This window comes from Schistosoma mansoni, chromosome 4, assembly GCF_000237925.1.
Source record: "Schistosoma mansoni strain Puerto Rico chromosome 4, complete genome".
In the NCBI taxonomy this organism is placed as follows: Eukaryota; Metazoa; Platyhelminthes; class Trematoda; order Strigeidida; family Schistosomatidae; genus Schistosoma; species Schistosoma mansoni.
In genome coordinates this window covers 9,525,555-9,582,263 of record NC_031498.1, presented here as the reverse complement: position 1 = coordinate 9,582,263, position 56,709 = coordinate 9,525,555, and the positions used below count along the sequence as shown (strand labels likewise).

The following is a 56,709-nucleotide window of genomic DNA, read 5'->3' as shown; positions in this document are numbered from 1 at the left end:
AACATGGATTGGGAGGTCCGTGGGTGCTGCTTCGATGTTTGGTGGGTTCAATGGGGCTGGTCGATTCAAGAGTTCTTTGAAGTGTTCTACCCACCTGCTTCATTGTTCTTCAATGTTGGTGATTACTTTGCCATCCTTGCTTCTCACTGGTCGTTCTGGTTTATGATAATTTCCAGCAAGCTTTTTTGTTTTATCATACAACTGTCTCATGTTTCCTTCTCTTGAAACCAACAGTGATCCATTCCTTGTGATGGTGCTTCTTGTGGCCCAGAACCTCATGACATGTTGAAGTGATTGCCTCTTTTATCCCTTTCCAGTTGCTCTCCATAATAGTTCCCTCTCCATTGGTTAGTTCATGAAAGACCAGGAACTTGTTGTTGAGGGCTATCTTGAATTTGTTGAGTTTGTCAGGATCCCGAAGAAAATCCGTATAAAACTTTTGTGATGTTGTCCGTCCCAGTGTCCAGTGCTTCTTAAGTTTTAATTTCATCTTGGCGACCAGCAAGTGATGATCTGAAGCTATATCACCTCCTCTTCTGTTTCTCACATCTTCCATCGTCCTCCTGAACTTTTTGTTGATTCAGATGTGGTTGGTTTGGTTCTGTGTAGTGTGATTCGGTGAAGTCCATATGGTTTTGTGAATGCTTTTATGTGGGAATATAGTGCCGCCTATGACCAGTTTGTTGAAGGCACATAGGTTGGCAAATCTCTCACCATTTTCGTTCCTTTCTCCTAGTCCATTCCATGTACCTCAATTAATAGTTGCTCTGGTTATCAGAAGGGGCATCCGCCTCGTGACTTCCGAAGGGACTCGGCTTTTATATAACTCTTCTAAATGAAGACCTTCTAGCTACCGGGGCAGAGTTTAAATGGTTTGAATTATTTTTTCTGGTTAGCGTTTTTTAGCGAGCTAGTTTTCTAAAGGATAAGGTCGCTAACCCCATCCCCAACCCTCCTCATTTATCCGGGCTTGAGACCGGCAGTAACTTCAGAGGAGCTCCAGGAGAAGTTATGATGTAATATAATATAAACTTAAAATTATTATCCATTCAGTAATCGGATTTTGCACAAAATCCAGTTAGTTAAATGTCGTTCATCCACGAAGCTGATGAACGTCATCCACATAGACACTGAACCATGTGAATTTTTGATTTTAACTAAAGAATGAGTTTCGTTAAAGTTTCTTTTGGATCTTATTGATGCAGGGTTATAAGTTAAATGTGATACATCTTACTGATTGAACGCTATATTCGGATCCTAGGCTAGTTTCGTAACCCCCAATCTAGAACTACACAGCGACTTGAACACGAGAGAAAAGGCACAAAATATGCGAGAAGCACTTTACTCCAAAGGTTTATTTATATACAGAAAATATAGGGTTTTTATAGTATTTTAGAAATCCTTGGGTTTTCCTGAAAATTCTAGAATACTACTAAACATAGTAGCAGTGTAGTAATCAACCAATCAGAAATTTACATGTGACTTTTCATTTTCGCGATATTTCTAGCAAAACTTCTAATCAAACGCTGATTGGATAAAATGCTTCTTAATGTTTCCTGAGCTTGTCATGTCTATTGTGAGTAATTTTCAGGATCATCCCAACAAAATGACGCGGTCAAATAGACCTATTGATGAACTTCAAGTGTCGAAAACTCTACTGTTTTGCTTTCTTAGCAGTATGAGGTTCGAACTCGCATCATTAATAACACTTATAAAATTTATCAGAATCTCGGTAGTATTGTATAACAAGTAAAAGACAAATGAACGTTTAGAAATTTTGTTGAATATGACAATTCAAGATGAAAGCAGGAAAACGATAATATAAAAATTTGTTAAAGGACGTCAAATAAGAAGATTCACTAAACTTCCTAGAAGAATAGTTCTATTTAAATTGTGGTAGAATCTCATCATCAAAGGATTCGGCTTCAGATGAATCTCAACTACTAAAACTGTAAATCTCACAAATTCAACTTCTGCTTAAATGTATATGACAACGTAATACCATAAATGAAAATAAATATTAGTGAATCATTTAAACTGTACAACAATACAACTAGTTATTTATCACATAAAAATAAAAAATATAGTTACATTATATGATAATCAAACATGTAAAACACAAAGGTTGAATAATTAGTTTCAGTAAGCCGAGGTAGTCATAGGATCAAAAAACTGTGAACAACTAGTTCAATTATTGTGTAGTTTAACTGTTCTAACCACGCTCGTAGCTATTCTAGGGTTACTGATAGTCCCGATTCCGAAAGCAGGAGGAAGGTTGGGTATGGGGTTAGCAACTGCATCCCGTAGAAACGTTAACCTGAATGAATAAATTAAGTCACTTGAATTCTGACCTCGGAATTGAAGGAAGAATTATGTCGCATCATGGTGAAAGCTGAGGTTCTTCGAAAGTCATGAGGCTGATGCACATCCTAACAACCAGAGTAATAGTTAACATGGGTACACGTCATGTCAGGAAAATGTGGGAGATCAGGAGGACCAATTAAATAGCTATGGAAATGAGTAGATACAATGTCGAGGTGTTCAGTATCAGTGAAACACATTGAACCAAAGCAGGATAGAAAAGATTAGATTCCAGAGAGATGCTGTTGTATTCTGTTCATGAGGAACAGAAGCCTTGGACACTCAGAGAACTGCTCTGATACTGTCCAAAAAAGCACTTCACTTATAGGATGAGAATCTCACTGATCCATGATCATCAAAGCGTCCTACTGAAAAAACAAACAGGGAATCACGATGAATGTTATCCAATGTTATGCACCCACCAATGATAGATAGCAACAACGACAAAAGAGATCAGTTCTATGAGAAGCTGCAATCAATCATAGCAAACTCCTCAATAAAGGATCTCACCATCCTGATGGGAGACCTCAGCGACAAAGTTGGAATGGAAAACACCGGATATGAAGATAACATGGGGCGACACGGACTAGCAGAAGGGGATGAAAGTGTTGGTAGAATTGAAAATTCACTGTGCATTCAACAAAATGATTATAAGTGTCACTTTATTCCCCCACAAATGAATTCACAAAACTAAATCAGTCTCACCGGATCACATCACGAAGAACAAGGTAGATCATATTTACATCACCAAAAACTTCAGAAGGTCAATGGGGGACGGGAGAACCAGGATAGGAGCTGACATCACTTCAGATCACCACCAACTCGTGATTGTCACTAAGGCCACCTCTAACCCAATATCTTTTTCAGTTACCTCTAGAAGAACCCTTCGACGGTGTGGACAACCGGGAGGTGATAATCGCCCTCATACCTCTAACAGAACTCGAGATCACTGTATGTATAATCAATCCTCCTCTTTAATTCCTATTATTCCTGCTAGATCGACTTTCAACTCTAAACTTCCTCTTTTGACTTCCTCCTCAAGTGCCACCATGACCAACGGTTCTAGTGCACTGTCACAAGTCTATTGAAACCTCGCTCCAAACTACACATTGGAGCCTTCAATGTACGCACTCTTTGTCAAATCGACCAGCCTGCCTCCTTGGCTGAGACCTTAGAATCTCGAGTGATTGATGTATGTTATGTCTCCGAAACAAGCATACACAATCCTAGTGTGCTCATCCGCTTGATCTCACCTTGCCAAAGTAGTCGAACGCGTCGACAACTTCACTTACCTTGGAAGTCTGGTCAGCCCTAATGGGTTAGTGTTGGCTTTTGCCAATTTACGTCACCTATGGCAAAGACGAGATATCCGTCTATCAATTAAGGGACGAGTATACTGTGCGGCAGTTCGTCCTGTTCTACTTTACGGATGTGAAACGTTGCTACTAAGGGTAGAAGATACTCGTACGTTATTAGTAACTGATCACAGATGTCTTAGAAATATTTCCAGCATCTGCTGGGATCACCGGGTAAGTAATAGTGAGTTTAGATTCAAGGTATTAGGGAATGATGGTAAATCTGTTGATGGCGTTATGAATCTTCGTCGACTGAAATGGTTGGGCCATGTATCACGCGTGCCTGAACACCGGTTACTAAGACGCTCAATGCTGACTAGTGTTGAAGACAGTTGGAAGAAAGTTAGGGGCGACCAAACCAAAAATGTGGCATCAGTCCTTGAAGTCACTAACTTCTAGTCTGAGCCATGTTGGTAGATGCAGACTACTTGTTTGGGGTCTATGTGACTATCGTAACCAATGGTTGGAGACTCTATATGACATGTCTCAGAATCGACCACAATGGTTTCGGTGTATATACATTTTGTCTCCCCTTAAACTATGAGACTTAAATTACTTTATACCTTTCTTTCTATGAACTAATTCTCTGTTCCTGTATTATATATATATATTTTTTCATTACCATTGAAGTAACTGATTCTATGAATTTGGTATTCATGTTGTTGTGCTAATGAGGTATGGGAACTTTGACTGATGCATATATGTGCCTGATCTTGCGTTGTAGCTGACTGACTGACATCCACTATCCCGCACGAGGGACTGGAACCCACGACATCCAGTCTGGTGAGAGAACGCTTAACCTCTAGACCACTGAGTCGGTATCCAACGATGTTAGTGTCTGATTTCAGTCAATCTACAGCATTGAGAGACCATCTTCTAGCGTTTTAAATGGGTAACTGCTTAACACCCGATTAGTGTTGTTGATCGATTTAGTTAATTCAGTAGTCTAGATATTAAGCGTTCACCCCTTAGACTGGAGGTCAAGAGTTCGCGTTCAGTTTCCTGGATGTGCACTCCTTAGGAGTCCCATACTAGGGCGAGACGGCCGTCCAGTGCTTTCAGATTTTCAATGGTGGTCTAACTTAAATTGGTTCATCATTTTAATGAAAATTATTTTATTCGTAGTAGTTCATAATTTTCAAATCTATTCATTCAAAGTGTGTATAACGCTGTAGCTATTAAATGGTTTGTAATACTCTGCATACAAAAAAGATCAAACGATTTTATTCTTATGCTCTAAAGAAAATTAATTTTAATTCTTGTGAACTGAAGAAATACTCAAGTTTTCGGTTAAGTTGACAAATGTAGGAACGGTTCCTCTATAGCTCTTCTTTTACAATTACATGGTAATTTCTTAATAAGGGAAAATTCACCAACAATTATCTTAGTACAATTCGTGATGAATGATAAAATAAGTTTTACCGTTCTCCTAGAGATCATGATTTTTTCTACAACCATTATAATTACTACACAATATCAAAATTTATTATTATGCCAAGGGGAAACCAAATTAAACCGTTTGCGTATTTTTCTATTATTCTGCTCAGACCATTATTATTATTACTATTATTATCATTATTATTATTGCTAGTAGTAGTAGTAATGGTGATAGTAATATTATTTGAAGTACCTACTTTCTATCATAATTTATACTTAATAACCACGCAAGAGTGACTGGGTTAAATTTTCAAGTAAACCTGTAATTTATGTTTCACTAGCTATTTATTGAATTCAGTTAATTTCTTAGAATAATGATAATGATCATCACTTACTAGGAACAGGTTTAGATGATACAACCTTTAATCTATTGCCTTCTTATTTGTAAAACTTTTATTACCATGTTTGCAAGATCAGTGATGTCTTGCATATTTTGATGTCCTTCTTTTATTCTTAATGTTTACTCAAATCAATTTCATTCATGTTGTTCTGTTCGTTTCTATATTCTAACACCATATACTTTTAACAATGATTTCCTTATTTCATCCTATAAAATTTTATGTGGCTCATTTACGAAATCATTCATGTTATGTTTCGTTTTGATTCGTTTTCCTGTCATCTTGAATTTATGTTCGTGCATAACTGACAGCCCTCGGTAAGTTTGTTTATTTTAAGTGTATATGTGGTCAGTATTATCGGGCTCCATTCATCTTCACATTCTCAAGATGAATGAATGAATAACCATTATCGAATGTGTATGGAAAATTACCCATTCTACTCTCTCCTTATAAAAGTGAATTTGAAAGCAGGATGAAATTCCATTAACAGTGAGACATTACACTAATTGTAGGAGTATAATATAGAATCATTTAAAATTTTATATTTCAACATTAGTGCTGTTTTTCTGGAGAAAGTAGCGACACTAAACATGTGATTTCCACTACACATTTGAAACCAATAATACAAAACAAAATTTTGTTTACAATCAAAACAACAAGCTAGAACTCTTTGTTGATTATAGAAATCTAAATCAATAAATGTATTACAGGCCACGCCTCTTGTAATACACATTGATCTGCATATTGGTGTTGAGAATTTCAGTTTTCCCTATCCATACTTACTTTTATACCTTATAAACATAAAACCTTGTTTCCCCCCCCCCTCCATTTCCTGTTCCAGTGTTTTGAGTCATTCATTTTTATGTCTCTTGACCCTGATTATCCTTAAATGATTGCGATCACGTTTTAAGTTCGATAGCTCCCTTGTTGATCTCAAGGCCAATGATATACTATAAATACAAAAACACTCATCCATAATATGCAGCTTTAACAGAATTAAATACAACTTGGCTTATTCGCTTCCCATACTCTCTGTGTCTTAGATGATACTGAATTGAGGAAAAACTGGAGTCACACGCTGTTGTACATCATGTATAGCGTCTTGTTGTGAAGTAATCGTAAGTAGTATGTATGAAACATAACATGAAGTTAATAAATCTTTGGTTTTAAGATATTTATAAAGGTGACATATTATGTTAGTATTTTCAAATATCAAGTATTCATAATATATACACATCGATGATACAGTTATCAATCAGGATAATCATAAAATCGTGTTTTATGGTTGCAGATATACGGTAAACTTATCACCATGACATACCTTATAGTTTATCTGTAACATGAAGTCATATTTTATTGTAAACTTAAATTGCTCACACAGTGGGTTACGTACTATATGATCAAAATATGAACATAAATCCTTTTAAAGTTTATCGAACAATATAACATTTTGATTTTCGGTAGTAACATAACATTATTAGATAAAAAACACTGAGTAACATATAGCATTAATTTTTATTTTATTCGACTTACAGTAATAGCCTAATGTCCCATCCAGTCTTGAAAGATGGAATTATTGATCTGAGTTATCCGTATTGAGCTCATAACTACATAGTCAATCATAAAGGCATATGTTTGTAATCATGTGATGACAACAATCTAATAATACATTTAAGTAACAGGAAATTTCAGTACAATGGATGAACTTTACATAATATGTTGGCTAAACAGACCAACTATTATGCTTTGAATAACCTTGACTTTTGTTTTGCCTATCATAGCCAAAGGTTTATTAGAGAAGCTTATCATAAGTTTTCTTATTTAAAATTGAAAAAGTGTACATTTTAGTGTACAGCACTTTTTTATGGTGTCTGAATGTTTTAAGTTTTCTTTTCGCTTACTTGGCTCAATAAATCAACTGTTGATAATTCATTTAAGGTTGGTTATAATTACTTTGATTAAATTCTCAGGTTGTTTTGTAAGCATTTGAATGTATGGAATTTATTATGTTTCGTCATTTGGTCCAACTTTCTTGCCTCATTCATCTGTTTTTTATTTGGTAAGAGTCATTTTTGTGGTTGGTCTTCATGATTGTTCCTTGTTTAGACATATACATTGAAATAATATCATAATAAAAGTCCTCAAATTACGTAGTTTTATACTTTTTAGTGAGATGTATTGCGGAGATCATAGAATTTTCAGTTTTAAATCTTGAACTGATCTTAGCTAGACCACAACAGTAAGATAAAAGTTGTCCAGTGCTTCCTGGCTCTACACTTCTATCGAAAAATTAAAGTCCTGAAGAACGAGGACGACCTCAGTAACATTTTTAAATTCATGTCACTCCATTGATATTGACTATTATCTGGTTGATTTTTACACTCTTAATTTACCACTTTTTTGTATGTTAACATGTAAATAGAGTTGTTGTACCACAATTTCAGGCCTCTCAGAATAAAAAGCTCTGTTGTCAAGATCTGCCTTTTATTCTCTTATAGAAATACCTGAGGGAAATTATATCAAAAGAGCTATAAATACGTAGCAGAAACGACTAGTAGACAAGAATAAAAAGGGGAAGTTCTACTTCAAGTGTAATTGGCCAGAAGTAAAATGCTTTACATAAAATGTGCACCAATATAGAATCTTTCACAGAAAAATACCGCTGAAACCCAATCCCTTCTTGGCTATAGGCGTTTGTCTATTGATCAAGTCCGATTTTATTTGTAAGATCACTGAAGTGCTCACTTTATGAAGTAGGCTACCAGAATCCAGCTTTAGTTCATTCTATTTGATTATATTGATTTAAGGCAGTCTGGATATCATTCTAATACTATTTCTACTTAATCTCTTATGTATATTATGCTACCGCGTTTAAGACTATTAAATTTCTAGTGTGAGTATTAATTTTTATTCATTATGTCAAACACTACAGTGTTCTTTAAATAGTAAACTTAATATAATGGATGCTTTCATCAATATTGAATGTACAAATAAAAAAGGAATTATATAAGAAAAACATAACTAGTTTGAAATCAGTGAAACGAAAAATAAACACTAATTGAAATCATTTTTAGAGATATACATATCTGTTAAATAAAACATATTCTGTATTGAATATAAGTTGAACTTTGAACAATCATTACTAAAAGTATACCATTTCATTGTATTAGTACTTAGTTTATTACATATCTTGTGATAACCAACCCCAAAGTAACAACTGAAATAATTAAGGTACCAAAATAAAAATACATGTGTTGTACATTTTGTTGTACATCAGTAACATCTAATATCAACAATAAATTAATCTTATGGTTTTCTACACCATGACACAGAGTATGAAACAATCTGATCATTGGACAGATAAGACAATATAAATAATCTGATGACTCACATTTGTTCAAATAATTTAGGATACACGTTTGAAAATTAGGTTGTATTGAGACCGATCTTGATCGTTCATGATTTTATTTTTATTAGACTCAGCTAGTCTTGATAAAAGTTCATATAATGAGACTTAAGACTTGATAACGCCAGTTTCCCTCATGAAGTAGCACAGGCTGCCCAACAGGAAGAGGGAGAGTAAGCAGTCTCAACTGACTCCGATCCCCACTTCGAATGCATCTGTCAGCTGTCTTCCATGCACCACTTTGCAGTGTAGTCCATCGTATGAATTCCGGATGATGTTGACGATCTTCTCATGTACACCACAGTGCCGAAGAAGTTTCCATAAGGTTCTCCTATCCACTCTGTCAAACACTTGTTCATAGTCAAGGAAGGAGCATGTTTGCAGTTACTTGAATGTCTGACTTCAGTGCTTCACCTGGTTTATTGTCAGGTCCTGTTGTTTTCCCACTCTTGATTTGTCAGATGGCCATCCTGATTTCTTTGATCGTTGGTGGAGTAGTGACATATATACGTGCTGCTTAGATGTACGGTGGGTTTAATGGAGCTGACCGATTCGATTGTTCCTCAAATTGTCCTACCCATCTGTTCCTCTGTTCTTGAATCTCAGCGATTGGCTTGCCTTCTTCGTCGTGTCATATAGTTGTTTGATATTCCCTTACCTTGCGTCATTTTACACTGTCCTTGCTAGCTGTTCCACGTATTTCTGTTTGTCAACTTTGATGCTCCTCTTCACTTTCTTGTTTGTTCAGTGTATTCAGCTTGTGATTTGACTTTCTCTGTTCTCGTTCGATTGTTGTTAATTTCTGTCTTCTTGTTCTTCCTTTTTTGAATCCACTTGGGAATGTCGTTTTCTCCAAAGTATCCCTTAAAATACATTATCATTTCTTTGAAAGTTTTCCTACTCTATTAACAACAACCTTACTTTGCTTTCATGCAGACTATACTATACGAAAAACTTTGAAAACGTTAGCTCCCAGTTATCTGAATTCCTAAGTAAATACGAGTGATCTTCATTCATACTCAACAACTCTGTGAAGTTGCATCGACGACTCCGAAAAATTATAGACAGCGCATCATGACTTCTGAGTTGATAAGAAATATGTGTAGCCTGATAGAAAGATATTGTCCAGTAAGACAGTGAATGGTTCACGATTCAACCATCAAGCTCAGAAAATACAACACCTAGATCCTTACTTCTGTATATGAGTACATCATTATGTAGCTTTAACTAAGAATGAATTGCTTTCAAAAATCAAAGGTTGAAACCCCAATAAGATCACTCCTATTTTTAATAGATCCCATTTTTGAAAAAAATTTAAAGCGAATACTTATATAAATATATTTGTCGTATGGCTTTCTATAACTTTAATATTTGAACTAACGTCATTAGTTTTATGGAACTTCCTACATTTATTGATAATCTAATGTCAGCATTTTTATTAGGTTTAGTTTAGAATACAAAAGTTGTTTGAGTTCTTCAACAAATATGTTTGTGGGAAATGTAGATCTCATATCAAAAATAATTACATATCTTTTCTGGGACTTAACATAATTTTTTTTGGAATGCATTAAGAGAATTAGAGGAATACCCCCTGTTGTATATAGTATCAATGATCGATCTTATTGATCAGTATGAGTAATGGATACTAATCTATTCAACAATCAAATCCAGTGGACCCAGGATATTTTGCATTAATAGAAAATTTGGTTAAAAATCGGAATTCATATCGGAAGATCATACGATTCTTTTGTCCTTAAGAAGGTCATTCAAATGACCAATCAAATGTCAGTGCAATTTTCAGAACCTTTGATTTAATCATTATGTTTGTTTATGTAATTGTGCATAACCAAATAAATTTTCAGATTACTATTTTTTTCTAAATTGGCTAATTAATTAATGAGTTTGTAAGAACAAATCATGAACACACAAAAAACGTTCAAAACAAATCGTACCTGGAAACATGAAATAGACGGCTTTTTTAAATTCTACTATTCATTCACCCAGAGTATTTCTTTTTAAATAAATTCTCTTCTCATGAAATTTTCTGTGCGAACTAACAATTTTATATTTCATGGACTGTATATGTCAGTTCTAAATGAGTAATTAATAAATCATCGTGTTAATTCGTGGCACTGCAAACAGCCGGTTCTCCACTTATTTTAAAACAACATTCGGAGGACGAATAGGCGAAATTCCATTTTCTAGAAATAGGGAATGGGTTAGAAATATTTCTCAAGAATAAGATTGGATTTCATGATTTTCCGTTTTATCAAGTTTAAGCTTTAAATCAATATCCTGTTAATTTATTTTCTCTAAAAATATATATTATCTTCAAGTTATCTCTTGGAGATTTCTGCCAATATTGAACTCAATTTCCACCATGAAACAACATCATCTGGAAGGCTATTTGATACAATAAGGTATTGTACATCTTTTCATTCTAGTATGACTTCATTGGTATCTGCCTATTCACTGTAATGAATCGGCGATACTAAATGAATATCGTACTGTTTTGCAAATAAACTGAAGTTAAAAACATGCGGAATTGAATTCTAAACCAGAATTTGAAGAAAGTATACTCATTATAAGACCTGAAGGCTGTAGGTTTAATCGTATGTAGGGTAATGGGTCTGGGCTGTTGAACTGTAATTATAGAATAGGACAAAATATTTGTCCGAAGTTTTTTGGTTTGCAATTGTTTACCAATTGAAATCAGTCTCTGATAATATTCAATAAAAAATAAACTACTTAAAATAAGAAAACCAGTTGATATACGTCATATTATGACTATTTAGTATAAGATATTAGCAGATACGGCAAAAATAATTAACTTTCTGTGGGATTACTTCTGTTTTGTTAAAACCAAACGGATAAGCTATTCAGGTTAGGATGTACTTAATTGACTGTTGTGATCGTATCAAAAACAGAATTAACAACAATAGACAGATCTTTTTCCCATCAACATACAACCACATAATTAGCTTTCTTTGATAAGATTTATGCCATAATCTGTCACATCTCTAGGAATATAATCAATCGGATTTGTTTCATTGTCAATGATGCTGTATTATTCCATAGAAATTTTAATTCAGTGATTAGTTTTTAAATTCCACGTTATACAGGATCCTGATTGACCGAGTAAATAAGAGGATTTGTTTACTTGTATTCACAGTTGTTGAGATGTAAGATAAGTCATTTCTAATTACACTATAACATTGGTGCAGAGATGGGTAAACTACTGTGATAATTAGAAGTATGTGAATTATAGTACAAACTAGGAATCCCAGAAATAACGCAATTTAACCAAGTACTAGATGAGCACGAACGAACGTATTGTATTTGGAATTCGAAATCAATCAGTCATCAATTACAAAGGAATCATTAGTTCATACAAACACCACAACTGCATACTATTCAAAAGTATGAGTGAACTCAGATCCCATTCTGGATTGAATCACAAACAGAACGATAAAAACATGTTTGAATTTTTGACCTTTCATTACAAGATAAAATCACTATTTCGAACAATAAAAATTTATAAACAACTGAACTTAAAACATACACAGAGTTTATTCAGTATTTTACTACTTCATAGAACTTGTCGTTAGTATCATGAGTTTTTTGTAGCTTACACCAAATATTGAGATTAGCTTGACAACCACTGAAAACCAGTGTACACTGGACGGGTACTTTGTCCTTGTGTGTTACCGCTTATTAGTGTTCATCCAGAATCCCACCAGAGATTGCACTCAGGACCATCAAGCCTACCAATGAGTACTTAATCTTCTGAGTACTGGGTTAGCATCCAATAGTTTACAAGCTCAACTTCAGCCAATATTATTCAACCGTCATCCATTTGCTTTGGCGATATTTATCATATGCTTAACACGGTCATGGGTTCTCACTAGAACTCTGGGATGATGCCCATCCAGTGTTATGAGTTGACTGAAGTTAGGTATGTAAACCAATGGATACCAACACAGTGGCTTGAAGTTCACGAAGACTCTAAGGCTCTGGGTTCGATCTCTGGTAGTGGGTTTGAATCCGTATTTAGCGAGGAGTCACATACTTGTTCTTCCTGGTTCCCATTGGTTGTCTTACTCAGTTTATTTCATGATGTGAACTACGAAATTAAATAATCTCCACAACTCCCCTTTCTATATTAATAACCTCATAACTTATTTATTCTTTAGCTATTTACTTTTGATGAGTAAGAATTCTTTTCAGTAAAGTGTAATTTGATTCGCTTTATTGAAATGAGTTGATTTCGGTTTAAATGAACGGTGAATCTTAATAAACTGTCAGAAAATAAGTCAGATTTAATGGTTTATCCATATTCTTGTGTATAATTGCAGTGAACAATGTATATTGTTTAGGTTTCGACATAATTTTAATACATTATTATCATTATTGCTACTATTAATTTTATTATCTGTAGATAGATAAAAGATGTAACTTCTTATTGAGCTTGTTTATGAGCGAAGTGTATCCTACGTTGTAAGTTTAGTTTACAATATAAAACATAGGTAGATTCATATTTCATTCAAATGGTTCGTTACAGAACTATTTGTATAAATAAATTAATATATTTATAACAATCTACTCAATGCTCAATTTATTCGAAATTATCAAGTTAAACCTTGGCAATGGTACCTATGAAATATTTGTGGTCTCATCTTGTCCCTTTTATGAACAGATTATGTAAGTGGATGTGTCATTCTACTTCCAGAATGGTAAACCCAACATTTTTTGTGCTAGCTGACTTTATTATTAGGGAGTGTGGATGACAATTGTGAATGAATCCGAATTAGGTTATTGAAGTTGGTCAAGAGGAAATCCTGGACCTAGTTTTTATGTTAGACGTCACTTGTTAGCAAGGCGAACTTGTGATTTTAAGGAAACTGATATTGAGTGTGGGGTTTGAATTCGCATCAACAGTTTTATAGTCTGAGGTGTTTATACTGAGCTATTTACCACACATGTGTTATCAGAATGATAAATAAGAAGCTTCTACGAAAATCTCGTTCAGGATGTTCAATACTAGGCTCCTTGTCAAGAACATCAGTTACATACTCCTCTGAACTAGCTGAATCTGACTATTTCAATTAAGATTCAGGTGTATAGTTAGTACAAATAATGGACAGAATATCTTCATAAACTTATAGACAATCTTAAAACTGGTACTAAAAGATATGTCAATTCAAGACCAAGTTCGGGAATACTACTTTCAGAACACCCTTTACCTGCTGCAAACGATTACTCCTATATCACAGAAAATCTAGGTGTACTTATTACTAACTTCACCGAAAGTATCTACTTTGGTCTACCACTTAATCGGAAGGATATTCCAGAAATCAATATGTTTGATAGAGCTAAACTATAGGGGAGAGCTTAAGAAAATCTGTGAATGACTTTGATAAGCCGCCGACACATCCACCTAAACAGAATGCAGCAAATATAAATGAGCTATGTATGGTGTTATGGTCAGGTTTCAGGCTTAGTATTTAGGTCGATTTAGGATCGGGACGCATAATTTAGGCTCTGGAATCAGAATCAAGATCTAAAGCTCATAATTTAGGGTTTATGATTTAAAGAATAAAGTTAAACATATCTGACCCTAAACTCCACATTTTAATCCCAATGAAACTCTTGGCTGTATATCCAAACACTGAATACTATCCCTATTTAACCCTAACCCTAATTTTAGTATTAGTTTCTTAAACACGGCATGTTTTCCTGAGTAATTTTTTTCCTAAATGCAATCACCCATCAGTAATTACCCCGTTACTTCATCTACTCCACCATTGGTCCAACGCCATACTTATTTGGATGTATGCGTCGTAAACCTGGAAACAACTTGCGCGTTTTACCATTGGCTAGTTCAGCATAGTCGTGTCTTACTTTAAATCGTTGTTGAAGAAATTCATACTGTGGTGGTATGACAAGGATAGTCAGAAGCGAAAATCAAGTGTATTCGAGTGGTCTTCATTCATTCCTCACTTCCTTCTGACTTGACAACCAGGTATGCAACAACAATACTTTTTTCAGCTAATCTTCACGAAACATTACGCAATAAGATCACAGTTGCATTAATCACACTATCACGCTCTTCTGAGAAGGGAAAAAACCAGAAAAAATAAAGACAGCAACCTTCGAATGTTGAAAAATATTCCTACTTGGTAAATTACATGTAGGTGTCCAGCAGCTCAAGTCAATTACGAGGTTTTTATGAATGTAGTTTTAAACTTTTATTTAGCCAATTAGATAAGTCATACCTGTCAGTATGCGAACATACGCGTGGGTGAGTAACCTTAATTATCTATCAGGTGACATGAGTTAATCCCTACTTTATTTACGATTTGGTGGAATATCTACTAGAACTCACTACTACGGCGATGGTTTATGGGATGACCTATTTACATCAGACAATAGAAATGTGAATGAGATGGTATATTTGATCACAAAGATGGGGGATTCAATTCTTCACAGCTTTTCAGTGTAGTGTAGAAGTAACGGGTAAATACTGTCATGATCACGATATTTATTACCTGTTATCACCGGCTCAATTTCTCTTCTGCTGAACTAATGAATGGAAGGTAAATTATTCATTCCTTTATCTGAAATAAGAGAAATTTGTATGCATATTTGGAATCAGTTTTCATATTCAAACCAGCTTAGGTGAGCGCTTCATACAGTGATTCTCAGTAGGACGCAAAGCAAAGTGAACAATTAGTTTTCCTCATTTTAAGGTCATTCTTATTTTTTATAATTTGAGTTATTACCTAGACGGAAGTTAGGGCTGAATGTTGGACCATAAGAAAAGTGTTTGGTCAGAAAACTACATAACATGTACACACTAAAGGAGCGAATATTTTAACTATGTTGATCACTATATGTAGAACCTGGGTGGTCATTTTGTAAAGTCTATTTGATTCTGCACTTTCGAGATGATGACTAGTTAAGTACACAACCTGACAATTAATTTTTTTTTGTTTTTACCAAACGTCCTAATGAGTTAGCAATAGGCTAGATCGAGGGCCACACAGCCAATATGATAAATAGTAGATTAATGGTCACATAAGACAGACACACCAAATAGATAGACAAACAAACAGAGCACGCTCAGTGCGTGTAAGTGATGTGATTTAATTGAGATTTTTCACACATGCCCATTAAAGTGAAGAGAATGGATCACGAGGTGAGTGGTTTCTTCACTCTTTTGTTTCTGTTTTCTATTTGAACTGTCTGAAAGTTCAGGTCATAAAATATGACTCGTTTCCTGAATGTGCTTGTAAAAAAAAATATTGATGGTTGTTTAAGAACTTAATCCTATTTCTATATAAAAAAAAATCAGTGACAGTCTGTTTAGTAGATTGTGTACGTCTACTTTAGATGATCTTAATTGAATGATTGGATATGTTATAAATGTTGAAAGTTTTAAATTCCAAATCTTATAACATCGGTACGATTTCCTAACTGATTTCGTAAGGGCGATAAAGCATCATATCATTCGTGTGACAGCCAGTACATGTTCATGTGACTAACTAAATGAAACATGGTGCTTTAGTCTAATCACATGCATTGCTTTTTTAATTAATCGTAAAGCGTTTCTAGTCTTTTATGCACCATTGTTAAGTATACTGTGTAGTAAGAACTCGTTTAGTCTACTATCAAAGGTCCTAATATATCTCAACCACTCATCTTACGTAGTCTTTAAGCCTGGGTTATAACATGGACTATGCCCGTGCAGGCACTCTATTGGACGATTACTTTTTTTAAAAAGCTTAGACGTTTTTTGGATTCGCCTAGTTTTGTCCGATCGCAGGCTGGTCCCAATTAGGACATATGTAGTAAGATCTTTATACATTGTCTTAGAATAAAGTAAGGTTTGATTTCTGTATCTAAAGCACTGACTAACAATTTTTAACTGGATGTCAACCTTGGGTTACCCTGGGTTAAGTAATCAGTGCACTTTTGTAATTGATTTCTGGGCTTGTTTTGTAAGGACTTAATTGTTACCTTATGTTACTGTTAAGAGGTTCTCTTGTTATCAATGAATTACTGAATATGCCTTAACATGTTATCTGATATTAAATTTATAATTGAAATAGATATGGAGATGTGTAACCTGATTTCTGGTACTTATAAATAAGTCCGTAATCGATTGACAAAAGACTTAATCTTCTTGTGAACTTTTTTAGGAATCTCTGATTGGGCACTGCTATTTCATGTCTTAACGACATCTACTACTTTAAGATTTTATTTACTTCGTGACGGAAGTCAGACAAACCCTGGAGTTCTAATGATTGTTTCTAAGGTTCTGGTGGTGAAATAGACCACATTGTGATTGTACATCGTTTAGCTTGACTGCCATGGTGCAATTTTTCTGTTTGTGACAATTCAACCAACCTACACTCTTCGGTGTTGTTTGTAGCTTAAGGAAAACTGACAGCTCATGGCCATCCATACGGCAGTTTATTTCTTATTGGAGAATCTCGGAGAAAAACAAGATTATTGTCGGTGTTTTTTATGACTGGATTTAAATTCTTAAGGGTGACTGGTTAGGCCTGGTCACAGTTATAGAGTATCTGCTTTCAATTTTAAAGTTAACTTCGTACTTTCTAAACCTTACCAACGTATCGAAACCTTGAATAGCCAAGTGAATTTGGTACTTTAGGACCACTTCCTCTTTTTAATCATGGTAAGATTTCACCTTCAATTCTGATTATCTGTGTGAAAAATTTGACGACTGTTACATCGCAGTACAGCTAGTAGCATAAATTTGCTCCTGGGACTGAGATTTTCTGCCTTTATTTTTACCACTTCTCAACGGACTGGGCTTGCATGGTGGAACCTCGGTTAATGAGTGTTTCGGACAATACATTCCAATTAGGTTGTTATGGTAAGAGCGCCTAATTATTATGTTGAAGCTGCATCAGTTTGGTTCATAGTTTGTCGATTATATTAGCACGTACTGTTTACCCATTAAAAGTTAGATGTTACATCACTAAAAATATGACATGAATATTTCTAAGGGGTTAACTTCCTGTTATCACTATTTTAATTCATCCAGTTTTCACCCTTTTTGATCTGTTAAGCATTAAATCTCTTAGTTCTCCAGATCTTTGGATTTCTTTCTCACATGAAAACAATCAATATTGTGCTTTATTCTTCAACACTGGCTAAAACCAACCAAATAAAATGTCCAATACATCCACTAAAATTAGTTGTGTTACATGACTATTCAGTACACTGTTTTTGGGATACTAGAATTTAGCTGTAGAAAACCATGCTGATGAATAACAGTAAGCACTAACACTCGATTCTAAAGAACTAGTTGTCCAATGCTGATAACAGTCCAAGGAATAAATTTATGCAACTACCGGGTTAAAAGTGTTTCAAGTTTATCCGTTTTTATTTGTCTACCTTTTCATTCATGTGAAGCTTATGATAATAATAAAATCAAATATGAGTGGAATATTGGCATTTATAAGAGTCAAGAAAGTAAAAAATACTGAAGCTACCCTGGATTACATTGTGACGTAATCTGGTGACTGGTCCTATTCTCCCTCATTAAATTAGTTGTTATTACGAGCAATATTATTTTTTTCTCAGTTTTCATTAAAAAGGTAAATTGGCACAACAGAATATAACCTCAGATAGCAAGGACAATATAAAACAATATTTGCGTACGATGAACATGATTAACTAGAAGTACCAATCTACTAAATCATGGGTAAATGAATAATCATTTGTACTAGAATGTGATAAGGTAGAAAACAGACAGGTAATGTCCAGTTGAATGATTTATAAAGATCGATCCAATTTACACGTAGTTTTCGTCATAACTCAAAGTAAGCTGAAGGATCAGTGGAAATTAAGGAGCATTGGACAGCTATTTCATTTTACTTTAATACTGGTTTTCAGTTTTCTTACGAAAATGATCTTCAAATAGATTTTTGTTTAAGGGTAATGATATATATATATATATATATATATGCTGGAAGTTCCTGGTACTAGTTATTTCTAAGTGTTATTTAATCGTTACTGACCATAGATGTTTTTTGAAATTTGTTTCTCAAATTTATGCTCAAAATTTAATTTGTATACAAATATTAGGAATAGATGGACTATGGTTAGCAGGCGAATCCAAGGCATGAGTCTCGTTGGCTTCATGTGCCTCGGTTGTACCCAAACTTGGAATCGAACTTAATACGTTTTCCTTCAAACGTTAAGGTTAATTTTTGTTTATATCTGAAAAGTTTCCGATCTTACAGGAATCAATCGGACACAATGTACTTGCCCTTATTTCTGGATTGTTTGACCTGCAAGTACTGGAAATAAGAAACATATTTAACTGATTGATGTTGTTAACACCGAGATCTAGGTACATCTAATTAGTGGGTCCCAGATAAGACAAAACGTGAGTCCTGGATTCCACTGCTAACCACATTCCATCTACTCAATAAACTACTGGGAGTTGAAATTTTGACAGTATAGAACAGCCACTTATGTTTATTTTACCTAGTTAGATATATCTGAAAGTATTGGTTGTGATTGAGTGGATATGTATGCTACAAACAGGAGGAAACGGGGAAGTAACACAAAAACTTGGATGGATACTCAATCATTAGTATAAATAGAAGCATCCATGCAAACATAAGTCATCAGTCTGACCAGTTTAGTCCTCCCAAGTAACAGCTATAGCAATACTATTACAAAAGTTAAGAATCAGTTGCAAACTCATCAATTTATCTATCTACCATTCTAGCAAATCTAGATGCTGGGATTTCGATGTTGTATACGATCAAATGTAGTATCATTCAAGTAAAGAGATCCGATGATTTTATGAATAACTCTTAGTGGTAATTATTTTCTTTCAAGTCTTCTCATCAATAAACACTTCGTTTCACTTTGTAAAGTAATATCCATAAATTTAAATCAACTGTATATACTTTGTATACGAGTTACTTTGAATAATCCTATTTGGAGTAGATGTTGAAGTTCCAGGGTAGATTAAGTAATAATTATTTGAATGGTAGTTAACTTTAATAATATACAATGCAATGAGTGTTTCTGTATCGTTTGGTTTATAAACTTTGTGAAAAGTATGCATTCGGTAAATTACGATATAAAATACCAAGCAAATACTTCGTATCCGTATACAAAACAATATAATTCCAAACAATTAGTCCCTTTGATAAATTTCGATAATGCAATGAGAAGAAGAAGTTTGTCAGAATTATGATGATAATTCTGATAAACTTCGTCTTCTCATTGCATTATCGAAATATAATTTCAAAAAACTAGGAAGAAATGTTTTAGTTTTCCGAGCTGAATATGCATTGGGGTGCACATATGGTACTGGTGATAGACAAAAGGATAAATACAGTGTAGGACATAACATGAACATGTTTCGACCGAAGTTATCACATTTTACCTCAATAGAATGAGAGAAAATTGACAAGACGTAAGACAAAGATCTATTCACTCTTTGTCTGCCCTCAGTTTCCTCACTTTTGATTATTGTATGTACTACGCTTTGCTGTTTTTTGTCGACTCACCATTGGATTCATTACCAACATTTGTTTAGTTATATGACAATGTTATGCTAATATTTAGATCTGCAAATCAGAGGATGTTTAATCAAAAGTAGCTATATAAAGAGTAACTAAATGAAGAATTTTCCCGATTGATCCTCTGGCTTTAATATTAGTAATCATTTTGTGAGAATGCTCATTTTTTCAACAGGTTGCAAGAGTCTGTGAAGCTTTTTTTCATTCTGTCTTAGAGTTAAGATATCTTCATGTGTTCTTGACATTAATACGTAGCTGCACACATATGCTGGGACTCAGAAAACATTGCCTCAGTTATTTGGGTTTTCTTTCAAAAATCGACTTACCCCGGAAATGTTCCTCAACACGTGTCGTTATTTTACGAGTGCTTACATGTATGTGTGTATATGACATTAACATACTAATAATAGAGTTACTGAGATACGCTACTCGTTTTTGCTTTATTTTTCGAATTATAGGATTTTTGCGATTATGAGCTTTTTATTTCTTCACAGAGATTTCGTCAACCACCGACCTATAATCACTGATTATATTTCTAAGATAGATATAGTAATCGACGCCCCCAAATCTTTTATTCTTTTAAGTGAGGATTAGTAGTTGAACTGAATAACTCTGAAGCATTGTTTTTCAGTTGCTGTGTGTTTTAGAAACATTCCGAACCTTACTCAGGGAATTCAGAAGATTATATATTGTCCATATCTTCAAAAAAATATAATTATTTTGTCTTCAGAATCCAAGTTGATGATATTTTGATCCAGAAGATCAAACTCTTGCAAGTTGGATGGAGAAAATATAACTTCTCAGACTTATATCCACATTAAAGTCAAGTGAAGATAAGAAAATTGAGTAGCCTTAATGAACAACATTTAACATAAATTGGAATAAGTTCACCGTGGGCTGTGATCAAATAAATAATCCTAACATAATAGGTTTTAGGTGGTACATGTACTTTTTTGATACATTTTAGGGATAGACACTCACTAGAATCGTAGATTAACGAGACCGAATAGTACTTTTAAGTCACAGTATACAGATTCAGTTATATGTTAGTTTTTTTATTTTTCACAGCAGAATCATTGATAAGTAACAGACTAATGTATCTTCGTTCAGTTTTGAAACGCCCGGTTTCCTCAGGTTGTTTGTTCCTAAATTCCATTTAGGCGTTAGATGACCATATATAATATATATATATATATATATATATATATATATATATTATTTAGAGCCCTTCGTTTCTTATTTAAATGATTTCGTCTCGTTGTGATGTGGTATAAGAACATGGCTAACGAGCATTTGTGCCAGAGTACATTGATTGTGAGTGACTGGCCATCGTTTTACCATAAAGGGGTTGGTTACGTTTAGAAATTATATGCAATGATATTCAGTTCACAAACTGTAACAAATATCTCAGTCAATCTATATGTTAAAGCCATCTCCTTAAAGATTTATAAACCTAACTCATCTGGACCTGGTGCTTTCTATTTCGGTTCAAGCTAGTTATGTTTATTTTCGCCCCCGAATGCCCTGGTACGGCCGAGAGTGGGGAGAGTACGCTCTCCCCCTCGAAATGCTCTCACATAGCCACGCGTATGTACCCTCTGCCAGGGAAGTCCTACTCACTACCTTCTCAGTGCATTACTGTTGTTTACGAAATTGAGAGGACGAAAAGCGAATGTCCGGCGCTTTAACCGGGTTGGTGAACACGGAAAGTCCACCTAGGGGAGTTGGAAAACCCTGATTAAAAACCAGTGGTGTACATGGGCTCCAGTAACCCGAAGGAAAAAATGGCGTACGAATCAATCGTTGGTCATCGGCTACCATGGGACTGCATCTCCTTACGATGCTCCACTGCCTTGTGGACCAGACCTTCAGGTCAAAGGCTCCGAGTGTGCCCCCCTAAGGAAACCACCTGCTTCAATCTGGGCACGCGGTCAGTATCACAGCCCTCACACAAATCGAATGAGATTTGTGTGGCGCATATATATCTGGTGCCTCGTTGTACCTATATCTATGTGTTCAAATAAATAAATAAATAAATGTTTATTTTCCGTTCATTGATAACTAGGGCCACAGTGTCAATCTCTCATTGGTGCTTTTGTTGGACAGTGGGAAACTGGAAAGTTGCGAAGGTCTATTTGATATACGCAAATAGCTTGTATACCGTATAGCTAAACTTTAAGGGATTTTACTAAAATCCTTTATGGAAGAGTTTTAAATTAGATGTAAAACAGTCTCTTTGAAGTGAGTATTTCTTATAAATAAAAATTCCAAGATGATATATCCTAATTAACTATCAAGGTTACTAGGACCTAGCTTGTGTTGCGATATTGTTTTGCCACTGCAGTGCTGTTACCAAATGTACTAAGTTGACTAGTAAGGTAATAAAAAAAGTTTAGATTAACTACAGACTCATATGTTTAAACGGGTCTCGGAATTTTCATTTAGTGTCCTTAGGCACTCTGGTGAAATTCCTGTTTAGAACAACGCTTTTTATGAATTATTTACATCTGTTAACAACCAAATACAGCAGATTGTAGTAAAATCTATGTCAAAAGAAATTTTCTAGTCATTCTTTTTCTCAATCGTTATTTCTCTAATTAGAAACTTCATGTCCGGATAATGACGTAATACACAAGGAGTAGAACATGAACGAAATGTCCATGTGAATAAACACTGACCTAAATTAAATGAAAAATCAATCTAGTTCATTAAATCGATTGTGAAAATCACAATCGTCACTAACTTGACCTGGGATTTCAACCCATAATCTGAGTGAACTTGCTTTTCTCTCTCATTCCAAGTAATTTTAAAATACCATGTTATTAAAAGTAGTATGGGAACCCTGTTTAGACAATAGCATTTAGGTTGTACTATAAACTGGCTAAATAAATTCCAGACGATGGAGTGATGGGAATTTATTGTCTAGTTGAATGTGAAAATTTTTTATGAAACGTGAGCTAAGACGCATATATGCCTTCCTGAATGTTATTTTCTCCGCTAATTAACATTTAATACCCAATTAGGAAATGACAAATCAAGGTAAATTGGTCAAATATTCACCACTCTCAAGAGGTACTAGGCTGTTATTCAATAATATTTTGGAATATTTTTTTCTGGATTTTTCACAATTCGTTCTTGATATATATGTGGAATTCTTTGTAAATCTTCAACACTATAAATTTTATTAACGGTATGAAAAGCTGATGTTATTGACTGAAATCCTAATTTAAGATATTCCCGAATTAGTCTAAGCTTGAAATCTCATACAAGGATGATAGATTATGTTAAAGAAAATGATCAAGAATGTCATGGAGCTATCGATAGAGGTTCGTAGTTACGTTTCAATTGATTATTACATTTTAATGACCTTAACAATTTGATCTACATTCTATTGCTAGATCAGTCTTAAGGATAATTGACAAAAACTCGTGCTATAATTTCATAGTTGTTTATTCGCTATAGAGAGAGTGAGTGAGTGAAGGATAAGCGCTTTTCGGTTGATGATCACTTTCGATGAAAACTGGTTTAACTCGATCGATGCTAGTTACATCTATCTTTCCAGCTTTTTATACGGTAACTGTTTTATCTGTCCTCGTAATCACTTAAACGGACCGTCATAATTTGGCCGCAAAGGTGGTTATGCATTATCTCTTCTAATAAATACATGAGTGCTATCATGTAGTGCCTGCAGTACAAACATGTCGTTGCTGTAGTCTGCGAAGTGTTATTTTTAAATTGTCCATGTGTTTCTTTAGGCGCTATGCGTAGTTGGCCACATTAGTCGGAACACTTTTACCTGAAGCAAAAAATCCTTCGGGTAAACGTAGAGTAGTTCCATATACCAACTCTGCTGGACAACATCCAATATACTATTTAATTGTTGTTCTTAAATTCACCGTGACTATAGGAGGCTTATTGGCCTAATCGTTGTTTGCAATGACAGTAGTTAGAGACGCTTTTAACTGCCTATGTAGGTGTTCAACCATACCGTTTGCCATCGGATGGTAGGATGTTGTGCGAATACGTTTAATCCCAAGGAGTTCTGGAAGAGGCGACTTTCAAATTGGGCTCCTCTATCAGTCATGATCATCTATGGCACTCAATGGCAAAATACCCAAGTAATGATCAGGGCTTTGACGAAAGACTCGGTTGAGATGTCCTTTATCGATACCTTCAGGCCATCGCGTGAATCTATTGATGCATGTAAAGATGTAGCTGCAGCCATTCGAGATCGGTAGTGACCACTCGATATCGATGTGCATATGTTCGAATCTAATATCTGGGTGAGAGGAAGAACACACTGCAGAACTAGTATGGTGATCTACATTGACTTTTTGACACTTCATATATGCCTGTGTCCAATTACGCACATACCGATTTATGTTTGGCCATACGAAGCGTTTGCTGATTACATTCACCGTGGCTTTTATTCTTGGATGTAATATATTGTGTATACTTTCGAATACGTTAGATCTTAGAACTCAGGGATGCTTATCGACGTCCGACAATGATAGTTTTTCTTGAATTAAAATTAGCATTTGACTCTGTAGACCGAGAGGTTCTGTGGCGGTGTCTGTCATTGAAAGGTGTACCTCAGAAGTACATAAACCTTGTGAAGGCTCTTTACTCGAACACTAACAGTCGAGTCAGAGCTTATGGAGAACTTTCATTCGATTTTACAACCTCAAGTGGTGTCCAACAAGACTGTCCACTATCTCCATTTTTGTTTAATTTCATCATGGACCTACTGTCGGAAACAACACTCTCGTCAACTGAATGTTCAGGAATTGATCTCCTACCATGAGGTCCACTGATTGACTTGGAATACACAGATGACATAGTCCTGTTTGGTGAAGACGCTGACAAAATGCAGAGTCTTTTGGTAGCACTGAGCAACAATCTGAAGATGCTTTGAATGCATTTCTCCCCCTTTAAATGCAAATTGTTGCTTCGTGACTCTCCTGCATCAATACCTGAACTAAGGATAAAGAGTGAAGTAGTCGAACGCGTCGACAACTTCAATTACCTTGGAAGTTTGATCAGTCGTAATGGGCTGATGTCTGACGAAATCTGTGAACGGATTCAGAAAGCTGTTTTGGCTTTTGCCAACTTACGTCACCTATGGTGAAGGAGAGATATGTCTATCAATAAAAGGACGAGTATACTGTGCGGCAGCTCGTCCTGTTCTATTTTACGGCTATGAAACGTGGTTACTAAGGGTAGAAGATACTCGTACGTTATTAGTAACTGATCACAGATGTCTTAGAAATATTTCCAGCATCTGCTGGGATCACCGGGTAAGTAATAGTGAGTTTAGATTCAAGGTATTAGGGAATGATGGTAAATCTGTTGATGGCGTTATGAATCTTCGTCGACTGAAATGGTTGGGCCATGTATCACGCGTGCCTGAACACCGGTTACTAAGACGCTCAATGCTGACTAGTGTTGAAGACAGTTGGAAGAAAGTTAGGGGCGACCAAACCAAAAATGTGGCATCAGTCCTTGAAGTCACTAACTTCTAGTCTGAGCCATGTTGGTAGATGCAGACTACTTGTTTGGGGTCTATGTGACTATCGTAACCAATGGTTGGAGACTCTATATGACATGTCTCAGAATCGACCACAATGGTTTCGGTGTATATACATTTTGTCTCCCCTTAAACTATGAGACTTAAATTACTTTATACCTTTCTTTCTATGAACTAATTCTCTGTTCCTGTATTATATATATATTTTTTTTCATTACCATTGAAGTAACTGATTCTATGAATTTGGTACTCATGTTGTTGTGCTAATGAGGTATGGGAACTTTGACTGATGCATATATGTGCCTGATCCTATGTTGTAGCTGACTGACTTTTAAATACGTCTTGTCGCAATGGTTTCAGGATCAACGGTTGCAGTCGGCCTTTTGACATATCACACATTACTTTTACGATACCGAGGTAAAAATCTCCGAATACTAATGATATTGTGTCATCGGATCTTAGCTTTTTTAATTCCGTTTTCGTCCTTTGCAACTTCGCCAGACCGTGATAATTGATAACACTTAGGATTAGAGTGCTTATCATTGTTCTTGATAGTGCATCTGCTACTGTTAATCCTTTCGGATCTCACCTTCGTGGCCTTGCATCAGTTGGTGGCCCGTTCGTTACAAGATGCTGAACAGAGTCCTTGAGATCCACATTATTGTTCGTTATTTTCATGAGCTCGGCAAACTCTGTTAAAAAATATTTGTATGGATGGTTTTTATCTACCGCCAAATTTATGGAAACAGACTCCGTATGTATTCTTATCGTAGTGTTATGGTTACCGTTTACTAGTCAGCGTTGTCGTGAGTCGTTTAGTAAATTGAAGTTCTTTAGAAAATCTATGCCTATTATTGGCACGGACACATCTGCTGTGGCAAAGCCCCAGAGATACTAAGCGCCTCAACCAAAATTCAGGCTCAACTTCCGTTTGTTGTACGTTTTAATATCCAATTCGCTCGTTGCTCTTAGTACTAGTGACGTATTAACGTTTCTTCTTCCATCGCTTACTGGAGGTACGATGCTAATTTCTGCCCCAGTTTCAAATAAGAATCGCACGCCCGTCGTTCGGTCTTGTATGTAAAACAGGTGGCTGTTTGTAGGAATTACATTAGCTGATTCAGTCGTCATGGACAATCAAGGGGATTGTTTCCCTGTTATTTTAAATATACTAGGTTGTCCGCACTTTCTAGCTTTGTAGCCGTACGTTTGGCGATGCCAGCATATCAATGGAGCTAAACGTCTTCTAGGGGGTGGTCGGTCCCTGTTGCGTGAGCTATCTCGCGACCATCTTCATGGCCTTTCACTCTGTGTCAACTCTGTCAGCTGGCGACACAAAACACATCTCTTTCTGCAGCGTATTGATCCTGTCATCTACCGTGTTATGTAGTATCTCTTTCGTATATCCTATCAGCTATTTTTGCTATATTGTCTGTCTACATCGGTATCTCCGATGACTATTGTCTGTTTCATACTCAACGGGAGTCGGCGAAGCCACAGTTGATAAAATAGGCTGTTCTCTATTTTTCCTATCACCCAGCAGACTTTTCATATAATTTTTTAACTGTGATGGAGCTCTATCTCCTATTTGCACTTTGTTAATAAGCTGATCAACAGCTTGTTGTTCGATTAAAGAGATAGTTTAAATTACGGCTTGTTTTAGTACGTCGTATGGCCACTCGGGGCCCGTTTTGGCTAAAGCCTCTTGTGCGCTATCCGCCACTTCGTCTGGGAGAAGCGTGGTTGGATGGCCGAATTTGTCTCTTTGTAAATTAATGCGGTTAGCCAAAAAGCAAATTTCGAGTCTAGTAAACCACAGTTACGGGTCAATAACTTTAAAAGGGAGAACAGAGAGATTAAGGGCCTTCACAGAGTGCGTTTGTGGCAAACTTGACATAGTATTTTCCGAAGACATGTTTATAAAAAAAAATAAGTAGTACACGAATAGATTAATGTAAATGTCAAAAAGAGAAATGGACGAATAAAAATAATGACAATAACAAATGGTACAATTTATAACACAGAACAAACTTACTAAGTCGCACCAGCATATCAGTTGTTTGTGAATTGTATTTATTTATTATGATTATCATCGTTATGTTCAATAATGTTTATGGGATAATGAACGTGCAATGGAAATAATGATATAAGAAATCCACAACTATGATTATAATCCAGATAATAATCCGAATCGAGATAAGATGCGTTGAATATTCGAAATTAAATTGTATCGTCGAAAATTGCGTCGTGTTCGCACATATCGGGCTAACCAATTCTGTATTAGATTAGCTTCGTTAATCGATCACTTTGATAACCATTAGTATATAAATTCCCAACGGTGTTTGAAGTCAGAAGGCAACGACAGTTTACTGGTGGATAACACGGACAACAAATCTACAAGCATACCGAGCGAATTTGGAGCAAAGAGATTAGCATGTGTGAGTGAGCGAATACATAGGAGAATTTATAGTCAAATCGAATCAAGGCGCAGATAGGCACGGCAAAGGCTAAGCAAGGCAAGGCAAAGACTATTAATAGGATTCGAGCATATATATGCATAGGAAAGAGAATGATTCATCGAGCGATATTCAAGATATTAACATTTAAGCTAGAGAGGGATATGTGCGTAGACTGTCTCATGTGGTCAAGCCTACACGTTTGTACAGGCAAGGTAGTGATCACAATACCACAAAGATATAAACAAATTGTTACTGTCCGAATAACATTGTCTGTTAAATAAGTTAATAAAAGGGCTTGACAAAAGTTAACCCTGATCGTAATTAGCCGTAAGTGTTGCTATTATATATATATATATATATATATATATATATATATATATATATATATCAATGAGTAGGAATTTGTATTTCTTACATTTCATGACTCAATGCAAGTCAATTCTTCAGAGTAAATAAAAATATTATCAGAAGGGGTTTTCTGGAGATTTAGTATTTTCATAGTTGGAAGCGTGAGCCCATTGAAGCTAGATCACCATGGCAAACCTGGAAGCACTGGACGGCCGTTTCGTCCTATTATGGGACTCCTCAGAAGTGCGCATCCACGATCCCGCACTCGCGAGATTCAGCTATAAATAAAAATACCTAGTTTAAATCTCTAGTATCACTATATTTGAAATTCATGAGTGATCTATCTGTGGAATTGATATCAAACCTACGAATCTACGGAAAGATAAGCTGCTGCACCTTATGTTTATAAAACAATAGGGGATATATCTTTTTGTCATTCCAAGTTTGTTATCATGTAGCCGAGTAACAGATTTTTGCATGTTTCTATGACATGATAGTTTTTTTACCTCAAATACATTAGATCTAAAGACCCTTCTTATTCAATTTATCTGCCTTTTGTTCATCATGAAACATACTGTGTGTTTGCGTAAATTGTTAGTTTATGCTTTTCAGTTATTATCAAACCAGTAACCAAACTATTCATCAGAGAAATGAATATTACGTGATCGGATCGAATCCCAGTAATTATATATATATCTTGTTTCGAATCAATCGGCAATTATGATTAAATTTTGAGCATATTCATCAATTCACTTTAGAAAAAGAACTTGGTTTTTCTTAAATAACAATCAGACAAAATGAATGTTTGTCTCTGATCTGATCGTTACCTGACTCATTCATGCTATCATCATGAATCATCTCATATAACTTTTATTCTTCTTTTCAATTGTCTTTAGGTCATATTTGACACATGCCTTTACGATGACTTATTGTGTTTAAACTAGATTAGCCCAACAGTTCATTCGACCTTAAGTGGGTTGTGTGCAGTTCTGTTGTTTATGTGTATATGCATGTATTAATGTTTTGATGTGTGATTAGAAAAGGGTGGATTCAAAAGTTTTATGCTAATCGATTGGTCTATATTGAATGCACAATGAGGGGGTGATAAATTGATCTATGCCTAGATGATGATTATTTTTATATTTTAAGATGACTCAACCAATAATCTCTGATTTCCTCTTGTTCACATATAAATATTTTTTTTTTAAATTGTAAAACAGTGAACTTGCTCCACTGTCTATAAATGTACGTTAGTAACTCTGTCTGAGATATAAATGAATCTGCTGTTAATATCAAAGCACTTGGCGAGTACAAATATTACCGTGGTAAGTAGGCAATTTTATTTGTAATGTTGTTTAAATGAAATGTTTTGTTTTCATTATTTAATAGAAAAAAATTATGTAAAAAGATAGAGTTGTCTTTCATCTATGAAATATAAGTTTATTACAGTATAATTTCTATGTACTTTCACAACATCTGAAAATACTGACATAGTTACCTGAATAGTTTAAAAGAAATCTTGAGACTATTAACTAAATGATGTTGTATCTTCGTAATAGAATATGCTATTTAGTGATTGTTCAGTAATCTTATTTAGTTTGATCATAAAGAGTGAAATGATCGTGTATACCAGCCACTTCACGTACTATTTCACTAGATCATATAGTCTACTTTCTAGCATAACCTCTGTTGTATGACTCATCATCTACTATTAGGTAATGCCTATTCATTCTGGGAAATAACTGAAAAAAATATGAAGGTATTTTACCACTGTTGTTGTCTATGGATTCGCTATTACTTGTCAGATCACCTGACTTTAAATGAGTAACACATCAACTGTTAAATGATTGATGGACAAATTTGTGTACTTCTATCCTAATCAAACATCCTCTGGGTCACGAAACAGTACATTTCACTTTTGTTGAAAGTCTCATGAACACTGTTATCTGATGAAGTCTCAACACAGATCCAGAACATTCTCTTGACGTCTACCAACTTGCGTTACATGTGATGGCACGTGAAAACAAAAGATATACGTAGGCTTGAAGTGTTTGACCATAGGTATCAGGTGCACTGTTCGTGTATCATGGACCCACGTTGTGAATAATGTTAAGGTTATATACATTGTACTAGGCAAAGATGGCGAATCATTTAATGAGACTACAATCTTTATAGACATAAATGTCTGGGACATGCGTTGCGTATGCTTAAGTACCACCTATCTTCACTTGAACTGATGGCTGGAGTATGAATAAGTTGGAAGAAATAGGGAGTCAAACCAAGACATCATCTCATGAAATCACTGGCTTTTTGCCTGAGCTGTTTCAGTAGCTTCAGACTACCTGGGTAAGGTCTACAAGGTAACTGGGATCAGTAGTCGAATAAGTTGTATGATGTGGCTCGAAAATCGATTCATATGATTTGGTACTTTTTATTCATCTAGTTCACCCCTTCTACCTGAACTGTATTTTCTTACGTTTAATCTTTCTCATTATCATTGGTACTATTATTGTTTCAAATCTATTGTTTTCTCTACCTGGTTCAATTAGTCTGACTACCCTGACTCTTGATATGGTAAGTATATATATATATATATATATATATATATATATATATACGAGGCTATATATTGATTGTAATTAACCAACTGACAGCACAGATCCAAGTTATGATTCTTAATTTTTCGAACAAGAAAAGAGCGTTGATATACAGTTTCCTGCTTATTCGTATTGGTTTTATTTATTTATTTGAACACATTTGTACAAAGGGGTACCGAATACAAATGGTTTTATACAATTAGATTAATGTCTCATCTTTCAGACATTACTTGACTCTTTGTGTAGTGTCAACAATGAATTAACGATATATTTGGATAGTATTATTTTCACTGATTTGATTAATATTAAGATATATCTCATTTTTCGAGAGGTATATTAGGTTAGGTGTGTAAAAAAACTTGTTTTGTAGGTTTTATTAGTTTGAAAAATAATTTTGGACTAGGTCTTCATACATGCTACGTGTTCCGCAACTAAATTCCATGATGAAGTTGATAAGTTCTATCATGATTGACGTTGAAATTTTTTTGAGTAAAAGATCTATTTACTGTATATTAAATTATATCACTTGTTTATGTGTTTGAACTTGAAAGATTAACACTCAAAATATAATAGTTTGTGGTAAATGAGTGAAAAAATCTGTATTATTCTTATTGTCATTATTATTATTATTATTAGTGGTAGTAGTAGTAGTAGTACTAGTAGTAATAATATTAGCAAAGATGGATGGTGGCTAGCAGTGGAATTCAAGACTCGAACACAATATCGTTCGTTTCAAACGCCATCACGTCCCGGAGTGAACATCAACTTTGGGATGCAGGTACATTCAGCCAGCGAGTCCTAAATAGGATGAAACGTGGGTCATAGATTCTTCTGCTAGTCACTGTCCATCTTTGCTTATAATTCTTGTGACTTAAGGCAATATCGAGACAATCTGCACAAGATGTACATAAACCAATAAGAGTGATCAATTTCAGTCTTATACATCAATGCGAAGATTCAAACAAACAATACAAAAGATTATTATTATTATTATTATAACAACTGATTATTTAAAAATCCATGGAATTTTGTAGAGCACCGTCTATGTATTTTATTATTTATGCTTTCGATGGAACATCCAGACAGATTTGTAGAATGGTTCATAAAATACTGATATGCAGACTTGAATAATTTATTAATAACAGCTTAATAACTGAACTTGATATGTTAATCTGAGACTCATTCATCATAAACATCCGATATTCCCAGTTTGGAATAGAATTCTTAAATTAGGCTATAATAATCGAATCCTAACTGAGAGAGCTATCTATAGCCAATAAGATGTTTGTAGCTGGAAAAAAATATTCGATTTTCGTGTCTTTCATTACTCTACGTGTATTTGTTATCACGTTTCGTCAAGTTACATTGCAAGAACCTTATATTTAGTGTGAAAAAATACGGTTTTAAACAAAGCCGTATACTTGTAACCTATGACATAGAGGTTACTCTACTATCTTTCTTTGATACAGTCACAGTTTCTCGTATGATACCTTTTTTAATTTTATTCTCAATAAAGTTACTATTGCTATTTTGTTTTTGTGAATTGAAAAAAGAAGAAATATTGACATTTCTGATTGTAGTTGACTTGTTCGTGTGTATGATTGTATATACACATATTTATGGATGTATGTGTATGCAGTTTTTACATAATTTTCATCTTATTTATTTGTTTATTTGTCACGTTTATATGTGGTCTATTTTCTTTTTGTTTCGTTCTCTTTTTCTCTATAAACACATTTGCTTAGCGAGCCTACATTTACTTACGAGGTTTACAAAAAGTCAAATTACTACTACTGTTTACAAGGATTTCTTTGGTCAGTAATAAACTATTTTCTGAAAATCCGATTTGAACAGTCATTTCATCTGTTAATTAATTAATTTATCCTACTTTGAGTACAATACAAAATAATAACAAAGGATCTTGAACAATAAATAAATGTCAGGTAATTTTCTGCTTTTCTTTATTATCTTTCATCTTCGATGATTTGTTGTGCTTATTTTTTGCTGGTACCAGTGACTAGATCTTGTCCTCTTAGAAAATTACTTTCTATCATTGAGATTTGAGAGTTAGCTGAAAAAAACTATAGCATGGAATAAGTGTATTTCATTCACATTTTAAGTGTGTCAACAACGTACGAACTTTAAAGTTGTGCTGTAAAATTCCTCATCTAACTTTCAAGTTATTGACCTTAGATCTGAAAATTTGCTTACAGGGTTAGGATATTCAAATAGCACGGTACTATTTATAAAAGACTGATAATACTCAAAGTATTTTCAGCACATTGGATAACAAAGTTGGATTGTTATGAATCGAATTCCTAGTCTATAATTACAAGATATATGTTCTGAACTGGTCTGGATAATTGCTTAATGTAACAGTATGAAATGAATCGGTTAGGCGCGTTGACCATTTCACTTTTGTAAGAAGTCTCCTTAGCACTGGCGGGCTTGTTTCTGAAAAAAAACCTTGTCACGCATTCAGAAGGTTCACTTGACATTTGACAGAATACGCTACCTTTGATATCGACCAGATATCAGTAGGTAACTTCGCAACAATCCTCTCTTTTTTAACTTTTAGCTATGAAAATGCAAGGTAACAGGCACTTGACCATAGATGTCTTTTAATCATTGCATTTTATAAGCGGACTTCTTTATTTTAACTAAGATATTCATAATCCTATGTATACGGTTGATACACAAATACGTTTTTAAATTTTGATAGTTAATTTGTTTCTTATTTCTATTTCGGCAAATTAATTGTTTTTAAGGTTTCTTTTTGACTGGAATATTATAACTTTGTACAAATGTCTGTGTTTGTATTAGCCAGAAAAAACTTTAAACTTATTTAATTTACCGGTTAATTTTGTAATTTAAATTTTATTTAATCGTATTTGAGTCATTTTTCGAGTCAAAACTAAAATTGAAAATCAGTAAAGCTTAAACAATCGTTTATTGAATATGATTATTATGATTAATACATTTTAATGATATCCTCATCATCTGTTCATATTTTCAGTTTACGTCATCAAAGTTCTAGTTACATATTATGAATTAATGAACAATTATTTCATTTTATTCTGTAGTTGAATTACGTTGTATTGCCTTTGAAGTTTTTCAATATTCATTTGTACTACTGATATCGATGATGAGTAGTAGGCAGTAAGAGCCATCAAGGAAACTGCTTACGATTCATTATTTCTTGACCGAAGTATATTTCACGAGTGTCATTGTAGTGTAATTTATACTTTATTGAGAGCACTACTTCGAATAACCCTATCTTTATTAGAAAGTCTCCTCATCTGATATCTGTTGATATTAGTAAACCCATTTTTATTTAATTAAATATCATCTATGCATCAGCGTGAACGTAATTTCCTTTGTTTTCATCTATTATTATTATTATTATTATTATTATTATTATTATCAATTTGGTCAGTTGATTGTTATTCAGAAGTTTGGATATTACTCCAACAACTATTATTTTTGACCAGATCCTTCAAATATATATTTTGTATGATCTATATTCTTTTGTTAACATGTTACCATCTCCCTAACTGGTTGGATTAATTATAGGGCTGTCAATGTCTTTTTGATTAATAACAATAATGTTCATACCTCAAATGGGAGACACTGTCATAATCTACGTATTTTTGATAAACTACTCGAAACAGAGTCTAGTATTTGACTGTAATGTCTTATTTGGAGAGAAAATAAGAGTTCGTATTCTATCTTAATATTAAAAGATTATATCACATTTATTTCATTGACCTCAGTTTAAAGTGCTAATTAATTTGTTTTTGTGACTTAATTAATTTATTTCACGAGAAATATAATAGTCATATAATCTTTATGAATCACCTAATGTGTAGTTTTTCTCATGTTTAACAGTATTCTCTCTGAATATTTTCAATATCCCGGACTCATCATTTAAATGTAAATGATGTTACAACTGAATTGTTGAGTTTGACATGTGTTTATTGCTTTCGTTTAAATGCTGAATATGATCAGTACTATTTTAGTGCATTAGCGACAAATACCAAGCTAGAAAGAGTTATTTAGTGGTTTTTTCTATCTAATTAGGCATCTATTAATTTAGAATAGAAAGATCAATTGTCAGTTAATTATATGTTTATTGAGACCATGAATTGATCAATGTTAGACCACCATTGAAAAACCGTGTACGGGATCATGGACGCACACTGCTGAGGAGTCCCATCCCGACCGTTGCTGCTACCTTGACGTGGTGGTCGGGCTTGCCTATCGTGATGATCCAATCGAGCTATGCTGGCTGGAACAATCGTTCCTCAAGGTCCTACCATGCCAGACAGGTCGGTTGAAGAGCGGTGAGACTAAAAGCAGCAATCCCAAGGTCCGAAGGCGAAGTCGTACTGCTGACTGTACAGAGGTGTGAAAGCAGTAAGGTGTTTCCTTCAGACAACCAGCATGACAGCGATGCTGCCTTCCCACAAGGAGGGGTGGGGTTAGAAAAGGTCGACCCTAAAAATGCACACCTCGCCTTATCCCACGGATTTCCGTCTCCGGCGGTAAGGACTTTTGAAGAACGGAGCTAACACGTCAAAAATCCCCCACAAAAAGGCCGTGCGTGACCGGCCTCAAGCAGATGTCCCTTGGGCACTGCGGTCACGCTCCCAGGTCGTTAAGACCAACACTAATCCAACTTCTTTTTCAGGTCCCTCAAGAAATACCCTTCCACGGTGTGGGCAGCCGGGAAGTGATACTAGCCCTCATACCCTTAACTGCACACAAGACCAAGTTGAGGAGTCCCATACCAGGCCGAAACGGCCATCCAGTGCTTCCAGGTTTTCAATGGTGGTCTAACATTGATCGATATATGATCTCGATCAGAACTCAACAATCTCCACAACCCTATACTGATAAATATGTTTATATTTTACATTTAACAACATTTTTCACGTTCTTTGTTTATATCAAACATATTTGACAATATTTAGAATTTGATCCAAATCTCTAATAGTGTAACAGTTATTAACTAATTATACATGTGATTTGTAATTTTTTTAATCATTTGTATTATAATTTGAAAAAGAAATACAATTACAATAGAATTAATTACTATTTATTTTTGACCTGGATTCAGGTTTTAAGGTTAATTTTTACAACAATATAAAAAATTATGTTTTCGTCACAGAAATACTAATTTATTGAAATTCGATACAACGAACGAATTTGGACAATAGACAAGCAGGCAGACAGACAGATTGATTGATAAATAAATGTTAATTTACTTTCAGGACATAGACCAATCATCATTCATTCATCTGTCCACTAGGGAAAAGTACTGATGAGTAAAGCAAACAAACAAACAAACAGATAACAATGAATTTATTGAATGAAATTGTGGGAAAAAAACATTTCTTCTTGTTCTTTTTACACTTCACTATTTAATTGGACGAGATGATGATGATGACGTACTAAAATGTAACAGACATAGTCGTTTTCATGTTTTAATTATTTAACAGGTAGATGTATTTTTCAGCTTTAATTTGAATAACTAAGAATTTTCCAAAAAGACCAACCATGAATTACAAGACTAATAATGACGTGTGTGTGTGTGTCTGTTTATAAAATTACTTCCGTGTTATTTTCTTATCTTTTTTTGATTGACCAAAAACAATTATTTACGTTTTTCTGTGAATAACACTCATGGTAATATGGTTGATTTTATAAATTTTAATAAGTTTCAGTAAGTTTTATTGTTCATGTAATTGTGTTTTCATTTTATTGATCATTTAATACGAAAGAAAAACGTTACACACATTTGTCTTACTTTCAGGTGAAATTTTTATGTAAGCCATAGTCTATAATACATACATGTATTATTTACCTTAATTAATTATAGATCTATGAGTTGTGATGACGTCATGTGGACTTTCCATTTTGTCACTCATACTTTATCGTCTGGTATATAACAGTAAAATATAATATTAATATATAGTACTTTGATAATAATAATATTATTATTATTATTATTAATATTATTGATAATGATATTCATGTCGAACCTGTATTAGAAATGCACGTATAAAGTTATTTGATGAATAGTGTTGTTTTTCTTGTTGTAACATATGTGTAAAACATGTGTGAATGAGTATTATTATTATTATTACATAATTGCAATATATGTGTATTTTGTTGTTGAACACTGATGGGAAATTCTACTTGTTATTTGACATTTAACATGGGATTAATTTTACCAGTATTTTTTAAACAGAATTCTTTTTCTCAACATTTTATTCACATCATAAACTGATTTTAGTTATATATAATTATTTTGATAAATAAAAAAGTAATTAATTGTCTCATTAAGATCAAATCCTATTGTAAACTAAGAGTAAATTTTACAAAATCTTTCAAGTGATCCAAATCTAGTACATCTAGAAATGTTGATCTATTTATAACATTGCGGCATAACTTTTCTTATTTGCCTTCTACATGTAACGAGTTTACAAACCCTCAAGTGAATTATGTTAGGCAGTTGAAAATCATTCAGTAAATTATGCATGAAGATTGATTAAATTCACTTAGTATTACTTGTTTGAATCTTCCCATTGATGTTTAGAACTGCAACTGGTCAGTCGCTTATTGGCATATGTGCATACTGTGCGTATTGCCTCGATAAAGCCTTAATTCACAAGCATTGTAAGCAAAGATGAGTCTCAAATAGGACGAAACTCGCGTCCTGGATTCCACTGCTAGCCACTATCCATCTTTGCTTGAAGATTGATTAGTTTTAAATTTTAAAGGTGAACTCTTATAAAATACGATTTTATCATACTAAACTTTCGTATTAAAGATTCCTCTTTTCTAGAAATAAAAATAACTACTCAAATATGTCCAGCATTTTCTTATTGATAATTATCACCATAGATAAGATTATCTGTTTTATTTTTTACATTTAGATAAATCTGAATTCTTTGTACGTTGACTGATAAGTATGATAGTACCTTCAATATACCTTCAATGAATTATTTTTATTATTGAAATATTAGGTATATTTGAATTATGACGTATAATAACATCCAGGAAGTTCACATCATTCTATTTAAGACTCATCATTCGGGGGTGTATTTACATCATTCCCAATATTGATTCTCACATTGAAGCTCGAACTCTGTCTCTTCAAAAGCCAAAGTATTTGAGTTCAGTTAGTCATTAGCGTGTTCAATAGATGTGATGCTCATTCGTGAAGATTTAGTATTATATTGCCATTGATATTGAAAACTGAATTCTGATCAATCTTTGTTAACATATATGAATTCTGTGCTAGCTTTTTCCTGGTAGCCGTCTTGCATATATATATATATATATATATATATATAGTAGCAAAGCTTTTTAATATTATTATTGATATATTAAGATATAGCCACTGTATTATATGGTGGATTTCTAATTCTTAATGTGTACTATTTGTGAATGTGAACTAAAGTCCACTATCTGATATCAATACCTTTGATAAATCATAACAAATAGAAATCAACTGTTTTAAATGTATTCGAAGAAGAAGAAATCTTTGAAGTAGATCAGTATACAATGATAGTATTATTTAGATTAGTATTCTTAAATCAACTTCATTAAATCAGTTGATTAATTCATTTAATTTAGTCATTTTCAATCATTTCATCGATTACAATTTACATGTTATAACATTTAATTCTTAACTTATGTATTGTATGAATCGAATAGATCTCTGTCATTGTTCTGATCAATAATTTCTTGAAAATGAGGAAGAAAGGCATGTCTTTAACTATTTGTCTTTTTTTTCAGTCATCTATGAATAATTCTAGTAAACAATAAAAATAAAGTGTGATTCAAACAATTTTTTTCGAATTCAACTATCAGTATAGGGTTTTGTGGAGACTATAGAATCTCCACAGTTTTTAAATCATGAACTGATCTTATTTAGGCTATCATGAAAATTGTGAAAGCACTGGACGAATGTTTGGTCCTAGTCTGGGACTCCTCAACAGTATGCATCCGGGAATCGGACCAATGACCTTCGATCTTGCTCGCAAACACTTAGCCTTTAGACTACTGAGGTGGCATTCAGAGTTTCCTAATTTTCAATAGTTGTTTCACTGAAATCAGTTTGCGATTTAGAAGCTATGAAAATTCTACAATATCCACAAAACTCTATGCTGAAAATAATCATCTACTCACTAGTGAGTAGCTTCAGGATGCAGTTCCTGGAGTTGTTTTGGGAATCTATGGCCAGTGGAATGCAACCATATCGAGTGTTAGACGGTTATCTACTGCAAGCGATGGCAGATGGTCGCGCAATATCATATAATTTAATTGTTTGTTAAATTATTTTTGAAACTTATCTTGTTTTTCTCCGTGTACCTTTTATTTCCTATAATATTATGGAATACACTAAGAAATTAAGCATACATATATACGTGTGGAGTCTGAATTTTGTGTTGAGACGTGAGTGAAATCATATTGTTAGTATTTGTTTAATCCTTCAATGTTAATTGTAAAAGATATTAGAATTTAAGGTGTTCACAACTGCTGACCTTTAAAACTGGTTATGGCAATAATAGTGATAATTTGCTAATAGGTTGCTATGTTCATAATGATGACGAAATTATTTTTAAACTTATGACATATTTAACCAATCAAATTTGTATTCTATTCTGACTTCGTTGTATATATATCTAATATGGATTATAAAATCAACGATATTTTAAAATATGATCGTCTTATACTCATTTACGTTTTACAATGTTAATTTCAAAAGGGAATTTCGATCGAAATCAAAGAAGCAGATCAAGGTTTTTTGGAATCCAAGACTATGATGATAATGATGTTTTCCAATCGAATGAGGATAACGGGAATTGTGGCACATTTACGAATACCTCTACAACAGCAAGCGGTTATAGTAGTTGTTTTACGAATAACATTACTAATGATAATGACAGTCAAACAATATTTCAATTTGATGAAATGTTTGGACAAAACACCTGTCAAGATGTAGATCAATGTTGGAGTAGTAGTTTATCTGACAGTCCTCCATTAGGTCGTCCACGAAGAGCAAATCCCAAACCGTTGACTGGTCGATATGAAGTTGAATTTCCAGGTATATTTGTTGAAGGATTTCGTGGAGGTCATGTGAAATTTAATATACCTGGAGTACTACAGGGTTCTTTGAAACCTACCGACTCAATGATAGTGAAAATCAACGTACCAAGTCCTGAACATTTCCATCTATCTGAAGTGTATGATCAGTCGTCATTTGGGAATTCTCCACAAACAGAAGGAGTTTCTCAGAATAGAGAAACTTCTACTGTAAGTACAAGTCGTTTCGCTACTTCATGTTTTGAACAAAACACACATCAGATGATGTCGGGTCATTACAGCACTACAATGCCTTATACTTCAGATATACTTTCAAACCTCCATTCTAATAATCCAAATCCTAGTGATTCATATCAGTTAAATTCTACAGATACTAATAAATCTGATGCTCATCTATTACGTTGTGGTACTACTACTGAATGTTCCACCATTTCGTCAAATCCCTGTTCTTCCAGTCGTTTCCCTAGTGTTTATGAAAGAATCTCTACAGATTCCGGTCTACCATCAAATTATTTAATGCGTCCAGTAATCTCCGGTCATAGAAAGATTGTCGAAGAAGATAACAGTAATGACAGAAGTGGTTTTGATATTGGTGACGGAGAGCGGAATCCAGTTAACTTTGGCAATGGAAATCATCAACTGTCTCGTTTTGGACAATTCGGTACTTAATGAAAGATTATTATTATCATTATTATTACTATTATTATCATTATTATTACTTTCTGTTCAATTAAAATTTATTCTATAGACAATGCATTTTTTCCAAGTGTTATTTTTTCTATTTTGAATACTTATTGTGCTGTTTATGACTATTATTATTATATTGTTATTATTATTATTAATATTAATATTGTTATTCTTCCTTACCCCGTTGATTATTGGTACCAGACCATTGCACTTCTCAGTCACTACACACTATCCTCATCACTGTGAGTGAATTCAACTTTATCTTATTTTGTATTTGGAGTTATAATTCTTTTTATTTGAAGAACTTCAGCTCATCAAGGAACTAGTTAATTTTTCTATACTCAGGTATATGTAGCTTACATTATACAGATATATATTTATTAGTTTCTATTTTGTGATTGTAAATGTATATATATATATATTTTCTCTCTTCCTCTCATTTGTGATGATGTTTAGAAGAGAAAACAAAACCGTAATTCGATCTCATTGTAAATTGTGCCTTTGTTGGAATTTCAATGGTTTCCTTTTTACCTTTTGTCATTCACTTATTCGTATCGTATCCCGATATATGCAGTAATATTGAAGGTCTTATATTTGTATATTACACCTCCATTATGCAGTGCCTCGATAAACTAGAAAAGTTTGAAAGTTTTTGTATTGCCTTATTATTATTATTGTCGTTTTTGTTGTCACTGCTGCTTTTTTATCCTAACGAAACAGATCTGAAAATGTATTTCTTCTGACTGGCAACACTATTATTATTATTTCTATAAATTAACTATTTTTCTGGTTTTCGTGTTTGTCTATGTGTATAACGAATTATTTAAGTACAAAAAACATGGTTTGACAACATGGGAAATATTGTTTGTAAAATTTATCCATATTATCCATATTGTATTATTTTTCATAGCCTAATTACATTCCATTATTATTACTATTCATATTATTACAACTGTTACGACTATTATTATGAATTTTTGTCTAGCGGTGTTATAAATTGTTCGAAATGGAAAACAAAATAAAATTTGAAAAATAAAAAATGTTACCTACTTAAAAAAAACTTTTTTTTCAAATTTAGGGAGTCAATTTGCTCTATATTGATTCATTAGGATTTCATTGAAATCTGAGTGTGTTGTTTAAGTGGTAATTAAGGCTGATAACATATTTTCAATACTTTAATGGTTATGGGATAAATGGTTTGAGATGCAATCTTACAACGGGAAGGATTAATTTTCAGATCAAAGATATGCATAGCTATTGAACTTCAAAAAGTGTTAAGCACAAAGAGTCGAACATTTACATCTTAAGTTTATTTGACTTAGAGAGCATAACCTTGTTATTTAACGATCAGAGCGTGATCTTCGCCATCCCTTGGTAATTAAGTACTGTACTCTAGGAGAGACGGCTCATTAAGTTTGGCCATTGATTATAATTGATTTTTAAGAGCATGACAACGTGAATAAATTAAAAGTAGATGGAACGGTGTAACACCACTTGAACTTATAATGTTTCTGATTGATCGATAATTTATAATTATAAGATGATTATAGAATGAGCTTTTATGGTTATCGATAAATTTTATGTTCGAAAACCGTGAAATATTGCGACTAGGAACTTTTAGTTTGCTAATATTTTCATTTAGACGTGTAATTTATATGACACCGCACTTTAGTAAGACCACGAGCAAATGATTTTTAAAATGTTTGATATACAACATTTTTATTTGTAGTTTAGCGTAATGAAACATTGTTTTAATCATTTAATTTTGTAGTGTAATTCCAATCACTTCACTAAGCACCAAAGAAACAGAAGTAAATATAAATTGATTTAACTGAACAGTTGGGATTTGTTTCTGACAAATAAAGATTCATATTCTATTATTCATTATGTACATCAGTAACAGTTTATATTATGTCTAAAAAATACAAATACTGGAGAAAATAACACATTGATTTATGCAACTTTTAGATCAGGAAAAAGTCGATCAGTTTAACCGTTCAGATCAACAACATGAACACAAACCAATGTAGCATTCAGAGTAAATAAAAAAACGTTCACATAAGTTTTACAGTAAATTAACATTGTAACTGCAGGTTTTGAAATTAAGTACTATTGTGGTGTGTGCAACGGATGTCGACAGATGTAAGTAGTATGTATCACCAATCGAAAGTGAAATGCCTGATGGCAGAAGGTTGAGAAAATAAAAAATAGAGAGCGAGAACAGAGAGTGATTGGTATGGAGACGAAGAAACAACAGTCTGGGACAATTGATGGAGATTTTTCCAAGAAATTCTTTGATGCTGCTTGTCCCTGCCTGTGTTCTCGTTCGCTGCACTATGTGTTTTAAATCGATACTCAATGTACATTTTAACAGTAATAAATGTTGAGTTTAAACAAAAAAGAAATTAGACTGAGACATTTAGATGGTATCCAATAAAAATTGTTTCATAAAGTCAGGTAGTCCATATTAATGATAGAGTGAGGTGACCAGTCCAGTATTCATCGGTATAGGTAGAATTAGAGTGAGCTCGATCTCCACCTAGCCGCTTAAGTTCATGAAACAAAGTTTCATCGTACTCAAGGTACCACATGAAGGTATGAATCAAACTCAACCCAGGTAAAGTCATTCAAGTTGTATTATAATTCAGAACCATAAATCTACCAAAGGTTGTTTTTTTCAATTCTCACATACATATCACAATTTTCCACCACCAAAGCAGGTGGTTTTCTTAGGGGTCCACACCCGGAGCCTTCGACATAAAGGTCTGATCCACAAGGCAGTGGAGCATCGTGAGGCGATGAATTCCCATGGTAGCCGGTGACCAACAATTGGTTCATACGTCATTCGTTCCTTCAGGATACTGGAACTCACGCTCACCATTAGTTTGGAATCAGGGTTTCCCAACTCCCCTAGGTGAGACTAGCTTAGGATCCGAGTATAGCGTTCAATTAGCAAGACTTATCAGTTTTGTACACACTAGATAATACCTGCTTTGTTGTTTATATACTTACGGAACCCTTGAATAAAGGGAATAGTAAGAGATATATTGTCATTGCGGATGACCGCGTTAATTCTGTCTGTCCCTTTTACAAACATTCCCGTCTCACTAGATGTTATTTTGCTAATTACATTATATTACTTAATAATATTGAGTAACTAATTCATTTACAATCATTTTTAGATGATATTATGCAATATTCTCTTCATTGTCGTATGGTATTTCTTGGTACTTAACTGAAGTTTTGGGATTCAGTATATTTATTATGACAACTAAGTATTCATAACACTTTTAACATTTAATTTCAATCCTTGTGCATTCACTGGACATTTGGTTACTTTTAGTTAGTTGATTTATTTTGAATGAACCATTTTAACAATTTTTATCCTCCCATTCCTACATTATCTTATAGGTAGACCTGTAGATTCACTTCATTCTTGGCTTAGAGGTATGTCTATGAAAAGGGTAATGCGAAGCACTCTGTCATTACTCCTCAACTGTTGAAAATAAACCGATTCATTCAGAAAAATACCACATAGTGACCCATGAAGTTCATTTTTCTCATGTCTGTTTCTATTTCTCGGCGTAATGTGTTCTTTGGTCTTCCTCTCCTCCTTTGGCCTTCAGGACTCCATGTGAGGGCTTGTCATGTGACACAGTTGGGTGATTTCCTCGATGTGTGTCCTATTCACTTCCAGTGCCTCTTCCTGATTTCTTTCACCACTGGATGGAATCTGGTTTGTACTCTCCCACAGTAACTTGTTGCTGATAGTGTCTAGCCAACGGATCCGAAGTATCTTGGGTAGACAACTGTTGATAAACACCTATATCTTCTGGATGGTATCCTTCGTTGTTCTCCAGGTTTCCGACCCATACAATAGAACTGTCTTCATATTTTTATTGAAAATTCTGATCTTGGTGTCGGTTGACAGACAGTTGTTTTGAGTTCCAGATGTTCTTCAGTTGTAAATATGCTGCTCTTGCTTTGCCGATCCGCACCTTTACATCTGCATCAGATCCACCGTGTCCATCGATGATGCTGCCCAGATATGTAAAGGTTTTCACATCCTCCAAAGCTTCTTCGTTAAGTACAATTCGATTGGCGCATGCTGTGTTGTATCCGAGAGTCTTGCTTTTCCCTTTTTTTTTATTGAGTCCTACTGCTGCTGAGGCTACTACTACACTGGTTGTCTTCTCCTGCATTCGTTGTTGCGTGTGAGATAGAAGAGCCAGATCATCTGCGAAGTCTAAATCGTCCGGCTGCATCTTGGCTGTCCACTGTATCCCGTGCTTCCCTCCAGATGCTGACGTCTTCATAATCCGGCCGATCACCAGGAGAAAGAGAAAGGGCGAGAGTAAGTGACTTTGCGTCGACGGGGTCCTTTATTCTATTTAACAATACTCTGTTAAATACATTTTACGGTATTGAAAGAAGACTGATGCCGTTGTAATTTTCACAACTGATGAGACATCCTTTCTTTGGTATCTTGATCAGGTGTCCCTCTTTCCAGTCTGTTGGTATCGTTCTTCATCCCAAATCTTACTGAAGAAAATGTGGAGTATCTTTGCAGTTATGGTTACATCTGCTTTCAGTGCTTTTGACGGAATGTTGTCTGGTCCTTCTGATAGCCATGCTGATCTCTTCAATTGTTGGTGGGCCAACATCTATTGGGTGGTCCGTGAGTGCTGCCTTGATTTCGGCTGAGTTCAGTGTGGCTGGTTCATTCAAGAGTTCGTTGAAGTGTTCTACCCACCCGTTTTGCTGTTCTTCAATGTTGGTGATTACTTTGCCATTGTTGCTTTCCACTGGTCTTTCTGATTTACGGTAATTTCCAGCGAGCATCTTTGTTGTATCATACAACTGTCTCATATTTCCCTCTCTTGCAGCCTTTTTCGCTGTCATTGCTAGATCTTCCACATATATAAGTTTGTCGATTCTGATGCTCCTATTCACTTGCTCGTTTACTTCTGTGTATTCGGTTTGTGCCTTAGCTTCTTCTGCTCTCGTTCGTCTGGTATTGATTGCTGCCATCTTGTTCCTCTTTTCTTCAATCTTATCCAGTGTGCCAACAGTGATCCATTCCATGTGATGGTGCTTCTTGTGTCCACGCATCTCATGACATGTTGAAGTGATTGCCTCTTTGATCACTCTCCAGTTGTTTTCTATGACAGTTCCCTCTCCATTGAGTAGATCATGAAAGGCCTGGAACCTGTTGATGAAGACTATCATGAATTTGTTGTATGTCAGTATCCCGAAGAAAAGCCGTATAAAACTTTTGTGATGTTGTCCGTCCCAGTGTCCAGTGCTTCTTAAGTTTTAATTTCATCTTGGCGACCAGCAAGTGATGATCTGAAGCTACATCAGCTCCTCTTCTGTTTCTCACATCTTCCATCGTCCTCCTGAACTTTTGTTGATTCAGATATGGTTGGTTTGGTTCTGTGTAGTGTGATTCGGTGAAGTCCATATGGTTTTGTGAATGCTTTTATGTGGGAATATAGTGCCGCCTATGACCAGTTTGTTGAAGGCACATAGGTTGGCAAATCTCTCACCATTTTCGTTCCTTTCTCCTAGTCCATTCCATGTACCTCAATTAATAGTTGCTCTGGTTATCAGAAGGGGCATCCGCCTCGTGACTTCCGAGGGAACTCGGCTTTCATATGACATTTCTAAATGAAGACCTTCTAGCTACGGGGACAGAGTTTTAATGGTTTGAATTATTTTTTCTGGTTAGCGTTTTTTAGCGAGTTAGCTTTCTAAAGGATGGGGTCTCTAACCCCATGCCCAACCCTTCTCCTTTATTCAGGCTTAGGACCGGCAGTAGCCCCCGGAGGAGCTATAGGCAGAGTTATGAAGTTATATTAGACTGATCCATATGCAGGACGACGAAACATATGTACTGAAAATGGCATCCAAGATAAACTCTCCACCATTTGGAACAAGCATCAGTGGAAATTCTTGAGACAAGACAATTTCTAAATAATACGAATACTTTAACATGATCAGTTTTTTTAAGAAAAACATATCACATCATGCTACTTCATCACTCTTTAGAGTCCTAAGTGGAGACATTCAGTTCAATGAAGTACCATGTAGAAACGAATTGTATGTTTGAGTGTTTATATTTTCCTTGCGAATTTTAATCGTCATTCATGTGATCTGCCTACTTTCCTAAGAGTGTTACCCCTCGGGAAGCATAGATCTCCGAATGTGAATATCCAAGTAATTCTGTCCTGGGCTTTCCTTTCCGATTTTTGCAGTTACTAATGCTTCTGATATCTGCCTCCAGTTTCCAGTGCGATGTATAATATTTTTTCTGCCTCTTCCCCCTTGAATTGATCCCAAGTTTAAGCTCGATCTGAGTTGCAATTTATTGATCTCCATGGAATGTCCGGACAGGGCATCACGATGAATGTCATTCAATGTTATGCACCCACCAATGATAGATAGCAACAACGACAAAAGAGATCAGTTCTATGAGAGCCTGCAATCAATCATAGCCAAGTCCCCAAGAAAGGATCTCACCATCCTGATGGGAGACCTCAACGACAAAGTCGGAATGGACAACACCGGATATGAAGATATCATGGAACGACACAGACTAGCAGAAGGGGATGAAAGTGTTGACAGATTTGAAAATTCATTGTGCATTCAACAAAATGGTTATAAGCGTCACTTTATTCCCCCACAACTGAATTAACAAAACTAAATCAGTCTCACCGGATCACATCACGGAGAACAAGGTAGATCATATTTACATCACCAAAAACTTCAAAAGGTCAATGGAAGACTTGAGAACTAGGAGAGAAGCTGACATCACTTCAGATCACCACCAACTCGTGGTTGTCAAGATGAGACTGAAGCTAAACAAGTACTGGACAACTGAACAAACAGCATTACGAACGTTCAATACAGACTTCCTTCAACATACTGACAATCTCAACCAATTCAAAATAACTCTCAGCAACAGGTTGTCAGCCTTACAAAATCTACTCAAATAAGAGGAATCAATCTACTATGGAGGACAATTAGAAAGAGATGAAAGTAGCACTAACTTCAACGTGATACGAGGTTCTGCGCCTCAACAAGCATCATCATAACGAATGGATCTCCATCGAAGCTCTAGACACGATTCAACAAAGGAAGAAGAAGAAGACAGAAATTAACAACAATCGAACGAGAACAGAGAAAGTCAAACCACAAGCTGAATACACTGAAACAAACAAGAAAGTGAAGAGGAGCATCAAAGCTGACAAACAGAAATACGTGAAACAGCTAGCAAGGACAGCGTAAAATGATGCAAGGGAAGGGAATATCAAACAACTATATGACACGACGAAGAAGGCAAGCCAATCGCTGAGATTCAAGAACAGAGGAACAGATGGGTAGGACAATTTGAGGAACAATCGAATCGGTCAGCTCCATTGAATCCACCGTACATTGAAGCAGCACGTATAGATGTCACTACTCCACCAACGATCAAAGAAATCAGGATGGCCATCTGACAAATCAAGAGTGGGAAAACAACAGGACCTGACAATAAACCAGGTGAAGCACTGAAGTCAGACATTCAAGTAGCTGCAAACATGCTCCTTCCTTGACTATGAACAAGTGTTTGACAGAGTGGATAGGAGAACCTTATGGAAACTTTTTCGACACTGTGGTGTACGTGAGAAGATCGTCAACATCATCCAGGATTCATTCGACGCACTATGCTACAAACTTGTGAAAAAACTGGAAGCAGCTGGATAAGATTACCACGTGCAGAGGTGGATGGATAATACTTGTGTGGCCTGTTCTCATCGATGAGGCGTAACTAACGTAGGTAATTCGGTTGACATTTTTACTGCTCGTCAATGACAACGTCACTTCCTTCACATACGGACTCGTTAAGTGATGATCACATGGTGAAATTATAACTTCTTCAAACCCTTCACAGCCGTTCTCCATGTTGGTTTCCCTTTCTATTACATTTTGTACGTTTTAGGTCATTTTGGCCAGAGAAATCACAGGTTCTCCAAGTTTGTTATCATCTTAGGCTGCATAAAACTGTTATGTCCCGACGAGAATAATTAGTGGTAAGCTGTTGGGATCTATTAATGGTCTAATACTATGCATATATTTTTATTGTATAATTGTTAACTAAACTATTCATATTCGCGTCCTTCTTATTATGAGCTTTATTTTGATCTATGAACTATTATTATGCGACTTACCATTCTTGAGTTATGCCTCATCTATCAATTACTATCTCCCTTATTCACAACCACATTTGGCTAAATCTTGTACAAGTGTTGTTTCATATTTTATGGTACGATTTGGTCTGTCTGGCTTGTATAAAAACCCAGTATGTTTGAAATAAATGATAAATATCCCCAGGACTGTTATGTGCGTTCTGGACTTAACAGACAGGGTTAGGTGGGAAGCAAGGACCGATAAGGACTGTAGACTGGTAGTAGGGGTTTTACGCGTCATTGATCTGATCGATAACTATTTGTTTCTCTGATTGGTAGGTCACAATATATAAAGAGAACTTGTAGTCCTGTGTGCCCGATGGTCCAGTTCTCCTTTGACTTTAGTTTTAGCTCGGCCACAAGCAGGCGGGGATTTAAGACCACATTAACTCTCTCTGTGTTCTTTCCTCTTCCAAGGATTGTCTGAACTTTATTCTAGCGATCGATTTGGTTCCCCGTGGTGTATGAAATCCATATAGCTCGTTTATGCGTTGGTGAGAGAATATGGTGCTACCTATTTCCATTTTGTCGAAAACACATAGCTACGCAAGGTTCTCACCATTTTGATTCCCTTCTCCCAATTTATGCCACTCTACGAAGGTTTTATACCTGATGTTGTCCCTACCATCTTTTGGGTCCAGGTTGAGTGCCTGAATATGCAGGTCCGTTTCAAGGTGGTTTTCCACTATGGACTTCAGCCTTTTCATAAAATCTGTTTTTATTATTGCTGCTTACGGTAGATAACATTCACAACAGTTCTTTCTCTTTACTTTGAATCATATCAGATTGTTTGTGGTGCATTCCATTCGTCAATAAGAGAAGATAACATCACCTCTCTTGAAGAAAGTCTTTTCTGTCCAGCTCATATCCAGTGCGCCTAAATTATTCCGAGGAGAGCCAGCCAGTGTCTCCTCATTTTCACAGCCATTTCGATGACACTCACGGTCTCCTGCATAGTATAGGAGTTCTACGTACTTATAGAAATTGTTGGTTTCCAACATACGATGTTATAACGTTTCTTTTTAGACACCTTTTTGCTCTTATAGCAAAGTTCGTTCGGCTTACAATGGTTAGCATTTGTCTGGCTGTGATTTTGTGCCCGTTGAACGATCTGATAGAGGACAAATCAAAAATGTAATCGTACTAGCTCGCCTAGATTCACTAACCTTACGACGTTTGAAATTACAGAAAGGAAAGAAAGATAAGATCACAAATATCTTTTTCAACCATACGTTCTTGAAGATCACTAGTATTTTTAAGCAATAAACTATGCATGCGAGTAAATCAACTCAGAATATTACTTAGGAAGTATTGTGCAAACGATTTGGCCAGTTTGTAAACCAAGAAATCCGGCCGTGAAGGGAAATGTGATAGCAACTCCACATTATTTTTTAGAAAGGGTTTAGTATTTATTTATATACTTGGTAAATTAGATGAGTTTCTTTTCTTCATTGACTGAGGTTGTGAGAATCATAAATAATGAAAACAAGAATTATACGTATCAACTAATTGGGCACTATTTTTCAATTTAAGATCATATAACAATCATTTGAAGATTTTGAGGTCTCTGTACATAAGTTATGGGCAAACAATCGTCAATATTCTCACGAGACATGGGTATTCCTACTGACTAATCAACTATGTAAAAGTACAAAGGATGTGCAGTCTAAACCCATGTCTTGCTCTTTGAAGAAGAAAAGCAGACTCTAAATTGCGGTTACTGAAAAAGAAGCATCGTGCTCTTCCATCTTTATATTAAGTGTTTGAAACATAACGACCACAATTGTTTATTCTTATAAAACACACTTTGATAAATTAAGGTCACAATACGCACATTTATGAAGCAAGGTAGTCAAGGTGATCTCGACATTGTTATTAAAATGCTTCCGAATAAATATTATTCGGGATATAACAGCCCCTTACTCGAAGTTAACAAACCTTTTTAATTTTAATTCTTTTAACTATTTTAAGCCTTCCGTAGATTGTTTAACAATTCCACTTTATAAATGTATTATATAAACGTAGTTTTACTTTTTATAATGTTTGACTAAATACATGGATGGAAAAAGTTAGTGAGATTTCGCTTATTGAAGTGCTTTTATTGAGATTTTTTATTTTGTTCTCAAGGCACGTTTTTTCGGGACTGATTGTAATTTAAGTGAATCTCAAGGTTCATCAAACACTTCTACGTATTCTAATCTTAAGCAATTGAATATTCAGATGCCCTTGCTACACTCTGAAACGTTTTTCGAGCCATTATTTACATTTTTATGAATTTATTATTTGAGTCACGTTTGGTAACTCTATACTCTAAATTCTCTATGAAACATTAGGGCTTTGGTTGTTTGAGTCCAAGTCTGAAGGCAGGTGGTGTCTTGAGGGTTTCTAAAGATCAGTTTATGTCTGATAATCTTGAAGAGAGGGATTAAAAAGTGTAGAACGAGCCGATGATTTGGATATCACTTTAGATATATTTGCACTTAAAAATGAAAGCGATTGACAATACTCAGCATTGAAATATTTGTAAGATTACAATAATTCTGTGACTAAAACTATGGACCAGTATGGTCAGATTATAAACTTTCCACCCTCCACTTCAACATTTTTTAGATTGTGCAGACTTATAAAAAACAGACCAGCAAAACGGCCCATTCATTTTTACTTGATTTGTTTGGTCAGTATATCCCTTAATGTTCAAATAAATACGCAAACAACAGAGTGAAGAATGTATGATAATTAGAAGTATTTGAATTGTAGTATAAACTAGTAATCCCAGGAATAACGCAATGTAATCAAGAAGTATTAGATAAGCCCGAACGAATGTATTGTATTTGGAATTCAAAATTACAACAGTCATCAATACGAAGAAGTCATTGATTTATTTAAACATCACATCCGCCACAGCTCGAATTGAAGTGTAAGTGTCTGTAATCGATTGTTTGTCTTCTTCTTAAGTTCATCCTACATCTGTCCGACGGTGTATTGAGTGTACACTCTGTATTATCTGGGTTCTAGAATTGTATACAATCAGCATGCCGGCTTTGTAGTGAAACCATTGATATTTAGAATTTGCATCATGGACTTTCCAACAATATCCTCCCCCACGAAATAATGTTGGGTCCTTGATTCGCAATGTTTTAGCCAATATGACGTTCCCAATTTGCATTATCTTCTCAAATCTTACGCATCGACTACTGCATGTGAGTATTTGGGAATAAACACTGATATATGATTTGAGGTATTCCATCATGTGACTTTGACTTGAATAAAAATCATGATACATATACTTTTTGTTATTCATATTAGAATATACAGATGGATATGCATTGATATATGTAATTAACACATGTGATTTAACTAGGCTTGATTTACCTGCGAAACAATCGAATAGAAAACATTCATCTGCCTCATATTCATTAGGATAATCTTGGACTTGATTTGGATTCTCTGTCTGCGCAAACTTCACATCTGGGCAAGCTGGTTCTCTGATTATTTCGGTAAATTTTGCTATCCCCTCTGATTCATTATGCCCCTGACTAGGGATTCTATTCAACATACATTGTTCGTGAGAGTATCCAATATCTGATACAATAACATCAGAAATATGACTACAATTCGACTCATTCGGAACATATTTTTCACATTCATTAGGAATATCATTAGAGATAAATTGATTGTGAGGACCACTGACACTTGATATGATATCAGAATTCGATTTCTCTGAAATATTTTCATCAAATTGATTAAGAGTTTCATTCGAGAATAATGGATCATCAGGGAATTCAGCATCTACCAAAACTGAATTTGGTTTTTGATCATGACTTGACTCATTCAGGATTCTGTTCTCAGAGTTGTAAGAAATTCCATCAGAAGTATGTGAATTATTACGACAAACCATATTTGGTACAATAACATGAGAAATCCGATAAGTTTGTTGACTAAAAATTTTTGTCTCACAATGATTCTGGGTTTCATTCAACTCTGGACTGTTATATGACGTTATACTACTTCTAGATAAAGATAACTGATCATTGGAAGCATCCATCTTAGCATTACTTTCAGCGAAATGAACCATGGTATTACAAACTGACTGAATGTGTCCAGTTATACCACATTTAAAGCATTTAGAATTACGAAATATACATGAATTACATGGATGAAACTTGCCGCAGAACAAGCATTTACTAAACTCGTGCTCATCATCATGGACTGTTTCACAGCTCAATGAAGTATTATCTGAATAACTTTGATTACGCATCGAACTGCGACGACTTATTAAAGTGGAATTCCTGAAGTTCTGGAGAGTCATTTTATCGGATTTTTCTCTCTTACCGCATCCGGAATTTGTATACTTTATATGATCCAACAGTAGTTGCTTGAGAGTTGCATAGGGGAGTGAAATCGGTTTGTCTGGAAGTGCCAAAATCTTTATAAGGCTGTATGCTTCTTTCCCGATGAATGTAAGGAAATGGGCCACAATATTAAAATCCTCATCGTCTTCCTTGGTCATAGCCCAGATTTCGAACCTCTCCATGTACTCCTCAAAAGCATTAAAACCTGAATTTATATCCAACCGTTCCATTACAGGCTCAATCGCGACGCCAATATGATAATTAGAAGTATTTGAATTGTAGTATAAACTAGTAATCCCAGGAATAACGCAATGTAATCAAGAAGTATTAGATAAGCCCGAACGAATGTATTGTATTTGGAATTCAAAATTACAACAGTCATCAATACGAAGAAGTCATTGATTTATTTAAACATCACAGAATGGTTCTACACCTAGGCTCTGGTGTATTTTAAAAGATTTTCCACATATTATGAAACTGAAGAGTTTCTAGTCATAACGTTAACTTAGAAAATATGAACATCAATTGGGGATATTTGATTAACTTTGCTTGCGTTAAACATTGAAGACATAAATTACTTATTCTTGAGACCAGATTTTATCATTTGGTAAATTTATGACTTGAGAAGGTGTTTCGCTGTCGTAAAACTTCATTAGGAGAAGAAAATTTCACAAGCACTTTGCAGAAACTACGAAATGTTGATTAGATCTTACAGAATATTGTAAATTACTGGCCTAAGACTGCGTGCTACTATTCGAAATGCCTATCGATCATTTTAAGGTAATGACACTGTCCTGTTTTTAAATAATAAAGCCCCATTTTAAGAAGTACATTTAGAGAGTTTGTTTTCCTATTCTTTTTTCCGTTTCAAAACACGCAACCTTGGAAAAATACAACTCAGTCCAAAATCTTGAGATATTCTGATTCATTCACAATGAGATGCGAAACGACGTAATATGCGTACTTAAAAATCCCTTTCAGACGAGTTGATTGATAAATAGTGTACGAAACTGGAGTTATTCAGCCATAAGCAACAGTAATGTATCTGATTCGTGGTTGCAAGTAGAATTGTGTATCCATAAATTTGCGATAAAAAAAATTGGAGCTCTAATTCTTTTAGGAAAGCCAGTTATAGTCACTTTCAGGTGAATTTCGATAAGTATATATTCAATAAGCAACTGACTTTGTTTCACTTTAATGATCCAACATCTGGTAAATGGAAGTAGTTTAGAAGAACAGCTGAGTCCTTGTTTTGTCATTTCTTTGAACTTGTAATTGAATTTTATCCAGGGATTGAATTAAAGTGATATGAAATGAAGTTTCTAAAGGTCCATTGGTTTTTTAGGAATTGTAGAACTACCTTGTTGAATACTAATATTTAGAAGGATGAAACTCACAGTCATTTTAACCACCAGTTTAGTATTACTTAAAATGAACAATATAGACTGCACTGACTGGTATTCCAGTGATTTTTGGAGCACAGTTGATTATCGATTTACGAAATATTTATTACTGTCTATGTTTACTCTAATTATATAGTTGGCTTAAGATGAACACACACACATGTCTCCTATCGCTGGTTTGATCATAAAGGCATATTTCTAGCTAGAACGATAACGTTTCCTTTTTAGTGGGTTTACTTGTTTTGTCACATAAAAATATCATTCTATTAGCAGATAAAAGGTATCACTAATCCCCAATAACACTTGAATCTAAAATCATTGATATTATTATAGTTACTCAACCATATTGCATTATTACGTGGATATTCACAAAAAGTCAGTTATTTTTTTAAAGATATTCAGATTAGTTGGAAAACTTTTCATCCTGCCAGAAATAAGTCTCCAAGAGAACACATTCATAGTTGAACTTTGTTAAGCAATGTCTATCAAGTGATATCATCCTGAAAATACAGTAAAATACAATTTATTATTTATCCAAAGATTCTAAAAAAATGTTTTTGGAAGATATATATTGATATGATACTCAATTTATTAAGTAAATGCATGTTTCAGGGAATAATGAATGGAATTTTATCACTTCTTTATTCTTTTTAACATAAATGAAACTGATTTTTGCAAAAACTTCAGTAAAGATTTATAACATTATTATGTTAATGTCGACCATTAATGTACATGCCGTACAGAATTAAAAAGTTTGTGAGTTTATATACTGTATTTCTGTATGACATCAATTACTAGTGATTAAAAATTTTCAGGATTGAAGGAGTTTATTCCTCTAGTTACGATTCGAAACATGCTGACAAGTTATCGTGGAAGTGATAAAGTTGTGCTTAGTTCATATAACCATTTTTTAAAGACTTTTATGCATTTATTTTGTATTAGATTTTCAAAAGCAGTCGTTCAGAAATGATTAATCCAGGATTAACACTGTTTAATAGTTATTTGTAAGTCAGATTTGAATCCACTGAGAAGTGTCATTTTACTCACTGGGTGAAAACATATCTTGATGATGAGTACATATTAACACGAAACTTAGGTTTATGACATTCTACTGATCACTTACTGTGTTAATCTCACTACTATGCAAGTAATTTAGAACTGCTAACAACATATTCCAGAGTTGTTATATTGTTTTTAATTCTCAATTAAACATTTTATTGTTATACTTATTCTTGAAAAACTATTCTGAATCCATTCAACTATCTAACATGATTTACAAAACACTTAACAGTGTCCCGTACATAATAAAACAACTTGATTTATTTCATATTATAGACTGGTATTGTAGTTTGGCTCAAACTATTATAAAACTATGATCTTCACAAGTGAATAATCAAGGAAATCTTTTAAGTTTATGGGATAGAATAATTTGTTTAACAATGATGATGAAAAACAAGATTTTTCCAAGGGCATGTTTAGATGTTATATTGTTAATATAAGTAACTGTTTCGAAAT

At 34.5% G+C, this 56,709-nt stretch overlaps 1 protein-coding gene across 1 annotated transcript; it reads left to right on the top strand.

Annotated features, from left to right (window-relative positions):
* Positions 1–40,167: 40,167 nt before the first annotated feature.
* Smp_158360 (hypothetical protein) lies at positions 40,168–41,190 on the top strand (the record flags this gene model as incomplete). The annotated part of the gene is made up of 1 exon (XM_018796757.1): positions 40,168–41,190. The coding sequence occupies one exon, from the start codon at positions 40,168–40,170 to the stop codon at positions 41,188–41,190; it is 1,023 nt and encodes a 340-aa protein (XP_018651867.1).
* Between the last annotated feature and the right edge of the window lie 15,519 nt (positions 41,191–56,709).